We start from the raw sequence: 63,504 nt of genomic DNA on the forward strand, positions 1-63,504 counted from the left end.
GAGTCTCATAGGGCCACAACTGGGGGAGAGTAGAGCTGGGTGAGTAAGACTGAAGATTTGGGGAATCACCATTTCAATATGAGCGTCTCCTGGGTTAGATGTTTTATGTGAAGCTTCCTCTGAAACTAGTTGTTTAAGAGGGAGTGTCTCACATTAAAAAAAAAAAAAAAAAAAAAGTGTGAGGGCCACTCTAAATATAGAGCCGCCCAAACCAGTACTAATTAAGTCTCAAACAATGTGCAAAAACATCAAGAAAGTACAATAGTGGTATAGTTTGTTCAGCAAACTCTCCACGTAATAAGTCATGTTAAATGTTAAAGTTCCTCGACTGTCCTCAAAACAATGCCTCCCAGGAGCCTTCAGCTACACAACTTTTCCTCGAAGGCTGCAGTTTCTGGAAAGCTGGTGTGTTGGCCATAGGCAAGCTCCCGGCACAGAAGTGTCCAGCCTCCTCCTCCTGGCCGCTGCCGGTCCACACAACCTCACTTAACACATTCCAGGACATGCTGGCTGAGAGCCAGAAAGAGCTACTCAAACTCCAAAGCACTTGGGTCCACCAAGTAAAGAGACCCAAAGAGGGAGAGAGTTAGGTAGAGCAGAGAGCACAGAGACACAAATAAAATTTGAGTTTGACCCTACTTGACCTTGAGAGTTTTGCCATCTAGATGAGGTAGACATAAACCTTGGCTGGTGAGTGTGTGTGTGTGTGTGTGTGTTTAATCGTCCTGTCTGCATAGGTCAAAGAATGAACTTGAATATCACATTAATCTCAATCTTGGATTTTAACCACTTCAACTGCCTTGTTATGGCCTACTTCTGGTTTCTCCTTTTTTCTTCTTTCATCTCATTTCCTTGCCTCCTTTCCTGTGCTGGAATGGAGGCACAGGAAGTGCTGGTCAATAGCACTGTCTTTCCCATCATCATCCACTCCAGAGCCAGGACACACAGGTGTGAATGCACACTCACGCAGTGTGCCTCCACAGCGTGTCTCAGCTCACACCAATGTCAGCAGGGTGGGAGGGAGGTAACAGAATGACTTGTTCTTCCACTCCTTGGTGCCTTGGTCCCCTCGAACAGTAAAGCTTCTGAGAAGGTTGGAACTTTAAACAACATCGATCTCTGGGGCGTCTGGGGGACTCAGTGGGTTAAGCGGCCAGCTCTTGGCTTCAGCTCAGGTCATGATCTCAGGGCCCTGGGATCGAGCCCTGTGGGAATCTCTCTCTCTTTCCCTCTGCCGTTACCCCCCCCCCATTCTCACGGGCGCTCACTCTCTCTCAGATAAACAAACAACATGGATGGACCTCCCAGCAAAAATCTAAAAAGGCCTTCATTTCGATATCACATGAACAACACGGGTGGGCACCAAGGCCATGTACCCCAGGGTCATGCTGCATGGGGGTGGGGGGGAGGTCTGATTTCCAGTCATTGCAATTAATTAGCATCAAACCACATGTCCTTTTACAGGTGAACACATAAGGCCTGGGGCAATTAAATTACTGTCCTCAGATGTGGCAGAAAGAGGGACAGAATCTCAAAAGCAAGTCTTCTGCTTCCCAGTATGTAGGAGCCTCCCGGGAGCCTTGCATCCCAGGGAGCCACACTGCCATAAGTGAGTTTATTCAGAGAGCGTTTAAGGAGAACTTTCCTTACATGTTCTGGGGATGAAAATGCAAGCTGGGCTCCTCACCTGGAGCCCAGTCCCCAGGGGAGAAGAGCTACCTGACTGCACAGCTGGCCTATGGCCCGTGAGCTCGGTGACCACAGCTCCCTCACAGCAGGTTGACGGGTCTGAACTTGGTTGGGAAAGTCAGGCACGGTTTTAAACAAATGTGGAGTGTGAGTACTTTGGGGTCTTAGAAAAACAACGTGGCCCACCATCAGCTGGCGAGAGCCACTGGAAAGCCTATGGCAGGGGCCATAGCCGCAGACTAACCAGCCACTGGGATGCAGAGGAAACGTCTTTGTCCGACATGCAGGAGATAGAATTGCCGGGCCACGTGACTGGTCCCTTAGGCTTAGGGAGGAGGAGAAGTCAAGGATTAGTCTGAGTTTGTAGCACACTTAAGGTGAACCAAGGACCACAGGGACAGCGGCATGAGGAAGCCAGCTCAGAACAGGGAAGCTGATACATTCCTCTGGAGGTCTGTGGAACCTTCCATCTGAACCAATCTCCAAGGTCAGCCAAGGGCTGCTGCGTGTACAGGTAGGAGACTCAGAGCTAGCAGTGATTCTAGAGTTAGGATCCTTTAGCTTCTCTATTGCAGGAGGTTCCGTGTGAGTGGATGAAATTTCTGAGAAGGTGAAGTGGAGACACAAGGAAAAGAAATTCAACGAGTTCTGGGGACTTTCCAGTATCTGGAAGTAGTGAGAGGAAGGAGGAGGAGGTGCCTGTGAGCCTGTGACCCCAGCATGGGAAATGCGAGGAGAACAGGGGAGGCCCTGAGGGTGGCTGCTTCCGAGTGGGAGGCCTTAACCCCCAGGGAAGAGTGAGTTAAGGGAGTTCCTGCCCTGTGACAGGAAGGGCAGCCTGGTGAAGAAGTGTTTTTTTCAAGTTGGGAAGAAGTGACAGATGAAGGAGATAAGGTTAAACTGTTTTGTTTTGTTTAATCAGGGTAAAAGCAAGAACACAAGGTCACCAGTAAGCGGCTGGCAGAGGGACCAGGAGGATATGCCGCCCGGATTTGCCAAGGTAGGTCAGGGTGGCTCTAGGCCCCACTCTCAAGGCCACAAAATCCAGTGCAGTGTCACTACCACCCAACCCCGCCCGTGGGCCACGTGCCCGAGGAAAGATGCACAGGCCCCTGGGGTTCTGATCCTGGGCCTTGGAGGCCACAACTCCAGCGCCAGGCCAGAGTGGGGGTGGGGAGGGGCCCTCATATGACACCCCCACCCCCATGACACTGCGGGGCATGCAGGAAGACCCCTGGTACCTGCACCTGCAAGGGTCTCCTCTTTCCCTCCCTCCTGCTGCCACCCTCCTCCCTCCTCTCCCTGTCTGCAGGTGCCCTGCCTGGGCTCTCCCTCCCTTCCTTTTCCCCAGCTTACCTGGAGCTTTGGGGGAATGTTTCAGCTCCCACACCTGGAAGGTCTTGTTGGAAACACGTGTGCCTTTTTATTCGGGCACGTGGAAGTGTGGCCAGCTCAAATCTCCTTACTTGACCTACTACCTCTCTGTCCCTTCTGTTTCAAGGAAATCAGAGGCCCTCCTTCTTCCCCAGGACCTAGTGGTTCCATTGCCGTCTCTCCTCTAGCTTTACTCCCTTGTACCCTATGGGAGTCATGTTATTCACATCTCGTACATATGCCCAGTCTCCCCCATGTTAAGAACCAAGTAACCACACTTCTTCTCTCCTTCATCTGACCCATGCCAACCTGCTTGCCACACTGAAGCCCTAATAATCATTCCAAATCTGATCATGTTGCAGCTGAGTTGAAAATCCTTCATAACATCCTCTTATCCTAAAGGTCAAGTCCAAACTGTCAAAGAGTGTGAGCCTTTTAAAGTCTTAGCTATTCCTTTCGAGCTGTGGTAAACTGTTCATAGTCCCTCCATATCCTGCATGTGTATTCCTCTACATGTACCCCTGGGGCGCCTGGCACCCTGGCTTCTCTATCAAAATGCAGCTCAAACAGTGCCTCCACCAGGAAGCTTTCCCAGATATCTCCAAGTTGTCACCCTCTTCTGTTTCCAAAAAATCCCGTGGCCATTTTGAACCCCAGACCAATTAAGTGAGAATTGCTTGAGCAGGAACCCAGGCAGTGGGATGGATTCCAGAGTGGGGCAATGGTTGAGTACCATGGACCACTGCGGGAGAGTTATCTGATTCTCAGTCCTTCTGCATGTGATTATGGAGGATGTCAGGTCCAAAATCTGCAGGGCAGGTGGGCAGGCTGGAGACCAGGAGCTGATGCTGCAGCCATCTGGAGGCAGAATTCCCTCTTTCTTAGGGCACCTCAGTTACCTTCTCTTAAGGGAAACTGATTAGACGAGGCCCACCAATACGGCAGGTAATCAAAGTCTGCTGATTTAAATGTTAATCTCATATTTAAAAATACCTTCACAGCATATTTAGACTGGTGTTTGACCAAATATCTTGGTACTGTGGCCCAGTCATAGGTGACACGTAAACTTAACCATCAGACTGTTTCCCCTTTGTCTCACGAATTGTGGGAAATCACCAAAAGATCTGGAGTGACGAGAAGCACAGCCATTTCTGTGTTTCAGAAAGACACCTCTGGCTACCTTATCACGAGTATATTGTGGGAGGCTTCTACCACAAGCAGTGAGACATGAGGTTAGGCAAACCCAGCCAAGGTGAGAGATGAGGAAGAGCGTCATGCGGTGGAGACAGGGGAATACAGAGGTCACACTCACCAGTGAGGTGCTGTTGACTGAAGAGAAGTTTCCAGACCATGATTCAGAGTCTCAGACACTATTCTCAGTCTCACCTTCTGCCTTCTTAACCCCAACCTCATTTCTCACACCTCTTCAACTGGTACCTGCAGCCTCCGTGGTTCCCAAGTCCCCACTCCTTGGCGTGGTTTTTCTGACTGCCTTGGCTCCGGACTTCAGAGACCCCAGGAAGGACACATGCCCAGCTCCCTCTCAGGCTGGGCACCTTTCATAATTCCCCAGCCTCACTTCCCACTCTTGCCATGATATGCTCTGAAGGTTTTCGTGGTTTCAAGAAGGTGTTGGGGAAAGACTGCACGGTCCTCTGTTGATTCATCCCAGGAGAGCCGAGCTAACATCATGACCCATCAGAGCTAGAAAACCCCTAGAACACGGACTGCTCCTCGTGTTTTCCTGGGGAAGAGAGGGAATGAGGCAACGGTTTTTGGTTCACTGTGGGTCCCACGGACAGTTGGTGGAAGAAACCACGCTGTGGTCCATAGACCTCCTTCTCTTGGCTCTTTCTGCCATACTCTGTAGTGGTGGTATTGTCACAGGACAGTAGTAAAGAGGGTCCCACACATCCCATGAGGAAGGAGATGAATGATGGTGAATGTGTGTCGCAGAGTGTTAGGGTGTGGTTGTGTGAATACTTACAGAATGGGGTTTTCACTTCCTGAGAGCAGCCAGACCACGTAGCTCCACGCAGCCTTCTTGTTCGTAATTTGTGATGCTGCTTCGCTGGAATAAAACTGACATTTCAACTAGAAAATGATCCTCCACGCTTTTTTTGCCACTTCTGCTGAGTTCCGTGCGCCCCTCCACACTAACGCGTGCGTTCTCTTCTCTCCAGTTTTCTCACCACTTCCCTCCGTTCACACTGATATAAAACCTTCTTGGGTGTTATTTGGCGAGTTGACAGAGTTAAATAATGATTTACAGAAGACCTGCTTCTGTCCTATTTCACTCCCCTGCCACCATGCAGCTGGTATGGCGTCGTATCAACACGATCCTAAATTCAAAGTACTCAGTTATCACCTGGTCATGCAGATAATGCAAAACATGCTCATATTAAAATGTGTCAATTACTACCCAAGTGAAAGCATGCCAGTAAAAATAAAGGTCGTGGAGCACATCTCATGCTCCAGGAATGTGTGAATAACCCAGCGGACCTCAATTTCAAAAACATCACATGACTTTTGCCAAGTTTCAGATTTCAAGGAACTTGTGAGAGAAACAGAAGTGTTTCTGACATGATACCACGTGGTAACCATCAGCAGTGGCTTGTTACTGACCCGTTCTTCTTTCTCTTAATTTTAAGGGTGTTCTTTAGAACATGTTATAGTCAGCCCCTGAACAACATGGGGTTCAGGGCACACATCCTCCTGCACAACCAAAAATCTGTGTATAATTTATGACTCCCCCAAAATTTAACTACTGATAGCCTACTGTTGACCAGAAGCCTCCCTGATAACGTAGTCAATTAACACATCTTTTGACTATTACATGTATCATATACTATATTCTCATAATAAACCAAGCTAAAGAAAATGGTTTTAAGAAAATCATAAGGAAAATACATGGAGAGCACTGCACTGTAGTTATTGGAAAAAATTGCATGAAAATAGACCCGTGCAGTTCAAACCTGTGTTGTTCAGTTGCATGACAATTAATCAGAGCAGTCTGTTTGTCTTCTAAATATGTCCATTCTCTCTGAGGGGCTTTGACTGGACATATTGCAGGTGGGACCTTAAATAGAAACATAACCCTCATATAGTATGGTGTTGTATAGTATATGGAACATAGTGTAGTATAATTAACACACTCTGATTTGTCAGGGATAGTCCTAATAATAGCTGCTCTCCTGGTATCCCACTTAGTTCGGCAGTTGTCACAACTTTTTCATTTTTAATGAAGTATCTTTGCTAATAGCTACATGAAACCAGGAGGAGTTTGATAGACCTTCAATTAATACATCAAGATTCTGCCTTGGTCTTCCCAACACTATGTGACACTCATAGTTACATCAGTCAAGGCCCACTTAAGAGACAAAACCACCTTAGTTCTTTGAGTGGGGGAGGCAGTCTACAGAATTGTTCAATAAGCAAAGGAGTGAAATGGGACTCCCAGGGGAGTAGAAGCAGCAGATGCAAAGGGCCAGCTGCTACCTCAGGGCTGAGGAGAGGGGACAATGAAAGACAATGAAAGGACCAAGGACCTGGGGGAACTGCTGAGATTCAGACCTCCTTGAAGGGGCGTGACTGCCACGGACACATGAAGCCAGCCTGGGTCAGAGCTGGCCCAGAGAAGCCAGCTGCTCTTGCTGGTGGGTAGAGCTGGTCTGTAGAAGCAAAACGCCAGGTAAGGGTACAGTTGGACATATTAGACATATTTAGCCCCTCGAATGTCTCTCTAGAGCCCCCTGCTGACGAATCCCAACATTGCACCAGCTGGGGTTTTAGGGTGTCAGTGAAGGTTGGAGTTAGAGCCCAGAGACAGTAAATTGATAACTGACATAGCCATGCATAGAGCTCTCACCGCTCACTGTAAAATGGGGTGAAATCTGAAAGGCAACTGGTGAGTCTGTTCCTGTTTTCCCGACCCTTTCCAGGTCCTCCCTTTCCACGTACATCACTCAGGAAGACCTCATTTTATGGTGTTTTGTTTTAGCACACTTTGCTTTACTGAGCTTTGCAGATTCTGTGGTTTTTGGTCTTTGAGTTTTTTTTGTTTTTGTTTTTGTTTTTCTTACAGAATGAAGTTCTGTGGAAGCCCTGCCTCAAGTCTCCAACAGAATTTGCTCACTTCGTGTCTCTGTGTCACATTTTGGTAATTCTCATAATATTTCAAATTTTGTCATATGTGTGACGATGATCTGGGCCTAGTGATCCTTGATGTTGTCTGGGGCCACCACAAACCATGCCCGTGTGAGATGAGAACTTAATAATTGTGTGTGTCCAGCTTCACTCCATCTCTCTCCCTCTTCTCACACTTTCCTATTCCCTAAGACACAACAGTAGTCAAGATAGGCCGAGGAATCACCATTCAAGTGAAAAAAAGAGTTACACATCTCTCACTTTAAACTGAAAGCTAGACATGATTAAGCTTAACTGAGGAGGACATGCGGAAAGCCAAGACGGGCCTCTTGTGGCAAACAGCTGAGTTGTGAAAGCAAAGGAGAAATTCTTGAAGGAAATTAAAAGTGCTACTCCAGTGAATGCATGAATGATAAGAATGTGAAAGAGCCCGATTGCTGGTGTGGACAAAGTCTGAGTGGCCTGGACAGAAGATGAAACCAGCCACAACATCCCCTTAAGCCAAAGCCTGTGCCAGACCAAGGCCCTCGCTCTCTTCAATTCTGGGAAGGCTGAGGGAGGTGAGGAAGCTGCAGAAGGAAGGTCGGAAGCCAGCGGAGGTTGGTTCGTGAGCTTTCGGGCAAGAAGCCATCTCATCACTCAGAGAGCAAGGTGAAGCAGCCAGTGCTGACGGAGAAGCGGCAGCAAACCATCCAGAAGATCTGGCTAGGGTCGCTGACGAAGGTGGCGGCACTAAATGGCTTATTTTCAATGTAGGGGAACCAGCCAGCCTCCTACTGGAAGAAGAAGCCATCTAGGACTTTCACAGCCAGAGAAGAGAAGTCGATGCCAGCCTTCAAGGCTTCAAAGGATAGGCTGACTCTCTTGTTAGGGGCTAAGGCAGCTGGTGGCTTGAACTTGAAGCCAGTGCTCATTTGCCATTCCAATAGTCCCAGGGCCTTTTAAGAATTATGCTGGGTCTGCTCTGCCTATGCTCTGTAAATGGAACCACAAAGCCAGGATGACAGCATATCTGTTGACAACATGGTTTACTGAATATTTAAAGCTCACTCTTGAGACTTAGTGCTCCAAAATAAATGACTCCTTTCAAAGTATTCCTGCTTATCGACAATGCACCTGGCCACCCAAGAGCTCTGATGGAGAGGTACAAATTGATGAATGTTGTTTTCACACCTGCTAACATAACATCCGTTCTGAAGCCTGTAGATTAAGGAGTCATTTCAACTTTCAAGTCAAGAAAGAAATAGATTTTGTAAGCCTAGAGCTGCCAGAGACAGTATTCCTCTGATGTATCTGGACAAAGTCTACTGAAAACCTTCTGGAATGGATTCACCATTCTACACACCCTTCAGAACATTCCTGATTCAAGGGAAGAGATCAAAATATGAACATGAACAGGAGTTTGAAAGAAACCGATCCCCCCCCCGCCATGGATGACATTAAGGATCTCAGGACTCTGGTGGAGGAAGGAACTGCGGATGTGGGGAAACAGCAAGAGAAGTAGAATCAGAAGTGGGGCCTGAAGATGCAGCTGCACTGTGGCCACCTCGGGATCAAACTTAAATGAAGAGCAAAGACCATGGTTTCCTGAGATGAAGATGCCAGTGAAGACTGATGAGATGACAACAGAGGGCTTAGAATATGACATTACTTAGTTGATAAGGCAGTGACAGGGTTTGAGAGGATGAACTCCAATTTTGAAAGAAGTTCTCCTTGAGTAGAATGCTATCGAACAGCGCTGGGTGCTATAGAGAACTTGCTCATGAAAGGAAGTCAACCAATGCAACCAATTTCATTGTTATCTTAAGGTATTACAGCTGTAGCCATCCCGGTCTCCAGCACCCACCACCCTGACCCGTCAACTGCCATCAAGAAGAAGGCAAGACCCTCCGCCAGCAAAAAGATTGTTCACGCAAAGCTCTGATGATGGTTAGCAGCCTTAGCAATAAAGAATGTTTAAATTAAGGTATGTGTATTTCTTAAAATACAATGCCGTTACCGCACACTTCATAGACTACAGTACAGTGTATGCATAACTTTTATATGCACAGGGAAATAAAAAATTCATTTGATTTGCTTTATTGCAATGTTTGCATTATTATGGTGGTCTGGAACCAAAACCTCAGTATCTGCAAGATGTGCCTGTATGAGGAACTAACTTACTGATAGAGTCACAGTATATCTGTTGGCAAGGTGGTGTGCACAGTCACAGCAGCTAGGGATGGGTAAGTTTTTCTGGTCCCTAGTGTGGGTGGGAGAAGTATTTCATACTTCAACTGCCACTCAGTTGTGCCATGGTTCCTGCAAGGTGTATGAGAAGCCACCATCTGGCAAGGGCAATTGGAAATATGGAAAATTATAGTTCAGACATATGTACAATATGTCCAGGAAAATAGAGACTGACCAGTCCAGTTATGCTGTATTATTAAAAAATCCAACTATAGAGATCATAGGGGGAAAAAGTTCTAAACTCTCGGGCAACAGTGATTTTAACATTCATTATGGAATGAAAATCTACAGACATTTGCTTATTGTGTGGTTACACTTCTTTATTTTGCAGTAAATTGTTTCAGCAAGCAGTGGGATTGAAAATTAAGTACTGAGTTTTCCTATCTCAAGAAATAGTGTGTGTAATGTGCACAAAATCGTGTTTACCCTCCACTATAATGGGTATTATAGTGTGATATCTAATCACGTGAAGACCCGAAGATGTTATCTGTAAGGAAAATACCAGCATTTCCTTCGAAGGGTAGAAGTTAATTTTTTTTTAAGATTTATTTATTTATTTATTTGAGAGAGAGAGAGAGATAGAAAGTGAGAAGGGGGAGGGGGGAGGGAGAGAGAGAATCTCAAGTAGACTCCCTGCTGAGCACAGAGCCTGATGCAGGGTTCAATCTCACAACCCTGAGACCATGACCTGAGCCGAAATCAAGAGTCAGACACTTAACCAATTGAGCTACCCAGGCGCCCCTAGAAGCTAGTAGTTATTTTAGGAAGATTCCACCCACAGATCTACTGAGATCTAATGAGTCCTGCTGCAGGGGGTACATACATATGTGACTTCATCAACTGACTTTTCATTTGATCAACTGATTGTTATTCTAAATGAGCTTCTGTCATTTCCAAAAAACGAAGCCATATTTGAATGTGTTGGCTCCATTAGCAGAAGAAAAATTACATATTGCCAAAGCCAGTTTCATCAAGGCTTCAAATAAAAAAGCTATTTAAGGTTTTCCTTTAATGGGGCACCTGGGTGGCTCAGTGAGTTAGGCCTCTGCCTTCGGCTCAGGTCATGATCTCAGGGTCCTGGGATCGAGTCCCACATCGGGCTCTCTGCTCAATGGGGAGCCTGCTTCCCCCTGTCTCTCTGCCTGCCTCTCTGCCTACTTGTGATCTCTCTCTCTCTCTGTCAAATAAATAAAAATAAAATCTTAAAAAAAAAACAAACCTAAAAAACTCTTAACCTCTTTAAAAAGAAAAAAAAAAAGGTTTTCCTTTAATTCCTGACTAGAATCAAGTTTCAGCTTGTGGGAGTTGTGTCTCTCAGAGGTGAAATGAACAGTACTCTGTGAACAGATGCTCTTACAAACTTAACTCAAATGTGACTCCGTGAAGATTTCTGTAATGACAATATGAGTCAGGTTTGGATGGAACACACCGCTGTGTAAAAACGACATTCTTACTAAATTAAAAACCTTTGCAGAAGAAATGACCTGGAGTTGGTTATGAGATGCACACAATTGAGACCGCATTAACAAGTTGCAACATTCTTGCAAGCAAGATATAATACGTAGTTGTGCAATTTTACAAATACTTTTTATATAATCACAACAACAAACTATTTGTGACGAAGCCACTGTTGAATACAAAACCAGATGTCTACTGGGCAGCGCACGCTTTTCCTCTCTGTACCAATCAGCACATGGAATACAATTATATATGCTCTTTTGAAGAATGATTTTAAATTAACCTAAATGTCCAGTGATGGTGTCATTGAACTTTGAACAGAGTCCTCTAAATGCCAGGGCACTTCGTTCAAAAGCAATTAGAAATGTTTGGTCAAAATATTCATAGAGTGGAGTATTTAAATTTAAATTTTGATGGTCAACCCCATAATTTGCAAACAGGGAGATATCTCAAAGTTGTACCTACAAAAACATGGGAGCATATAATATGAGCTCGATAGCACGCAGGACTTCATTCTGAAATTCTACGATTAAGTTTTGGAATATCTTGGCTGGTGGGAAGAATCTTTAGATACAGTTCCTATTTTTAACTGGATAAATTTATACTCTATATTAGAATCTGATGAAACAGAGGTCAAAAAATTTGCAGCATATAAATTTGGAGAAAACCTCAAAAAAATAAAAAGAGTTACGTAGATAAATCATTTGGTAAGTTTTGTCCTATACAAATAATTGGAAAAGAAACACATACTGTGTGGAGGCAAAAAGACTGTAGCTATGGAAATATTCTCACTGAAATATTTATACATTTTGTCGATGCAAAAATGAGCAAATCTTTTTAAATTTCTTAAACAAGAGAAAGAAGAGTTTTATTCGCGCTCAAGTGAGGACAGCTGCCCAGGATACTCAGTCTTCACAAAGAAGAAAGTGCTCCTCTGAAGGACTGTGTAATCCAGAATTATACACGGGTTTTTTGTTGTTGTTATATCAAGAGTTACAAATCCTCAGGACAGAAGACATTCCAGAAAATAACAAACTTTATCTTACACTTTTAGTATGGGCAAGGTTGCATGCTTTGAGGTGTGGGAACTTTGGGAGATTTTCACTCTTATCTTTGTGAAATGTTTCTTCTAGGTTATTTGCTGACAAAGCAGATGGACATTGTGTGCTATGAGCAGAAATGGAGCCCATGCTCTGAAGTGTGCTAAGTCATTCTGATCCTGGTCAAAGTTAACGTATAGCGTCCCTGGGAGCCCAGAGCGGGGCCCACAAACACGAAAGGTTGAAAACTTCTTTTATCAATTTTAATATGAAAAAAATAAAACGGAGAAGATCTTTATTTTTCAGAATTTGCTCTGAGCTTACCTAGGTCCCTCAGCATCTTAAAAAATGAGAGTTTGCTCAATTAAAAAAACAAATGCCATAGTCCACAGCAGCTCTGGCTACATAATTTGAAGGATCCGGTGCAAAATGAAAATGAAGGACATTTTGGTCAACACTTTGAGGTTCAAGGCAATAATAGAGCATTAAACCAACTGTGAGCCCTTCTGAGAGGGACTCTGGATGGCTGCAGAGGCCACGGGCCTAAGAAGCCACGAGTGCTGGTCAACAGTCAGGAGCCAAGTGGTGATGACTATAATTTCAAATTTGTGAATAATACAACGAATGAAAAATCATTAAACATTTTAATAAGATCATATTGGAAAATAAATTTTAGAGATAAATACCAGTGATATTTTAGCAGATTCAGCTGAGAAGCAAATTAAAATATATTAATAGGTAGCAAGAATAATTATTCTGTTTATTTTTTTAAATTTTTTTAAAGATTTATTTATTTATTTATTTGACAGACAGAGGTCACAAGTAGGCAGAGAGGCAGGCAGAGAGAGAGAGGAGGAAGAGGCTCCTCACTGAGCAGAGACCCGACCAGACAGGACCCTGGGATCATGACCCAAGCCGAAGACAGAGGCTTCAATGCACTGAGCCACTCAGGTGCCCCGTCTGTTTTTGTTTAAAACATTTAAATAATCAGGGATGCCTGACTGGCATGGTTGGTGGAGTGTGTGACTCTCGATCTTGGGGTTGTGGGTTTGAGCCCAATGTTGGGTATAGAGATTACTTAAAAATGAAGTCTTTTAAAAAAAATAAGTAAAAAAAAATAAACATTTAGATAATATATTTTTTAAATTTTGCCTTAATTTATATGTTAAATTTAATCTTTTGAAAAAATATATTTTTAGAGACCATTTTGACAAGAATTATTTTTATGTCCACTTTAATAAAAGCCAAGTTGGCAGTCAGTAAATGAATTTCTAAAAATAAAATAATCAATTCTTTTCATGACCTCTTTCCTTTTCAGGTGTCCCAGTTTGGATACACCACATACCTAGCAAGTATATAAAGCATACACTTTAATATTTCATGTTATAGAGATGTGTATCAGTGTTACAAATGCTTTATGTACTGAAAAAATAATTCTATATTTCCAGAAAAATGTGTTAATTGTTCTCTAATCTGATTCCAGCTGCATGTTGATCTGATTCCTGTAAGAATGGGGGAGGAAAAGGAAATGGTACTTCTAAAAAAGATTTTTTAAAGAAATATTTATTTATTTAGAGAAAGAGAGAGAGAGTGCTTGAGAAAGCAGGGGGAGGGGCAGAGGAAGAGGGAGGGAGAGAATCTTCAAGCCTACTATCCCCTGAGTGTAGAGCTCAACTCAGGGCTGGATTCCAGGACCCAGAGATCATCACCTGAGCTGAAACCAACATCTGTACACTTAACTGAGTGAGCCACCAGGTGCCTCTAAAAAAGAATATTCACGTGTTCTCGGGGCTGGAACTGTCCCAGCCCCACTTTTGCAGATGAGAAAATAGAAGCAGAGAAATGAGACTTCCTGTTAGAGGCTGGGACAGTTCCTGCCCTCCTGGGCTGCTTTGCTGATCGCTGTCCTGTTGGGAACCCTGGTTTCCACGCAGCACCACAGAAGGCGAGGTTTGGACATATTAATACTGACCTCAGACCTGGGTTCTTTCCTTGGCTGGTTGAAAGAACTTGTTCAAGTTATTTAACCTTTTGGGCCTCAGATCCCTCCTGGTTTATTCACTGCTGAGGATCAAGTAAAACCACCTGTGTAAAACACGGCAGTGCAAAGCAGGTGTTCAGTAAACATTTGCGAGTGGGTGAGACCAACACTTTCCTAGAATTAAACCCTGGGGTATTTTATGTTGTAGATCCTTACAAGAAGCACCGCATGACAGAAGAGAAATGTCTTCTGGTACAATCTCATAAGAGACAGGGAAGCATTATTCAGGTGACTGTGCCTTTTACTAAAATTTTATGTTGAGTGACCCTTCAAAGGCAACTTGACAGCTAAGTGAAGGCATTCTGGGAGAGCTCTGAGGGCAGCAAGTGTGTTTCTTCTACATGCCCTGTGACTTCTGACACGGTTAAGTTCTGCGTGATAGGTCTCCTACAGATAAGAGCACTGGTGTTCTTTGTTATGATTTACTATTGATGTGATCTGACAGTTCTCCAGAGAAAGGGCAGACAGACACCTTGAAACCTGGACGCTTGGTGACTATTACACTACATGACATGCAGCAGAGTGGACAATGCTGGTGACAGGAAAGGGGATGCCAGCCACCTAACCATCAGCCCCCCAATCAGCAACCCCTTCTAGCCCTCTTTCCTCTTCTCAAGCCACTCATCATATCACTTCTTCAGTCCCAGCCTCTCCCCACGGCCAAGCTGCTGGCTTGGGCACGATGGGGAAAGTGGACCAGCAACGGAAAGGAAATACGAATCCCATCAGTTAGGTTCTGGTTGCATCCACACAGCTCATGGATGAAGTCCTCGCAGCTGTCCTCAAAACACAGCACAGGTCTCCCCACTGAACCTCACACATCAGTAGACTCGAGTGTTGCTGAGCACAGTGATCACGTTTCTAGTGAGTAACACAAGTGGCCACAGAAACCTTAGCCACCTTTTCTCTAATACTTGCAGTAGAACAAAAAAACATCAGTATTTACAGCTCAGGAAGTTGTCTTAGATGACACCACCATGAAGAGAACCTCTCTAATCATCTCTGGTCCCTGGTCACCACTTAAGGAGTTCAGAGAAACTGGATGTTGTCCATCTAAATGCGTGTGTGACCATAGATCCCTATGACTGTGGGCTGTGCTAGAAAAAGTCACAGGGCTGGGCAATGGGACCTGTTTCTCACTGGTCTGAGCTAACACTCTCCCAGCTCTGTGCTGGCTTCTGGAGTGCTTGCCACATGCGTGGGGCTAGAGCTCTCTGCAGGGGTCTCCAAGACCTGCTCCCCCGGCACCCCATAAGCTGTGTCACCCTGTCCTCTCACTAATGTGCCACCGAGCAGAGAAGAGAGAGGCACCATGAGTCCTCCTGTTCCTGCAGGAGAGCCACATTCTGCCCAAAGTGAGGACCTGGGGGCCTGGCAGGTGTGAGGGTGGAGGGGACCACACCGCTCTAAGCAGCGGGACTGGCTAAGTGGCTGGCGCTGGCCCTGCCAATGAGAGCACAGGGCTGCCTGAATGGCCGTTTCCAATCCTCAGAAACTTTTGAGACGTGAACACAGACACATACAGGAGTCCAGGACACAGGGTCCCAAAATCGGGCCTTTTATTTTTGGATTGTCACCCAAGGTCACTTTGCATTGTAGGCACATTGTGAAGAGTCAGGAAAAGCAGGCCAGCAGGAGAAAGGAAGAGAACTCCATTTGGGACTGACTATGTCCTTACGGGGAGGAGAAGCGACCACAGAACAGGATGCTGTTGGTCTTGCTGTGCTGGATGAAGAAGAGGAAGGGGTGGTCGGCGCAGAACCGGGGCACGATTCTTGCACATCGCAACATCATGATGGCCGCGGTGGCCGCTGCGGCCTCCGTGCCTTCCTCGTTCACCTCCACGAAGGCCTTGTGCACCACCCTGGACAGATACAGGTCTTTCCCGGACGACATCCCAGAGAAGTCTGCCTTGGCCAGCTCAAAGGCATCAGTCATGCCCAGAGAGCAAAGGACATTCTTCATGTCGTAATCCTCCTCCAGTTTAAATCTAGGGAGGAAAACTTCCACCTCTTCTTTGTCCAGCATGTCTGGCCTCGTCCATTCCGTGAATTTCTCATAAGTGAGTTCCTTCTCCACCTAGAAGAGAGTTGAAGATGTTCAGGTCTAGAACCCTGCTGCCCCAGAGAACCATGTGCTGGGCTGTGAGCGCTCTGGGCAGTGCGCAACGAGGTGAGGGGAACGGGACGTCATCCGACCTTCAGAGGCAGCCCCCACAGCCCCTGCCGGCAAGTGCCAGGACTGCCCAGTGCTCCTTACCGTCCTCAGATCCGTGTTTTCATCTGGAAGCATGATGATCATGTTCAGCTCTTTGCCCACATAGGGGAGCACCAGAATTTTGGTGAATATTTCTCCTATGTAGGTCATTTGAAAGGTAGATTTTTTAAACATCATCTGCACCGGTTTCTCCTCATTCTATAAAGGAAACAGATAAACATTAAGTTGAAACCAGACCCAGTGGACACATGGGTCAAATGGACAGAATCAGCCAGTGGGGGTTCTACAAACACTTCCGCGGCTGGCTTCCGGAACACTACCCCGGCCCCCTCTTCTGCCGGTCCATCTCCATTGCCTCAGCCTCCAAACACTGGGGTATTTAGGACTCAGTCCTTAACACTGCTTGTCTCTCGGTGATCTCAACCTTGTGACTTTAAACAGAAATACCAAACGTGTACTTGTAGCCAGGACTCCTCCCCTGCACTCTAGACAGTCACGTTCCCGTATGCCGTGCTTACTTGGCGCCTGCATTTGGACAGTGAAGGAACTTCCAATGTCATATGTCACACTGGGCTCCTCAGAGTCCCTTCCAGGTCTGTTCCACCCACCATGTTCCCCATCTCAGGTGACAGCAATGTCACTCACCCCACGGTCAAACACTCTGGAGTATTCCTAACTCCTGTCTTTCACCCCACAATGGACTCATTAGCAAGTCGTATCAGCTCTGCTTTTAAAATATTATCATAAATGAGATCAAATCACTCTTGGGTTGAACACCTTTCTGTGGTTCCCCTCTACTCCAAGGGAGTAAAAAAGCTGAAGCCCTTAAAGCAATCTGTGACATGACAAGAGCTCGTCCCCCACACTCTCTGCTCCCATCTCCCCTTGCCTGTCTGCTACAGTCACAGGGGCCCCTGGATGGTTCCACGGGTAAACCCAGACCTGCTGACCCCAGAACCTGGATGGCATGCACCCTTGCGTCATTCTGGTCTTTGATCAGTGAGGGCTGCACCCTGAAACCGTACCCCCAGCCTGGATCCTTCCCCTGTGTCTGTCTCTGGATCACTACCGCGTCCCATACAGTCCTATTTTCCCAGGCATGCCCACTCTCTCGCCCCCAGGAAAACGGCAGCTTCAAGAGAGAAAGCATCACCAGTTTTGCGCGCACTGTTATGGGACCAGGCACCGCGCCTGGCCCCCAACCAGCATGGGTTGAACAAATGGATAGACAACTACAGGACGAGGCAAAATGAATACGTCTTACCAGGAGAACAGTGCACTCGTCACTAGTGCGCCCTGAGCCAGGTAGTAAGAAAGACCCGGGGCAGTGACCGCATCCTAGCCAGCAGCCCCCCTCAACTTCCGACTTGCGTGTAAGTATGAGATCCACAGTGGCTGTGAACTGGCCAAGCCCCACGCTGCAGTCCCCGGGTCTCTGGGCTAGCACATGACTCTGTGTCACAAGTAAGAAACTTTGGTTTCGGGTTTCCTCCTGTGCCTTGCCAACGCACGCCTGAACTGGCCTGAGCCATGCCTGCGCCCTCATTCCTCAGCGTCCCATTCACCTCCAGGACCAGCCATCAGCACCCTTTTTCTCTAACAGGCCAGACAATATATATTTTCAACTTTATGGACCATACAGTTTCTGTCCCAACTACTCAACTCTATAGTTGCAGCATGAAATACATAAGTAAGTATGGCTATGTTGCATTAAAATGTATTTAAAAAAAAAAAAAGTGGTGGGCTGGCTTTGGCCTTGGGCTGCAGTTTGCTGACCCCTGTCTGAGGCAGTTTCTTCTTCTACCCATCCAGGACCCAAAGCCCCCAGTCTTATAATATGAAAGGATCCAATCTCAGTAACTGAATGATAAGTGAAGTATACAATTATGGAGAGAAGCTTCATCTTACTTAGAAACAAAGGAATTTTAAAAATCCATAGGAACTCAAAATCTGTTTACTTGCAGGCACAACCCCCAGCCTGATAAGCTGGTGTGCTCAACACCTGCTGTGTTCCTTCTGCCTTTCTCTACTGGAGAGATGAGGAAGCAAGCTAGATGTCCTCACCTCCCTGCAGCCAGCAGAGGTCATACATAATTGGGCCTATGAGACATAGAAGAGAGGATTCTCATTCTGAATAAGATGTCAGAGCGCCAAAGGAGAGGACTTTTGCTCTCACCCTTCATCCTCTCCCTCCCTTCCCCCTGGATGGTGGCTGCCATGACTGTGACCGTAGATGAGGGCAGCACGCTAGGCATGGCAGAGCAGGAAGACGGGGAGATGGTTCCCAGCGGCCCCACTCTCGGCCCGCCCACAGGCCTCTCCTAGGGGAGATGAACTTTCCACGAATCAAGTCCAAACATACATCTTGTTAAAGATGAATTTCAAGGAGAGAAATCATTTCCCCAGGTGAAAACAGGGCAGTTCATTTCAGAATAAAGCTCCAAAGAAAATATGTTTCTTGAGAAACTGAAAGTTGAGGCTCCTGTCTGCTTAGAAGATCCAACTCATGGTCATTGATCAGGAATAGGCTGTAACTAATCTATTCGGTCTACTTAGATGTATGTGCAAAAATCTCTACAATTAAAGATAAGTAAAAAAGAAAGAATATACTAGATTCAGTGACAGAAAAGATAAAAGGCCACCAGCAAATAACATCTTTGAAGCGGGAGACAGCTCAACTTGCTGTCTATTCTATATATGTGTCCTTTTGTTTTGCTTGTTTTTTAAACAAAAATTAGTGTTTGTTCTCCTTATTATCAAAAGAAGGCTGCAGATCAGTCATTTGTTCAGAGTTCACTGAGCACCAACTACATGCCTGGGACCAGTGAGACAGCCTTGGCCCTCCAACCACCGAAATGCCGCCCTGGGGACCAGCAGGGGGCGCTGCGGCTGCTGAGACTGCTGAGAGGAGGGATACGGAAATCCCCACTGGGAGGATGGTCAGGAAAGGCTTCCAGATGCTGCTGGAAGGGAATGGGTATACAGATACTGATGGAAACGAAGACAGAGAAATGGGGATAAATGGGTAGGATCTGGGTCCACAAAGAGCCTCATATACCATATTTTGAAGTTCAAACTTTATCTCAAAAGTTCTAGAAAGCCAAGGAAGAATTTAAGACTGACAACTGACATGGGATTTGTGATTATAGACAGAACACCTGGCAACCATAGCCTATGAGTATGCAACTACCTTTGAGGACACAGAAAAGGAGAAGGACAAGGCACGCTGGGGAGCCCAGCCACCCGACTGCCTGAGGACAGACAGGGCACAAGTTAGCTTGTGAGGTGAGCTTTCTTGCATGTTTTTAAAACCAGTGTGAACACAGGGACTGTCTCCAAGAATCTCCTTTGCTATTCCAAAATATTCACCTTGCTGACTTTAAATGGTCTTTCTATGGTCTGTGTTTTGTTAAACTGATTATCCCAGTTTCCTTTGAAATAGATGGCATTCACGAGAATCAGATTCGTCATTGAATCCACTGAACCTGGAGACAGCAACTCTGTAATCTGACCTGAAAAGAAGAATTAAAGAATCAGTGAACTAAAAGAATTGCAAGATGGTTAGAGAAAGACAAATACCACGTGATCCCATGCATGTGTGGAATTTAAGAGACAAAACAAAGGAGTAAGGGGGAAAAAAAGAAAGGGAGAGACAAACCAAGAAACAGACTCTCAACAATAAAGAACAAACTGACCATTAGCAGAGGGGACCTGGGCAGGTGATGGGTTGAAATAGGTGATGGGGATTAACAGGGCACTTACCTTGATGAGCACTGAAGAATGTACAGAAGGGCTGATTCACTACATTATACTCCTGAAACTAACCTTACACTATACGTTAACTAGCCGGAATTTAAATTTAAAAAAAAAAAAAGTTTCCCGATGCATGCGCCTGGGACAATATTTAAATTGGGCAATCTCCTTGTGAAATACACAATAAAAAAAGTTTACTGTCCCCCAAATATAACCATGTAAGGGAATTCTGCTCCATAAAACAACAGCAGCAACAAAAACTTAAAAAGCCCTGGTAAGAAAAATACCATCACTTGAGCAAAACATAAAATGGACAAAGGAGTCCGTGTGGGATGAATTCCCCGCAAGTGAGACCGAAAAGAATGCCTGGCACCTATGATCAAAGACAGGCACGTAAGGGATAGTCAGAAAGGTGAGCGGCGGTGTGGGTGTCCAGGGCAGTGTCAGTGAAGAGCCGCAGGGTCCTACCAGGATGCGTGGCAGTCCACATGGCATGGGCAACATGGGGCAGGCAGATGGCACGAAGCCTGCCTCTGTCTTTTTCTTTATAATATTTATGAAAAGAAGGTCTATATTAACAACAGTGACAACCATATGGATTTTTCTAGAAGAGGAGTACTGAAGATTGAGGGATATTACAGACGCACCAATGAGACCAGGGAAGAGCTAGAGAAAATAAGCAAACACTGACAATATTTCAGAAGCACATTTTAAAAATTTACAGTTATTCAGAGAAAAATGTCATTCCTGTTTACATGTGCATGGTCCTATGAAGGAATGGACAGTGAGATCAATTAAAATACTATTAAGACAGAGTAACACTGTATTTTCACCTTCCGTCTTTTTGGCCACCCAGGTGTTGATGTGTGCCCTGGACTCTTCCGCAGCGGTATGAAAGTCGAGCTCTTCCATCTCCGCTTGGTAGAACTTGAGGCAGGAGTCTTTGAAAGACTAGGAGAGACAGGGCAACGTAATCACATGGCTGCAGAAACAGTCAACACTTAGAGCTTAACTTCTTCGTGGCGCCCAATCAGAATGTCCACAGTGCTGTGATTTACATGCGGAATATACAAATATACAATACAATACGCCCTCGCCTATTGATAACCTGTCACACTCCTGGGTGATTTCGACAACTTCTAAACACATTTGAAAATAAATGTTTGCTATTTAAATTACTGTTTCATAAGCAATGACTAATCAAACTGAAGTATGAGGAGCTAACGAAAATCCATTCTTCAGCTACATTTTATCTTAGCGTATAAACCAAGTGAAATAGTGTCTGAGTATCAAATACACATTGTGAGCTGCTAGATTCCTCGAGGAACTAGCTCTGCAACAGTGAGGCAAGTCCAGAGACACTGAGACTCTGAGGTTACTAGAGCGTCATTCCTGGACAGCCAACACGTTTGCTATGTGAGTCCCGCCCACAGCAAGAGCCACAGCTGCCTCCAGAACATTCCAGAACAATGGACTGGAAACAAGGGTCTGCTGTTCCATACAACAGGGGAAGTGCGTGATCGCACTCCACCCGTTCCACTACAACTCTCTGTGATGATGTTAGCAATGTTGTAAGTCTGTGCTGTCCCAAACGGTGCCTTGCGCAGCTCCTGAACACTTGAAATAGGGCCCATGCTTCTGAGGAGCTGAATAGTGAACTGTAATTGTAATTATTCACACAGAAATTCAAATAGCTACATGTGTCTAGTGCCTACCACTTTGGATGGCTCCATCTTAGAGCATGAGCAACTCTCAAAAAAGTTTAAACTATATTTTGTTAATATAGTCTGTTAAATGATGATGTCATTCATGAACATGTACATCGTGCCCCATAAAAGCAGAAAATCTGATTGAAAGTGAACGGACTGAAATAACCCATTTGTGGCCACTACGCCCTACGCACTACAGAATGGTTTCCCAATCTTTCTTTTGAACAGCTTACAGCTAAATATTTAGTCCCCCTTTCCAGGACTGGTTTTCTAGTGCAGAATTTCACGCTCCCCTTTGAGACAACATGACAGATGGAATGGGGCACAGTAGCTACCAACGCTGTCCCGCAACTTATTAGCTGTGTGACCTTAAAAATCACTTTTCTCTCTCAGCTTCCTTGTCTTTCCCTGTGAATGAAGATACGGCGTTGGTCTGAGGGCCAGATGAATTCTTACTATCAGGGCTGTTTCGTACAACATCACTGAATTCTCAGCACGCTGCAGAGGTGGGCGGAGATATCATTTCATTTCATCCACCTAGCGTTTGTGCTCTGCCTATGTTGCCGCTCCACGGCGGCTCCGTGCCCCTGAAAACAGTGTGAGTCTCTCAGAGTAAGAAACTATTCTGGAAGAAACCTGGGCCCTCGTGTATTGATAACCTGTCACAGTCTTGGGTGATTTCAACAACTTCTAAACACATTTGAAAATAAATGTTTGCGGGGCGCCTGGGTGGCTCAGTGGGTTAAAGCCCCTGCCTTCGGCTCAGGTCGTGATCCTGGAGTCCTGGGATCGATCCCCGCATCGAGCTCTGCATTGGGCTCTCTGCTTAGCTGGGAGCCTGCTTCCTCCTCTCTCTCTCTCTGCCTGCCTCTCTGCCTACTTGTGATCTCTGTCTGTCAAATAAATAAATAAATAAATAAGAAAATAAATGTTTGCTATTTAAATTACTGTTTTATAAGAAATGACTAATCAAACTGAAGGAGTATCTCATGGTATGTTGCGAGTGGTACTGGATTCTTGGAACACTAAATAAGAAATAATTGAGAAACAACTGCCTTATATTTCAATATCAAAATAAGATTCAAAACATCAATGCTGGGGCACCTGGGTGGTTCAGTTGGTTAAGCATCTGCCCTTGGCTCAGATCATGGTCCTGGGGTCCTGGGATCCCGCATCGGGCTCTCCGCTCAGGGGGAAGTTTGCTTCTCCCTCCCACTCTACTTCTGTGTGCACATGCTCTCTCGCTCTCTCTCTCAGTTAAAAAAAAAAAAAAAATCTTTAAAAAAAAATTTTTTCACTAAAAAAAAAAAAAAATCAATGCTTTTCTTAAAGTATCCAATAGAAAAGAAAGAAAATTAAAGAAAATCCACCAGTTCTTGTGTTTATTCGAAGTTTTGTTCTTCTTTATGCCAAAGGCTTATAAAAAGATGACAAATGCCTAAGACTAATAAAATAAGATAGGCTGCAAAAAACCACACCGTGGGGAACAATTCTTGCCAATATTTGACCTCATGCTTGACTACATTTACTTTAATCCAATTATTTTAAGACAATTTCAGTCTGAAACAAGTTTAAAAAAGTAATGAAAAAAATCATAGAATGGAATAAGATCAATACCCCAAACATAGAACAGTAAAAGATATATAGCCCAATAAAAAGCGTGCAAAGAAAATTCTCAGAAAGATACAAATGTTCAATAAACACAAGTAGGTCAATCTCATTAATTATCAAAATTTAAGAGGTCAACCAAATGCAGTGTTGATGCGAGTAGACATGAGCACTCTGCTAATATTTTTAGAGAGAATGTAGATGACCACAGCACTTTGGCCAATCTGACAATATTCGCTACAACTTGAAAGCGTCACTCCCTTCCTCCCTTCTACGAATCCATCTTGGGATAACACGTGCACAGAGGCACTGGATTGTGTACCCTAACATTCACTGTCTAAATGCTGGTCAGTGGGGGAGGGGTGCACTAGGTACAGTTCAGTACTTGCATACTGAGGAACAGCAGATAACAGTGAAACAGAGGTCAATGCCCAAGATACAAAGAATTTCAGACAGAGCTGGGTAAAAAAAAACAAGTTATGAAATAATATTATGGTATAATGACATTAGGTAGAGAAAACCCCACCAAACAGATTTATTTCTCCATGTGTGGGGGATACACCTCATATCTATAAAAGCTCATATACTGGGAGGGGAGTGATGAGGTATGGAAGGGGATGTAAGACCTCTTGCTTTGCCTGCTTTGCTTGCATTTTTATATAATAAGAATATACTCATTATATAACAAGAAGGTGATAACATATTACTTGAGTAGTTTCTGAAAAATGAAAAAAAAAAAAGCCTGAAAGCACTATAAATGAAGAGAACCAGTATAATTAGACAAATAACTTTATAAAAATTCTGCACTGGGAAAAATGATAAAAATATTTACAAGTGTAAAAAGTTGACCAAGTATCACATTCACAAAAAAATGATCAAATGTGGAAAACAATGATTAGAAATATTCCTTTTGATCCCTTCTTTGTTTCAGCCAGTTTACTGCTTATTTTTTTTTTAAAGGTTTTATTTCTAAGTAATCTCTGCACCCAACATGGGGCTCAAACTCACAACCCTAAGATCAAGAGTCACATGTTCTTCTGATGAGCCAGCCAGGTGCCCCTTGGCCAATTCACCTTGAACTGTGTTTGCTCCATGTTAATTCTTTTATAATTATCTCATTGAAGCTTCACAAAAATCTAGACGGTATTTATGAGAAGGCTCACTTTGCAGAAGATAGCACTGAAGCAGGGTTCAAGAGAATGCATGAAGTTAGTGAACGGAGAGCCAAGTTCCTGCCCACCGGTGTGAATTTATAACCCTCAGGCTACCTGCTGTCACCTCATGACCCCTCCTCCCTACCCCCTTGGCATCTTTACTTTCTTGGTCAAAAACAGTGTGTATGACTTACCGAGAGGAATTCATAAGACTTGTCTCCAAAGAGCCTGTTGGCGGTTCTAAGCAAGTACTGTGCATCGGTCCTGTTGACTTCCGTGAGAAGCGACTGGAACCCCTGATGCACATCCCCTCCTCCGCAGCTTTTACTTAAAGACAGTGTCTGAAATCCAAAACAGAATACAAATGCACAACGTCAGTGTGCCCAGACTTCCCAAAATGGATACAACACAACTCAGCCTAATACAGATCCAGCTTAAGAGAAGACTGGTCCAATGGAATATAAAAGGCACTTCCTACAGGGGGCGGGGCAGAGCCCTGCGAGCACCCTTAGACCGCAGTGCCTTCTGCAAGCCCTACTCTGTGGGCTCACTACTCAGAGTCTGCCCGCAAATAAGGCTGCCCACCAGGCCCCCCTTCTCTGCAAACACAGGCACTCCTCGAACAGAAAGGGCTGGATAAGGCTTTGTGCATTTAAGCTGGTCCTCCTGGAAGCTGGGTACCATCTTGTAAGGAAGCCCAGGCTACCGGGCCAAGGAGACACGCCGAGGAGGCCACATGGAGGAGGCCCAAGACCCCACACCAGGGACCCTGCTGGGGCCAAGTGGAGAAGCATCCCCAACACAGCCAGAGTCAGGCCCCAGGAAATTGTCATCTTAAGCTGCTAAGTTTTAGGGTACTGGTTAGTCAACAGCAAACAACTGAGACATCTGTGACTGGCCAGTGCCATTCTAAGAAGGTTTTACACTTCAGTGAGAAAATTAACATATCAATTTCTAACAACTGAAAAGCAAATGACAACATCCAAACACTATCACAGAACTCAGCATGGGCCGTGTGAGGCACTCCCTACTCACAAACTCAAACTCATGGAAAAAGCATAGTCCGGGCTAGTGACGTCACTCATCCTTCTTCATAGAGCACACCACTTCCTCCCTCACAGACCTGAGGCCACCACTCCAGGTGCTCGCTCCCTCAGAACTAGCATGTCACTCGCTGCTCTGTCCCCATTCCCTAGCACCAGCAGAGGGACCTGTCAGAAGCAAATCCTGGAGGTGAACATGAAGACCAGCTCAACTGACAAATTAATAGCATTTCCTGTCACCCAGAAATGGCTTCAGGTACATACCTGGAACATCTGGGCTGCCGTGTTTCCCTTTGCGCCCATGAAGACCATGGACAGGGCAGAAGAGATGCTCATGGGTGAGAAAAACACATTTTTCGAGTTGTCTTCACCCAGCTTTTTCAGAAGACTTAAGGCAAAGGTGCCATTTGCCTCTGAAAGAGTATCCATGACGGTGAGCCTGAAAGAATGGTTCTAAAATCAGTATCACATTCCAAATTAAATAAACAAACAAAGAAATAACACAATAAAATCAGTATCACATCACTACAGGATTACACATTGACTATATTCACTCTGTTATTAGTGGTTACCACTTTGGTTCAGTGGGCAAATACGTATATTCACAAAACTCTATTTCTTTTTGGGGCCTTCAAAATTATTTTGTGCACATCTAATATTAAGTGAAAAATAAAACTGAACAACGTATTAATAATATAATCCTGTTGTGTAGGGGGGAAAGGGAAGTGAGGACGGCTATGCCCTCACCTACCTGGGAGCACAGAGGAAGTGTGGAAAGTTATACATTTGACAGCTTACCCAAGTTACTTCCGGCAGAGGGGGGGGCGGTCAGGAAAGGAGTTATTGGCTTTTGCTTCCATTTCTTATTGTTTGGTGTGTTGTGTGGGTTTGTATGTATTATTTAATCCTCCAAAAATCATTCAAAATGATGAGTCCAACCACAGGGTTATGCAAAAAAAAAGATGGTTGAATGTTTTTAAGATGTGGGAGGACTCCATTTTAAGATAACCTGGAGCCCAAAGATAAAAGATAAATCAAACCACATGCAAAGCTACATGAAAACCTTAAAAACAAGGACTTTTGACCTTCAGTTCTCCTTCTATGAAACCTCTGTTTGTGCTGAGGCCCAAATCTACGGCCATGTTCCCCAGACCCCCTGCTGCCACAGGCCTTCTTGCCCCTTGTTCTGGACAATGGTATGTGACAGCAGGTACATGCCCCTGGCCACCTCCAGATACAGACCTCAGGGGTAAGGGGTCAGACTGCACAGGTTGGCATGGAGGGCATGTGACCATGACCCCGGTGGTCTAGGCAGGATCCAGAACAGGAATACTTCTGGGAGGTCTAGGATGGGGTGGGTATGAGAACCTTCAAACAGTTCTTTAGAAAGACCTATCACCGACTCCCCATTTTATGACGGGGGAGCTCAAGGTGAAGTGATAAAGCCAAGCTAAGGAACTAAATAGCTAAGGCTGAACTCAGGGCCAATACCCTGTCTGCACTGCGGCTCTAGATGTCCCTACTTGAGGAAGAGCCTGAAGGTAGGACAGAAGGGTCAGCGGGAAGGCAAGAGGCCGCCAAGGGCCCCATCAGCCAGCTTAGCTGCACACGCAGCAGCGGGCCCGGGAGCAGTAGACTCTGGGAGAAGCAGCCCCTGCCTGCTCTGCTGTCTTGACAAATATTTACCAGACTCACATTTCCCCCACCAGAGACTGGGGAAATGACTCATCTGAGCTGTGCGTGGGAGTCTATGGAACAAGGAAAGGGCGACACTAGATATTTTCGGGGAGTAGAAGGGAGAAGGGAGGACAAATCTGACTGAAAGGCCCAGACCAGAGAAGGAGGAGTAAACCCACTCTCCACAGAGCGTGCTTTTCTGTTCATAACTGTGGGCCGCTGAATATGGGCAGCAGAGAGGCCCCCAGCCCAACTCCTGCCTGGAACATGAGAACGTTCCCTTATACAGCAGAGACCTTGCAGATGTGATTAAAGGAAGGATCTGGACATGGGGAGGTCACTGGGGATTATCCAAGTGACCCCTAAACGTCATCACGTGTATCCTAATGAGAGGCGGGCGGGCAGAGGAGGATGTGACCAAGGAGGAAAGCAATGTGGGGACAGAAGCAAAGCGCTACCCTGTGGCTTGAAAACTGGAGGAAGGGGAGACAAGCAAGGGTTGGGGAACCGCAGCTCTGGAAGCTAGAAAGGGCACGGGACAGATGCTCCTCTCGAGCTTCTGGAGGGAGCAAGGCCCTGCAGCCCCTCAGTGTGGCTCAGTGAAACCTGCCAGCCTTCTGGCCTCCAGAAGCCTGAGAGTAAATGCGCTGAGGTTGTGGTGATTTGTTACAATAGCCGCAGAAAACGAATACTTAATGAATACACCCGATAAATTTTATTTACGGTCCTTGTTTAAACTCTGTTTTCAAACTCTCCTTTATTCATTATAGAGAGAAAGTGGGGCGCTGGGCACTCCTGGTTTGCTCAGACTTTCCGTCCGTATCTTAAATTGCTAATTTCTGATGAAAGTACAATAGATGTACCCACTACTAAAATTCTCCTAGATACAACTGATCGTACGACACAGAAATAGCTTCAGGAATTCACAGGGCCTTGGGAACATCAACATAAACAAAAGTAGCCATTACATGAAACGGATGCAAAGTTACACAACTTATTTGGATTTTGTATTAGCAAATGCTCCCTGCTTATTAATTTTAAAGGAAACAACTGTTAAAAACAGGTTTAAGAATTAAGAATTAGGTAAGAAGATCCCACAGGATAAGAAGCACAGTCCCAAGCATTCCTGATACAGGTGTCTGTGGGTTTCCGGACACACTAATTAATCTTCTTGCCTGGGGACAGGGGGACCTCTGGCTTTGCCCCCAAGATAGCACAACCCCTCAGTGAATCAAGAAAGCTGAAAGATTTAAAAGTATATTTTTGTTAAAAAAAAGGAAGAAAGCTGAAAGACCAGTAACTAGTTCCTCAACATAAAGCAGTTCCAGTCTTATTTTAAATACTGAGCCTGGGAAGAACAAGCCAGGACATTCAGAGGAAAAGGCACCAGTCAGGAAGGAGACGAGGTTTATAATCCCAGCTCATGGGCTCTAAATATATTCTTGAGGGGCGCGTGGGTGGTCCAGTGGGTTAAGCCTCTGCCTTCAGCTCAGGTCATGATCTCAGGGTCCTGGGATCGAGCCTCACATCAGGCTCTCTGCTCAGCGGGAAGCCTGCTTCCCCCTGCTCTCTCTGCCTGATGCTCTGCCTACTTGTGATCTCTCTGTCAAATAAATAAATAAAATCTTAAAAAAAAAAAAAAAAATATATATATATATATATATATATATATATATTCTTGATTTCTGCTCCCTGTCTGAGGAAGAGAATGGGCCAGATAATGTGTTTCCTTCCATCCTGGATAGGAGGGAACAATGTCACCTGTGACTCACTCTTCAAAGCCCAAAGGGAAGTCTAATAGCTTCCATTTCTCAGCTGCAAATGACTGATAGCCAGCAAACGTAAAATTCCATCCACATCCTATAAAAAATGCTAAATAAAAAAGAAACATGAAATCAATGATGCCTCATAGGTTTATCCCAGATATGCAGGATAGTCTTGCAGCAAAAAATATGTTAATCATGAAATAACTAAATTGCCCACTCACAATAAATGTCCTTGAAACAAATGGAAATTGATACTTCCTATACTTCCTTAATGTGATGATCATTGATGATAAAATATTAGAAAACAGTTCCCTTGTTCCCCAAATAGGAACAATAACTAATAACTAGATTAAAAAGTTTTAACTTCAGAAAAAATAAATATCGCTTTTGGAGTATATACTACACACTGGGACCTATGTTAGCACTTTTCTTAAAACACTTTCACAAGTCTATAAGACTGGTTGACAATACCAGCATTTGACATTGCTCTTTTGTCTTGCCCTATGGTCACAAGACTATACAAGCAGCGGGGTGGTGGCGGGAAACCAGGTCTGGGTGGCTCTGGAGTTCACTCTCTTAATCACTGTAACATACCGAATTCCAAAAAAAAAAAAAAAAAAAGGAGCGGTGGAGAGCAAATTAAAGATACCTGTCCCAAACACAATTTTTGAAAGTTCAAAAACTATTACTTTTCAACAATGACGAAGATAGGTATTCCTTCCTAATCTGTGTAAACGATGTTATAAATCTGCATGCCAATATTCCCAGATCGTAATTTAGAATTATATAAAAAATAAAGGAAAACAAAAATGTCATGAAAACATTCATACTCCCCGAGCCAAAAATTCCACATCTATGGATTTAATTAAAGGTAAAACTCAGAGTTACTGACACAAATACCAGGCACGGACCAACGTGGCAACATAGGTTGGTCCTGTCTTCACTCGCCCTCACGAGAACTAACATCTATTCAAGAACAAGACGGCATATCCTGCATATCTGAGAAAATCCTAGAACGTGGGGTGAGGCTGAAGACAGAATGAATTAGACAAGTAAGAGGAGCGGCTACACGCTGGCCATACTGCCCTCCAGCCCCCCGGACAGTGCCGCACCGTAAGGGGAGGTCTCCCCTGAGTCTCCAGTTTCTCCATTGGGAAAAGAGAGAGGAGGGAGACAATCAGCCTCCCCCAGCACTGGGTTTTTTGCAGGAGCCCCTACCCTGATGTCTCTCTACTGAGAATGCAGGGAAATCTGCAGGGCTCAACCACGGGGCATCTGTGATGGACAAGAGGGGAGGGGCTTGCAACAACCAGCACGTGGATCTTGGCAGACCGAGTTTAAACCTGCAATGTCCAGGCAGTAATCCCGCCCAGAGGCTTTGCTCATCTGTAGGACTAAGTCAGGGGTGACCTCTGAATAGTGAACACGCTGGGGTGGAGATCTACCTGATTAGATCCTCAGACCAGGAGAGTGCCAGCCCTAGTGCCGGTTTGAAGGTGCCCAAGCTAACGTGCTGAGTCATAGCCCCACCCGCCACGGCCTTCCAGCCCCATCTGACCAGAGGCCTGGTGGCAACTGGTGGAAGCTGGGTTGCCCAGTGGTGCTCAAGCTGAGAGGCGGACAGGCAGAGCTGACTGTCCCCACAGCAAAGCCAGTACCAGGTATGGAGGCAGAAGGATACATTCACAGAGGACTGAGGGTAGCTCCAGGACTCTTCCAACCAGAGAGCCCATTTGGGAAACTGAGAGTAGCTTGGAGTAGCCTTCCCTCTCCCACCTAGGCAAGGTAGCTGAACCACAGTAGCTGCTGTGGAAGGGGTCTTCCAAGCCCCATCTGACCAGAAGAGCTGGACACAACCCCTGGGAGCTGTTCAGCCCAAGGGTGTTGAGCCAAGATTAGGACAGACAGAGCTGAGAATTTGCAGAGCAAAGCCAGCAGTCCTGTTTAAAACTGAGATGTGGATCAGTCTGAGTTAAGACAACAAAGAATTTTACCAGCTCTAGAACTGCTTCTCCCACTGCACTGGAACAGGGAATCTAATTCATAGCCCCAGTCACTGCTGAATACAGCCTTCAGCCCATTCAATCAGGAAACCTACCCAGAGCACATGAGAAACTCTGTAGTCCATTCAACATCCCTAGAATCACAGGCTCTTGAAAGAGAGTACAGCCCATGGCTTCCCCCATCTGCAGAGTGAAACCTGTGGCCTCACCTGAGTAGGGAACCCTGTTTCAGCCCCCCAAACAATGAGTTGTATAGGCCCTCGGTTCAGGCCTGCTGCCCTGGGCAGGAAAGCTAATTCAGAGCCCCAACCACTACTGAATATAGTACCCACTCCTGACCATCTAGCAAGCAGGACCAGAAATCCAAGCAATTGCTGAGCCTATCCCACAGCCTCACTTAGGTAGGGAACCAAGCCAGTAGTCCTACCCAGCCAACAATTCTCAGCCAGTGGCACAACCTACCATCTCCATCTTCAGAGCTCGAACAATTGCCTCATCTCAAAATAGACCATAATAACGGGCCCCACCTGCCTAAAAATATTAGCAGCAGATGTATCCAGAAACCCGCTGTGCTGACTGGTGAAGGACGGTCTCTGCCAAAGTCAATTGGAAAAGTCTAGAGGAACCCCATTAGTCAAACGTGTAGATACCAACATAAGGAATCAAGGGTCATGAAAAATCAGGTAAAGAGGAGACCATCAAAGGAAACTAATAAATCTCCAATAACAGACCTAAAAGAAATGGAGATTTATGAACTGTCAGAAAAAGGATTCAGAATAATCTTCCTAAGATAGTTTAGTGAGCTAAAAGAAAGTACAGACTTACAACTAAACAAAATCAGGAAAACGATGCAGGATCGAAATGAGAAGTCTGACAAGGATGTAACAACCATCAAAAAATCCCAAAAAGCTGAAATCCTAGAGTTGAAAGTACAATAAGTGAACCAAAGAATTCAAGAGTTTCAAAGGTAGCCTTGATCATGCAGACAAAAGAATCTGGAGGATAGAACATTGGAAATTATTCAGTTATAGAAACAAAATGAAAAACAAATGAAAAACCAGGAAGAAAGTCCAGGGGAATTATAAGACACAATGAAAAGAAACAATATTTGCACCATGAGAATTCCAGAGGGAGAAGAGAAAGAGAAAGGGACAAAGAGTTTATTTAAAGAAATAATGGCTGGAAACTTCCAAAACCTGGGGAGAAAAATGGATATATTTACACCCACGAGGCACAAAAGACCCTAAATAGGTTGAATGTGAACAGGGCTACACAGAGACACACCAGAATTAAACTGTCAAAGACAAAGAAGGAATTTTAAGAGCATAAGGAATTTCCTTATGGGAACCAGTAAGACTATAAACAGATTTCTCAACAAAAACATTTCAGGCCAGGAGAAAATGGGATGACATTAAAAATACTGGGGGGGGAAACCCCAAAAAACTAAAACCCCCAAACTGTCAACTAGTTATTCTATGCCCGGTGAAGCTCTCCTTAAGAAACAAAGAAGAGATAAAGATTTTCCCGTACAAACAAAAGTGGGGAGATTTCATTACCACCAGACCTGTCTTTACAAGAAATGCTACAGGGAATTCTTTGAGTGGGAGTAAAAGAACACCAACATAAAAACACAAAAAGGTAGCATAAATCTCATTGGTAATGGTAAATAGTCATAGATTCTGCAACATGGTAATAGTGGTACATAACTCACTTACAACCCTGGTTTAAAAGTTAAAAAAAAAAAGATTAATGTAGGGAAAAAATATCCATAAATATAATAATCTGTTATTAGTTACTCAACATAAAAATGTTAGTTGAAACAGCAATTATCTATAATGTGGAAGGGAGAAGAAGTAAAAATTTAAAGTATATTAATTCTATTGCCGTTAAGTTATTATCAGTTTAAAATAGGGTTTATAGGGCTGCCTGGCTGGCTCAGTCAGTTAAGCATCATGATCCCAGGGTCCTGGGATAAGTCCCATTTCGGGCTCCCTGCTGAGTGGAAAGTCTACTTCCACTCCTCTGGCTCATGCATTCTCTCTCTCTCTTTCACTCCCTCTCTCTCTCAAGTAAATAAATAAAATCTTTTTTAAAAAAATTTTAAACCAAACCTTAGTAAACATTTCCATAAACTTCTATAAACCTTATAAATCAAGACTTACACAGTCCAGTAAGCCAGGATCACCTAAGGCTTTCAAACAGGTTTAAGAACACACAAAGCATTACAGTAGTTATAAAAATCATTTCTACACCTGTGCTTAAGCCTAGCACAAAGGTATTAACACCATGGATCTAATGTATTTTATCTTTGTTATATCTTCTTACACATTTCCTAAGGTGACAGTAATGCTCATTTTAATGGTTCCCTGGTGCTCAATCAGTCTTAAGGGACCATCCCCTCCCCGCACAAGGAGCCTGGTTCTTGGTCACTGGCCGTCCCAGCGGCTCCTTGGATCTCGGCACTCACCATTTTGTGGACAAGCACACCCCAGTAGGTGGGGGAGTTTCAATCTTCATTTCTGCATTTTCTGGGATTTTACAAGGCCAAAGCCAGTCACACTAACTTTCAGTTTCTGGTAACCCAGTGTCTTTCCTTAAAATGAAGTATTATTTGAGTTTTCCTCCATCTGGGTTGTATAACGTGGCTATGAGCTTCATTTTTAGGCCTCTGGGTTGGCTTGTGTGACTACTGTGCTTGATAACAGAACGTCTTACAGTAACAACCACAGATGGATCATCACACAGCACTTCCTAAAACATTACTGAAATTCCTTTGTGCCTTCCCAAAGCTCATTTTGTCTGCCTCATTTGAAGTCACTAATGGACTCAGGGATTTTTACAAACAATGCTTTAGCTGATCTCAGTTTTCTTCTTGGTGCCTGAACCGCCATAACTGGGCTAGTGGGGGCTCTCTTTTAATTGATTCCTTTATCTTGATATGTTGATCTCAAAGTTTCTTTCTCTAGGGCAACAACTCTAGTGCTTACCAACCCATTTCCACTTTTTTCCCAGCCCAAAGACCTCAGGGATCAGCCCCCTCCCAGTTTCTTTGAATGGGGAAGCACTGTAAAGTACAAAATCTGAACCTTCGGGGAGTATGTGAGTTTTGGTGCTGCCGTCTGGGTCACACCAGCGACAAAGCTAGGTAGATGTTTCCTTTCAGGCCCAAATGTGCCAAGCTGTAAATGAGACTGCCGCATGAAGTTTTGATACACTTGACTTTTCTAAAGCACAATCGCACTTCGAGGCCTTCTTTGATTACACTCTGCACTGATACCACTGTTTTGTCAGCCACGTTTTGGACATACCACTCTCCTGCATGCCACACTGCCACCTTCTATGAGAGATCTCTTTGCCAATAATATCCTCTGTGTCAGACCCCAGGGTCTTCCTGCTTCATGATTTACTTATTTTGATGAAGCAAACTGTCCAGTAGTTTTCCAAAATAGAATGCATACATTTTGGCTTTTTGCATGTCTGAAAGTCTTTACCATCCCATGTAATTGACAGTGTGGCAGGGTCTGGAATGAGCTACACAGCGTTTTACCTCCAAATGTCTGACACTTTGCTACTTTGCTTTCCAGCCTGTAGCTCTGCTGTTGGGAAGTCTGATGACATTCTGACCCCAGTTCCATCCCTCCTTCCCCATATCTCCAAAACGCTCATAAAATCTTATCCTTATCCCTGATATTCTAAAATGTCACAATGTGTCCTTAAGATGGGCCCAGTTTATTTATTTGCTGTGCACCTGGTGGGATCTTCCAATCTAGCAATTCAAATTTTCCTTCCTCTCCGGGGAAAATTTTAAGGAACTTGTTAGTTCCCTCCAGACTGACTCTGTTCTCTTTTTTGGTATCCCCTATTATTCAGGTCTTAGAAATCTTGGACTGATCTCATTTGATATTGCCTAAGCAGCTTCATGTCATGGCACACACAGAAAAAGATAATTGTGTGGCACTTTGGGATGGGCAAGCTGGCTTACCGCAGAGGCAGAAAGTTTTGCTCTGATCTTCCCTCTCTTGCATTTTCCACCACAATGACATTTTTGTCCCATTTCTTGGAAGAGGTCCATGATTTTGTCTTCTAACTTTTTACTGATTTTTTTTTCTAATTTCATCCATTATATTTTTAATTTCCAAGGACTTCTCCTTGTTCTCTGCTGTTCCTTCTTTACAGCCCTCTATTCCAATTCCTTGGAAAACATCATTACATTTTTATTGCGTTATCTCCTGCTCCCTACACTGTCTCCTTCTCTGGAATCTTTTTTGTTATTGTGGTTAATGTACGCTTTATTTTATCTAGGAGTGTTTCATGCATAGGCTTCTCACAAATTCTGACTGATCCTTGGGTATCAGTCACATTTAAGAGGAAAACACAAAACAGTGTTGGAAATTGTTTACATGGGGAGGAAGTCAGCTGGGGGCTTCCGTGCAGTGTGATCAAGAGATCAGTGGCTGGTTGTGGTTGTCCAGCAAGTGGAGGAACCCACTGGTGTGGCTGCTGGTGTGTTCTGGAAGCAAGCTGGGCAGGGCTGGGATTTCTATGGGATCTATAATTCCCTCGTTTCAACCCAGTACCTGGTGGTCCCTGAGTCTGAGCATCAAATTCAGACCTGATCTCCTGGTGGGTGGCTGGTAGGGATGGGAGGGTGGCTGCCTGGTTGCCAGGGTCAGGGATAGCAGGCGGGTTCTAATGGATCTGTCAACACATGTTCTAACAAGACCCTGCTTTGCATCCCTGCACTTCAGCCCTACCCTTCTGGGTACTGGAGCCTCCACCCTTGAGCACGTGGCCTCTGCAAACATAAAAACTGAGTATTAAAGTTTTATTAATGAACAATTTCATATGAGTGTGTGTGTATAAAACAAGCCTAACAAAACTATCCTCGTACCATTATTTTTCCCTAAAGCACCATCAGTAACTTTGAGCAATTAATGTTCACAATTGATTTGATTCAACCGATCAGGTTTTTAAAGTGTTACTATTTGTGCTTCCTTGTCTTCTTGCATTAAGGATGCCTTAGTTTCCTATAAAATCTAACCATTTAAAGATTGGCTGAATGGAAACCTGGGCTTCTGCTTTGTCCCTACCTACATTGTATGGTGTACTCTGTGTATCCTCTGTGTGTTTTACTTATCTGAACAGCAGTTCTCCAATATGTGAACAGGAGATGATTCCTTCTATGTACAAGTTTACTGTGAAGATTAAATAAACTAGTGTCTGGCATGCACTGGGTATTCAACAAATGGGTAGAATTATACACTATTTCCTTTCTTCTGATGTCTAGGCCTGATCTCAGGTCAGCAAGCTTGGAAATGCAAGGCATGTGGTCTTGCTCCAGATCCTATAACAAATGCCTAGTGTGATACAGAGTGCTCTTAGTACAAACAGAAAAGAATGGTGATTACATCCACTCTAATTCCACTCTACTGTTAACAGGCAGAGCTCACTACACAGAATACGCAGAATTGTAATAAGATACCTTGGACTGGAATTAGCCTCATATAATTTTAAATACTTAGTTCATGTGGCCAAGTATGACTGAAAGTGTACCCTTTCTCTGTGATGACATAAAGGAAATGATACAATCACTCAAAGGTATCATGAAATACTGGGGCACACCTACCTCTATAATACTGATAACAGCTTCATTCATGTTAACCTCAGTGCACGTTTCTTAGCTCAGCAATACAATGCTGCCATAGGACCTGAATCCAAAGGTTACATTTGCCAGCTCACCTCACCACACCAGTCCTAAACCACACCAGGGAGGAAGTAGGCAGCCTCCTGACAGTCATATTCCTGTCCTCAGGTACAGCTGGACAGACCCAAGCAGTAAGAGTGCCAACACTCACCCAGTTCCCCCCTAGCATCTAGGTATTTATTCCTGACAGCATGTGACTATTCATTTCCCATACTTCTCTTTTCTAAAAGTGAGCTTTATGGGGAGAAAGGGGGAAAGAAAATAACTTATGTGCCAATTTCGTCTAGCGCAGAAGCCCGAAGTATGATGAAAATTTCTATCATGTCCTTTTAAGCCCCTCAGACACCACATCTTGGAGTACTTTGCCTGTGGGGAGTTTAATGAAAAAACACAGAAGTAACAATATCTGGAATGATGCTCACGAGTTATCTCAGCAGGCCTGAGGGGCCTGGAAAGTGCTGCGGAATTTGCGAAGTCCCCGGACTACGGGGGTGGTCAGGAAGACCAAGGTGCAGGTGCAGTGAACCAGAATCAGGCTGCCTCTCCCACGACCCCCGCCTTCTCGAGGGCCTCCAACCCCACTCTGGATTCCCAAAGCCCTGCGCCCCGCGGGCCTGGGCCACAGGGCAGGTGGGGTCACCTGTGGCAAGGGACCGCGCGCGAGGTCACCTGTGGCCGCGGGACCCAGCGTGGCAGTTCCCCACGCTCAGCGCTGTCCCCATGCCCGCTCGCGCTTCCTCCACTGCTGGCGCGGGGCTGCGCGTCCCGGTCTAGGCCTCCAAGCACAACTCACCAAATGGCGTCACTGTCCTAGACCGCCGGACTCCTCAGGGGAACACGAACCCAAACGCTCACACCCCACCCCCGCCCAGCTAGAACTGCAAGGGCCACGGCTCCGCCCTCCCCACGCGTGACCGCGGCCCCGAGCGGCGACGCCCCTCCCCATGCGCGGCCACGCCCCGGTCCGCGCAAGCCCCGCCCCCCGACCCCGCCTCACCCCTCCCCCGAGGGACGATGCCCAACCGCTCCCTTCGCGCCGGCCGCTCCAGCCTTCGTCCCCGCTCTGCTGGCCTGGGAGCGGAGCACAGACCCCCGTGTGCCGGGCGGGTCTCACGCCCACCCCAGCCACGTACCTCAGAGGGTCGGCGCCGCGGTCGGTAGGGAAGGGAGTAGCTCCCGGCCTCAAATAGCCGCGCGGCCCGAGGGCGGGGCGAGTCCGGGGAAGCGAGCCAGCGACGCCCACCCCTGGGATCGCGGAGCCGCAGCCGGGGCGCGGAGGAGGGCGGAGGAGGAGACGAGCAGGTGTGCGCCAGGTACTCCCCTGCACTTTGACCGCCGCCCCAGAGCCCGCTGGTCAGCCGGCCGCGGGAGGGGCCGCGCAGCCTTTCTGGGCCTAGTTTCACGGACCGCGCCCACTGGGCCACCCGGGAAAGTGAATCAAAGCAAGGCGTGGCCGTCCAGAGGTTTTGTCAGAGGGCGGCCCTGCGCGGCCATGGCTTTGTGGAGACTGAATTATGTTCTCAGCGACCAGAAAAGTGCCAGTTCCTGGTACATGGGCATAAGTTGTACCGTGCAGGACAGAAATTTATTTTTTATGTATTTATTTTTTAAAGAGAGAGGCGATGGGAGTGGGCAGAGGGAGGAGAGAATCTTAAGCAGGCGCCATCTCAGGACCCCTGAGATCATGACCTGAACGCATATCAGGAGTGGGGTGCTAGTCGACAGAGCCACCCAGATGGCCCAGGACAGAAATTTTTAAATGAACAAACTCTACGTGATCCTCTGGGTATTCAAAGACTCCAGTAGTCTTCCGACCCATGTGAATTACACTTCAGGATACTGACAAATTAACCAAATGCATAGGAAATCCACGTTTGCCATCTTGGAGCAGTCTTGGAGAATGGGATCGGCTCAGGTGACTGGAGGAGGGGAAAATGCTCGCCACGTTTTAAAAACAAGGTCAGTTTTGGAAAATTCAAGACTATTTTGTGCTTCCTCCATCCTTACCCTAGGCCCAGAATTCTCACCCTACACACTGTTAACATCGGAGCTGGATAATTCTTGGTTGCGCTCCCACACTGTAGAATGCTTAACAGCATCCCTGGCCTCTCTAGACACTACATGGCAGTAGCCGTAGCCGACCCCATCCCAGTTGTGACTGTTTTGATTTTATTTTTGTAGTGAAACATAAAGGAATACCCAGAGGTATCACTCCACCTTTATCCTCCCCATTCCTTTTCAACCCAGTTTTACTGGCTTCAGGTTTGTCTTTCCAGCTCGCCTTTTTGCAAACGTGTATGTGTGTGTGCCCTTATCAGAAAGGCAGCATTCTGTTACCTTTTATCTATCCATAGTTCTGCAACTTTTTTTTTTTCACTTGACAAACTTTAGAGATCTCTGTATTTGCTACAGAGAGAGATCCTTATTCCTTTTCATGGCTACATCGAGTATTTCATCGTGTCACTGATGGTCATGTGGGTTGTTTCCAATCTTACGTCATTACAAATAATACCACCAATAACCTAGTGCTGTGCTTCTCAAACTTAAGTGCACGTGTGAACGATCTGGAGTATTGTTAAAATGTGGATTCTGATTCAGCAGGTCCTGAGATACTGCATTTCTAACAAGCTCCCAGGTAGCTGAGGCCTCTGTCCCGTAGACCACATTTCCAGTGGCAGATTAGTGTAAATGTTGTTTTGTATTAGTAGAGAAATATCCATTAACCCAGATTCCTAGATTCCTAGAAATGGGTTGCTAGGTCAAAGGACAAGTACACATATTTTTGTTATTGTCCAATTCTTCTCACTGGGATTGTATCCTTTTTGTCCTCTCACCAGCTATATCTGAACACTAATTCATCTTTGGATACTTGGATATCGTTGGATTTTTACCAATCTGATAGGGGAGAAACAGTATCCCATGTCATTTTAATTACCATTTCCTTTATTATGAGTGAGGTTGAACATCTCTTCGTATGTTTAAAAGCATTGCCTCAGGACACCTGGGTGGTTCAGTTGGTTAAAACATCCCACTCTTAATAATGGCTCAGGTCATGATCTCAGGGTCATGAGATGGAGCTCTGTGTGGAGTTTAAGATTCTCTCCCTCAGGGGTGCCTTGGTGGCTCAGTGGGTTAAAGCCTCTGCCTTCCGCTCAGGTCATGATCCCAGAGTCCTGGGATGGAGCCCCACATCATCGGGCTCTCTGCTCAGCAGGGAGCCTGCTTCCTCCTCTCTCTGACTGCTGCTCTGCCTACTTGTGATCTCTCTCTGTCAAATAAATAAATAAAATCTTAAAAAAAAAATTCTCTCCCTTGCCCCCTACCCCCACTCCTCTTATGTATATGCATGCTCTTGCTCTTTCTCTTTAAAACAAAACAAACAAAAAAGCATTGCCTCTTTTCTGTGTCCCCTTGTGAACTGCTTATGACTTTTGTTCATTTTCTTTTTTAATTGTTTGGTCTTTCTCTTCTTGATTCTTAGGAGCTCTTTATATAGTAGCATTAGACCTCTCTGATATAAAGTTGCAAATATTTTATCCCAGCTTCTTGTCTGTTTCCTAACTTTGTTTCTGGTGGTTTCAGCATACTTGTTTGTTTTTCAGGTAGTCAAATTTAATGATTTTTTTCCTTTACTGCTTCTAGATTTTTGCGTCATAGTTAGAAAGTCTTTCTCTAGATTATACAGTTCACCACTATTTTCTTCCAGTATTTGTATAGTTTCATTCCAGCCCCGAGTAATGGCGGGAGGAAGAGAGAGCAGTGAAGATAGAAGGCAAGAGTATTCCAGTGCATGTGCTGAAGGCCACCCACACAGTTGTTGCTCAGTGGTACTTGATGATTCATTGGTGTCTGATGTTTAGAAAATTCACTTCAAATACAGCAGTGTTGTCAACAAAAAAGATGTGATTCCAGAGAATGTCTTTTCTTTCCAATCCCATTTTAAATGGTGTCTGTTGTTAACCCTGACTGAAAACATGGCTCACTCTTGGCAATAGCGTGGCATTTTATTTCCCGAAACTTCCCAGGATGGGGGATTGGTTCAATTTCAGTTTCAAAAGACTTTGGTATGCCATGTAAAATAAAAGTAAACAGAACCCTTTAGGTGTTTATAAAGCAGTCTGAACTTACAACCAGTAAACTGGAAATAAAGAGTAACCAAGAATCTTGATTATGATACTACACTCACTCATTTTACTTATGAATTTGGGATTTTTATAGGTAAATATTTTGCTGTGTTTTATTTTTGGAAACAATCCCCCTTTTAAATGTTGGAAAACCCATTCAAAAGTCATGTGGCAACCTGTACTCAGCTCATTTAACACAAGTTGGTTTTGACATGAGTGTACAGCACATTTTTGAAAACAATCCCCCTTTTAAATGTTGGAAAACCTATTCAAAAGTCATGTGGCAACCTGTACTCAGCTCATCTAACACGTTAGTTTTGACATGAGTGTACAGCACAGTAACTCACCCGTGAGCAATCAAAGAACAGTAACTGAAACATCACCCTGAATAAATGCATTCTATTCTACTGACATTTCAACCCTAACACAAAAGGAGAAGAAAGGAGGGGTGCCTGGGTGGCTCAGATGGTTAAGCGTCTGCCTTCAGCTCAGGACATGATCCCAGGGTCCTGGGATCAAGCCTTGAGCCCCACATCAAGCCCACATCAAGACCCCTGCTCAGCAGGAGTCTGCTTCTCCCTCTTGCCCTGCTTGTGTGCTTCTCTCTCTAAGAAATAAAATCGTTACAAAAAAAAAAAAAAAAAAAGGAGAAAAAAGGAAACTCCTCTCATACTTGGAACCCGTGACCATGACATTTATGTTATGTAATATTGTTCTCTCTATATATTTTCAGTGCTATGTGGACTAACTGGAACTAAATTCCATAAAACTGGTAGAGCATTTCTACCTTGACCTCAGAGGTAGTGATGGGTTTGTACTGACTTAGCCATGCCTTTTAAAAATCAGATTACAGGGCACCTGGGTGGCTCAGTTGGTTGAGCAACTGCCTTCAGCTCAGGTCATGATCCTGGACTTCCAGAATTGAGTCCCGCATCAGGCTCCCAGCTCCTTGGGGAGTCTGCTTCTCCCTCTGACCCTCTCCTCTCTCATGCTCTCTCTCACTCATTCTCCCTCAAATAAATAAATAAAATCTTTAAAAAAAAAAAATCAGATTACAGTAAAGGAGCCAAGCAAGACTAAGCATCTAAATAGTCACCTGGGGCCTTAAATAAGTTAAAAAAAAAAAATCACCCTAAGAGATTGAACCCTCCCTGATTACGTCAATTGCTTAGCAAACCCAATTTAATTAAATAGATATTTACCACACATCTGCAGTGCAAAACTCGGAGACTGGCCCAGAACTGGAACCTCTGCCTTCCCAGAAAGCACGTAAGTTCCCAGGCAACCATCTAACCTCTATTTGGTTTTCCTTACAGATAGTAAACATTGCAAGGTTTCCTAGGAACATAAAAGTTATTCAAATGACATGGCAATGGCCCGTTAGTAACATCACAATACTTAATAGTTCCTCCTATATAACGTTCTTTCAAAGAAAGTGTAGCAGCCTCTCCCAGAGATTCATTTGAGAGACCTGTTCAGGTCATAGTTCACTTCTGAAAGACAGACCAGGTTGGCAGCAGAGCACAGAGGTCATGAACAAGGAGAGTGTTGCTGGAAGGTCGATCCCTGCTAAGGACAAAATGTAATCTTGTCTTCTGCCAGTGAAAATCATCAAAGAGGCCAATAAAATAACACCCTGAAATCAAAACTATAATGAGATATTACCTCACCCCTGTCAGAGTGGCTAAAATCAACAACACAAGAAACAGCATGTGTTGGAGAGGATGTGGAGAAAAAGGAACTGTCTTACACTGTTGGTGGGAATGCAAACTGGGGCAGCCACTGTGGAAAACAGTGTGGAGGTTCCTCAAAAAGTTAAGAATAAAACTACCCTACAATTCAGCAATCACACCACTAGGTATTTACCCGAAGAATAGAAAAACACTAATTCAAAGGGATCCATGCACCCCTGTGTTTATAGCCCCATTATTTACAATTGCCAAGATATGGAAGCAGCCCAAGTGTTCCCTCTATTGATGAATGGATTAAAACGTCGTATATACACAATGGAATATTACTCAGCCATAAAAAGAATGAAATCTTGCCATTTGCAATGGCATGGATGGAGCTAGAGAGTGTTATACTGAGCAAAATAAGCCAGAGAAAGATAAATACCATATGATTTCACTCCTCTGTGGAATGTAAGAAAAAAAAAAAAAAAACAAAGGAAAAAGAGACACAAGAATCTAGAGAACAAATTGATGGTCACTAGAGGGGAGGTGGGTGGGGGATGGGTAAAACAGGTGATGGGGATTAAAGAATGCACCTGTTGTGACGGGCACCAGGTGTTGTATGGAAGTGTTGTACTATATTGTACACCTGAAACTAATATAGCACTGTATGCTAACTAACTGGAATGAAAATATAAACTTAAAAAACGTAAAATAAGATGTTGCTCAAAGTGGCAAAATGTGAGCAGCAGAGATCCAATGAGTCAGCTGGCGTGGGCGAACAAAGGCGGCACACTCTCTTCCTCTGGTAGGTGGTGACCCCCTTACCCAGAAGAAAAACATTTGGAAAACTGAGGTAAAGTCTCAATTTTTTCTACTCCAGAGAAACTTCTGGAATAATATCTAAGGAGCTGAGAGGCAGATGCCAGGCTTCTCTGCGTTTTCCCTTTAAGGAAAGTTTGGGGAGTATCCAGGACTGAATCCCCCAGCCCAGCTTGTGAGTGCTAGAGTGCTGATCTAACTTCTTTCTTTGATACGTTAGCAGAGGTTTGAGCTCCAACACTGAGAAGATTCTTCATCCCCCTCACTTTCCTTCCCTAAAATGTGATCATAGTCCTGCAACTGAGGTAAACCCATGGTCCTTCAAAATAGATCTGACATTGACTTTCTTTGTTCTTACTTGAATTCTTGGGAAAACCAGCAGAGATTTGCCTCTTCCACTTCCACAATTAACAGAACTCATTTATAAGGGTAAAGGGCTGAGAGATGCAAACAGGCAGTTCTCTCCTGTGCTACTCGACAGTTTTCCATCACACCATGTTACAACTGAGGAAAAAGTGACTTTTTCTTTTTAACCACGTACTACTTTTCACATTCAGATGCCTGAATTTTGTAAATCCTCCCCCAGCAGATTCATACCCTCAAAGTCCCACTAGATAGAAGAGCTAGAAAACCCCAAACTTCATGTATTAAACATTCCTTATACTGAGCATCCTATTGGGCACTGAAGCTGCGGGAGGTGACTGATTACAGGAGGTTACAGTCCTCCTGGAACCGACCTCCAGGAGTTATCGAAATGAGGAAGAGCTGGAGACCAGTTCAGCAGAGGCAGGCAAGCAAGCAACATTTCTAAACAATCAGATATAACCGAAATAAAATGTGTTTGGGGGCTTTGGGTGGCTCAGTGGGTTAAAGCCTCTGCCTTCGGCTTGGGTCATGATCCCAGGGTCCTGGGATCAAGCCCCACGTCAGGCTCTCTGCTCAGTGGGGAGCCTGCTTCCCTTCCTCTCTCTCTCCTGCCCCTCTGCCTACTTGTGATCTCTGTCAAATAAAAATAAAATCTTTAAAAAAAAAAAAGCCTCTGCCTTCAGCTCAGGTTATGGTCTCAGGGTCCTGGGATCAGGTCCCGCATAGGGCTCTCTGCGTAGCAGGGAGCCTGCTTCCCCCTCTTTCTCTGCCCGCCTCTCTGACTACTTGTGATCTCTCTCTCTCTCTCTGCCAAATAAATAAATAAAATATTTTTAAAAATGTGTTTAGAGGAACTAAGGGTCTTTCTCAGGTCTATGTGTAAATCAGGAACTATCTTATATTTTACAACCATAACAATTGTGCCTTGTGGTGCCCAAGTATTTGGATCCCTGAGTGCAAGCAGGTGCCCCTTTCCCCTCCCAGCTAACAAGCTTCGGAGTGGTTCTTCCATTCTTCCAAGCAGTTTGAAAGACAGCCTCCTGGACTGGAGTCCCCAGGAAGACAATGAAGAAAGCATTTGCTAACCTGCTTTGAGGTTGGTTTCCTTTCAGCAGACAGTATCAGATCTCAAAGAAGTTGAGAGATAAAACTGAACAAAATATGGTCCTTCCCTTTCTCAGCAGTTCAGACGGATGCAAAAGGGAGATTGTGTTTGCAATATTCGGTAGTGGGGGGGATCTGTTCCAAGACTCTCCGTGGATGCCTGAAACCACCTAGTACCAAACCCTATGTATACTGTATCTTTTCCTATACTTAAACATACCTATGATAAGGTGTAATTTATAAATAAGTCACAGTAAGATATTAACAACTAAGAATAAAATAGAGGCAATATATGTAATAAAAATTATGTGAATGTGATGTCTCTCTCACAGTGAGGATAAGTAGAGTTAAATGGGCAAGGTAGGTTTGGCCTGGAAAGGGTCCTTATGCCATTCTAAGGAGTGTGGGATTTATTGGTCAGGCAACAGGGAACCATTATAGGATTTTGACTAGAGGAATAACATGATTCATTCATTCTTTCATTCCTTTCCCTACCCTCCCTCCCTCTCTCCATCCCTCCCTCCTTCCCTTTCTTTCTGACTCTAGCATCAGCCTTTAGGATGGTTTGGAAGCAGCAAACAGTGGCGGCAGGAGTCCACTGGGAGATGACTCTACGGATCCCGAGCACAGGCCATGTGGGCCTAAGCCTACATAGTTGGCAACAGTGATGCTGGTGAGGCAGGGAGCTAGTCGGGAAGCAGAAATCATAGGACAGAATGCCCAAGTGGATTTGGGGAGGAGGGACAAGGAAAAGAATGGAGTTCCAGATGATTTTCAGTATTCTAATTCAGGTAATTGGATACAAGACAATATAATTAACTGAAAGAGAATACGAGGGGAGGAGGATAGGTTCAGAGGTCAAAGAATTAGTTTGAATCAAAAGGGCTTTATAGTTCTTGTGACACATTTAGGTGATGATATCCAAGACACAGGGAGAAATAAGGACAAAGCTATGGGATCCAGTGACTAGAAGCCAGAAGAGGGATGCATTGGCCCCGCCAAGCTTGTTGATCAGGAAGGCATCTGTCTGGTGACAGAAGCCGAGGCAATAACAACCATTTTAAAAGATTGCTGGGGGGAGGGAGGAGAGAGCACCCAGCAAAGAAGATTGAGCAGAGCAGAATAGGCTGGACACTGGAGAGCGAGGTCAATGGCATCAGTAGCTCATGCTGGAGAAAGTGGAGAGCTAAGAAGAAAGAGGGCACTTGTCATTCCCAGGTAAATAGTTCCCTTAGTGACAGGCAGGACAACCACTAAGGTGATGGCAATTCAAGATAAAAAGAGACAGATGGAAACAGCTTTCTTAGAATACTCTTTGAGGAAACATCGAGGTGATAACTAAGAGGGCTGGGTAGAGCTGGGGTCAGCTGGAAGGGGGGCTGTTTTAAGAACTGAACAGAGGTGAACATGCCATTTGCCTTCTCAGTAGTCATGGTCAGGAAGAGCCGGGAAAATACTAGGCAATTGTCTGATTTAAAGGAAAACCTATAATGAAAAAATGATTGTTCAGTCAAGAATACCATGGGGAGGGGCGCCTGGGTAGCTCAGTGGGTTATGCCTCTGCCTTCGGCTCAGGTCATGATCTCAGGATCCTGGGATCGAGCATTGAGCATCGGGCTCTCTGCTCAGCAGGGAGCCTGCTTCCCCCTCCCCCTCTGCCTGCCTCTCTGCCTACTTGTGATCTCTGTCTGTCAAATAAATAAAATCTTAAAAAAAAAAAAGAAGAAGAAGAAGAATACCATGGTGAAACAAAGCAATGCTGATTTCTGTCCGGACAATTATTCTTTGTTATTTCAGGCCATTTTTAATCCAAGGGCTCAGAAGAAATTGGCACTTTCCAGCCCAACATGTTAACCTAGTACAGGCGTCCTTAACCTAACCTAACCTAAGACAGGTGTCCCTAGGAAGAGGGCCCATAGGAAGGGGCTTGGAGCGGGTTCATCTACGGTGTGAATGGTTCCATCTGAAGTCCAGAAGGAGTTTTTCAGAATCTACATTTCAGTTATCTTACTTCATTCATTTTATTATTCTCTTATTTCTTTTGAAATCATGCTCTCTTATTTAAAATTTGAGTTAAAATTTGAGTTAAAATTTGAGTTAAAATTTGAGTTATAATTCGAGAGAATCTTATTACTCTGGAGATTTTGTTAATATTCATGATCATATGGTTTTAAGAAATAGCTAAATAACTGAATAAAGGTTCCTCTCTCTCCCTCTCTGTCTTACTTTTTCCCCCTCTTTCTTTGTTCCTCAGGAGAGAAGCTAGTCTTCTTATACCATCTGGAATTGCTTGGGTGATCCATTTCAGAATGCAAATGAAAAGAAAGGTGAGTAGGAACACTTTGTCCTGGAATAAGGTGCCCCTGGGTCTGGGCCACCTTGCCCCGAAGGTCCAGGTCATTGCTGAAGGGAGCCTGATGGATTGGCACGAGAAGCCTAAGGAAACCTGTTTCCTCAAATACCAGGCTAGAGAGACTTAGTGTGGTTAGCCAGAGAAGTCCCTGTCAGGGCCTGTGCTAATGAAGCTCCTATTTTTTTTTTTTTTAAAGTAAGCAAACAAAGACAGAGGAGAGCAGAGCTCTAGAGCTCTAGAGTGTAATTCTAGCCAGTCTGTGGCTTGTGCCAAAAGGTGTGAAAATCCCCTCTAGACCTGTCATCTGTCACAGGGCATGCCTGGGGAGACAGGCCCAAACCAGATCTTACATTACTGAGCAGTGACCTTGGAAACTCAGAAGAGTGTCTTCTTAGCCACGCTTAGTGCTCAAGGGGTGAGAGACTCATGAGAATGGACCAGATTTTGGGGCGCCTGGGTGGCTCAGTGGGTTAAGGCCTCTGCCTTCGGCTCGGGTCGTGATCCCAGGGTCCTGGGATCGAGCCCCGCGTTGGGCTCTCTGCTCCCCAGGGAGCCTGCTTCCTCCCCTCTCTCTCTCTGCCTGCCTCTCTGCCTGCTTGTGGTCTCTCTCTCTCTGTCAAAAAAAAAAAAAAAAAAAAAAAAAAAAGAATGGACCAGATTTTGCACAAATGGCAGTGATGAAGTTCTAGAATCTAGGTGAGGTTGGGTGGGGTGAGGTCCAGAGCCGATGACCAAGAAAGAATTCTTGAGACATCTTTGGTGCAAAATGGTGGCTTATTAAAACAGGGAGACAGGACCCGTGGGCAGAAAGAGCTGCTGCCCCAGGGATGTGAGGAGTGGTCTATTATACACTTGTAAGTTGGGAGGGGGTTAGGGATGGCCTAAGTCTCCAAGGAATTTTGGAAGCAAGGTTTCTAGGACCTTTAGGGGCTAGCTATTGTTTGGGAGAAAGATTATTTATTACCAGTAATAAAAACCTTCTCTTGAGACCCTTTAGATATATATCAGTGGGTTATATGCTTGGGGAATGATTGTCGACACTATCTTGGAGGTTTAGAGATAAAGTTTCCTAAAGGAATTGTTAAAGTAGACTTACAGGATCCTGGTTGGGGGTTAGGGGGTTGGTCAGGCTAGGATTGCTCTTTGCCCTTAGCAAAGCCTTAAGGTGGAGGTCACTCTGCCTGTTTTAAGGGCTTGTCAGTAGGTAAGGAAATTTAATGATTTTCTTCTGCCTCTATTTCCCATATCAGCAGGAGATTTCATTTCCAAAATGCAAGTTTGGGTATCATAGAACGAAAGCAAAGAGGGACACAAGATATGCGTTTTCATTACTCCTACTTGGCGAAAGGTGGTCAGAACATTTTCATTCTTTTTAAACAAAGACAAGCAGTCCCATCACTTTCTAGGTGCCCATCAGCCTCAAGCTGGAGAACCTCAGTCCCTCACGAGGAAGATGACTATCTGCTGAGCCCCAGGGACAAAACATCAAGGGCTGAGGGAGGAGCTCTGTTACCTCAGCACTACTGTGTGACGTACATACTTTCTCCCAAGGCCATTGCAAATTCCAAAGGCAGTATAAGATCCTGACTGTGAAGAGTTCTTATCCTATGACTTATCTAAGCAACATGATGAGCAAAGACTTTTAAACCACTTGCAATGGTATTCTCTGATGACTTAATGTTTGCTCATCAGCCTTAATAACTTTATCATATGAACTATTTGGCCTTCACAAAATGGTAAGTGATGTCCTAACTGGTGCAATGACTATTTCATTCACTCCAAAAACTTTTACTGAGCACCTACTATAGACCAGGAGCTACACTAAGGTAATATGATGATATGATGGCAATATGATGATAGATGCAAGGTCCCTGACCTCAAGATATCAAACAGATACTGCGAGAAAATAGAAAACATATATAATGGTCTGCCCCCTGCTCCTGACAGGGAACCTCCTGAAACCTTTGTAATTTCCCAAGTGATAAGAACACAAGGAACATCTTTTGTTCTCATTGTTGGTCATTGACTCCAGTTATTAACATATGGCTTCTGAAACTCTTGTAATTTTCTGGGTAATAGTGGTGTCTTTTTCTAACAAGGCAACTCTAGGTGGGGTCCTGGATGGCTCCTGGATGAGAGCTGGTCACCGGAAGGACCATGATTAGAAACTTGGAATTTTTAGCTCCACCCCCCCATCCTCTTGAGAAGGGAGAAGGGCTGAAAGTGGAGTTAATGACAGATCATGCCTACAAAATGAAGCCCCCACAAACATCCCAGCAAGATGGGGTTTGGGGAGCTACTACATTGGTGAACATACCCACATTGGGAGGGTGGTGCTCCCCACCCCCACTCCAGAAGGACAGAAGCTCCTGCACTCAGGACCCTCCCAGACCTTGCCCTATGTATCTTTTATTTTAAGATTTTATTTATTTGAGAGAGAGAGAGAAGGATCATGAGTAGAGGGGGAAGGGGAGAGGGAGAAACAGACTCTCTGCTGAGCAGGGATCCTGATCTGGGGCTTATGCTGGGACTCATTCCCAGGACCCTGAGATCATAACCTGAGCTGAAGGCAGACACTTAACCAACTGAACCACCCAAAGCGCCCCCATATCTGTGCATCTGTATCCTTTATCTTTCTTTTAATAAACTGGTAAATGTGTTTCCTTGAGTTCTGTGAGTCATTCTAACAAACTAATCAAACCAGGGCAGGCTTGGTGGGGGGGCATCATGGGAACCTCCCATCCTAAGCCAAACTGGACAGGAACTGTGGGTAACCTGGGAATCTATTACCTGCAACTGGCATCTGAAGTTGAGGGGGGTGAGAGGCAGTCTTGTGGGACAGAGCCCCTAACCTGTGGGGCCTGACATGATCTCCAGGTAGAATGTGCTAGAACTGAGTTAAATTATAAGACTTCAGCTGGTGTGGGGCACCTGCGTGGCTCAGTTGTTAAGCGTCTGCCTTCGGCTCAGGTCATGATCCCAGGGTCCTAGGATCGAGCCCCACATCAGGCTCCCTACTCGGCAGGAAGCCCGTTTTTTCCCTCTCCCACTCCCCCTGCTTGTGTTCCCTCTCTCACTATGTCTCTCTCTGTCCAATAAATAAATAAAATCTTAAAAAAAAAAAAAAAGACTTCAGCTGGTGCTGTGGAGAACTGCTGGTGTAGGAAATCCCCCCCGATACATTTGGTGACCAGAAGGATCAGAAGTGAAGAGTTTTTTATGAGTAGTAAAGGAGACGCACAGGAGAAACACAGGATGGGGGAAGGACTGGGGTTTTTCAAGAGGAAGACTGGACTGAGGTTTTTCCTAATACAGATATGCAAACAAGTGAAGCAGGATGTGGTATGTGCTATAACGGCCTTAAATATAAGGGGCAAGAAAAAGCAGGAGCAGCAACAAGGAGTCTGGCTGGAGGAATCAAGAAAGGGGTCATGCACTCCATAACACTTGAGCAGAGATCTGCAGAATCGGGCTGAGTTAAGTAGGGGACAGTATTCCGAACTGGGAGACAGGGAAACTTGCAAAAATATGCATGTTGGTGGAAGCAGTTAACTACTCCAGTATCACCAAATATGAGGCAGTTTTGAGTAGACAGGGCTTTATATGTCACGCCAATAAATTTTGATTTTATTTCATAGGCTGTGGAGAGTCTCCAAAGAATTCTGAACTGTGGGACACATAAGCAGAGTTATGTCCTGGGAAGATTGTTCTGCAGGAACGTGGAGAAGTGGGATGGGAACAAGACTGATGTGTCAGAGCTGCAGTCCTTGAAATGAAAGACCCCAATCAGTGGGGGTGGGTGGGATGGAAGTATTAAAAAAGAATATTCAACCAAGTAAACTTGAAGATCTAATTGGCTTTAGTAAATGATTTCTCACTCAGGCAGTCTCCCATCTAGCAAGTAGAGGTTCTAAGGAGTTGGACAAAATGGAAAGTTTTTATAGGAAGGAGGGTGGGGCAAGAAAGAAGCAAAAGGAAAAGATTGTTCCAGGCAAGTTCTCGTTTCCTGAGTGGGGACAGGAGGGGGTTACATCAGATTATGTCATCTTCCTTCAGGGGAATGGAGAGGGCCAAGTGATAGACTCACTGACCCCCATCAGAAAATTCCCGACTGACCAATTAAGACTATGTTGTTGGAGGAGGTTGGAATTGCGATTAGATTCGGTATTATGCTCTGCTTTGGTGACTCAGCCTGGACTAACTGACACCATTTGGGGCCTGTGGTTTTCTTTTTAACAGAAAGAAAAGCAGTTCAGGAAGAAGGTAGGATGGGACCCGGGGGTTGTCAGATAGATAGCTAAGGAAGGAGGACTCTAGCTGACTTTCAGATCACTGACTTGGGCCAGTGGGTGAATGACAATGACCATGCATGAGATTGGAAGATTGGAAACAGAAAGACAAATGGCTTTGGAGAAGGGAATGAATTTTGGTTTTGTGAGGGCAAGGATGAGGTTCAATGGAAGGCTCAGGTGAGATGTCTAGGCACCAGCCGTCAATGTGGGGGTCATCAGCAAATGGATAAGGTGAAGTTACCGGCTGGAGAGGTGGGCCAGGGAGAGCATCATCCAACCCTCAGGAATGCCAAATACATAAGGATGAACTGAGGAAACGAAGAGCTGGGAAAAGACAAGGAGAAGCCAGGGAGGCATGAAGAATCTGGAAAGAGAATTGTTAACAAACAGAAGAGAGTTTTAAAGAAGGAAGCTAGCCCTGTGCGGTTGAGTGGCAGTGTCATCGTCAAAATCGAGTACGTGTAGGATCTGATGGAGACCCTAATGGCTGCAGAGGTATGGACAGATTGGACTGATGATTCCAGCGGGATAGGTGGGGAGGAAGCTGAGCTGGGTGCTGATATCCTCAGTTGCGGGGAAATGGGGCCAGAAAGGAGGGTAGAGGCTGGTGATACCCAGCGGCTTGGGAGGGGCCACTCCCGTTCTACCCTAGCCTGAGCGGGAGGAATCAGAGCCTTCGGCGTCGCAAGACATGCTGCAAGGAAGGCGAGGCTGGAGAGGTTTGGGGACGCGTCAGTTCCGGGTAACCAAGAAAGCAAGCGGGTGAGTCAGAAGGCAGAGCTCAGGGATGAGTCACCTTGAGCCGCGCTCAAGTCTCCATGCTCCCGGAACAGAGGAGAGGCAGGCCGGGGAGGGCTCGCGTCCCTCCTGGGAGCCAGCAGGACGGGGCGATTACGGAAAGCTGCAGGCACCGCCCGGGGCCCATGGAGCCAGCCCGGGGTAAGGAGTGACGGGACTCCAGGCGCTCCGAGAACCGGGCGAGGGGGTGTGCCGCCGGGGACCAGCAAGAGGCAGGCCTGCCGCCCACTCCTGAGACCTACCTACCTCCCCGCCAAGCCTCTGGCACCCGCTGCGCCCTTGACGCCCTGCCCGCCGACCCCGGCCCGCTTCCTGGAGGCCGCACCCCGCGATCTCCGCCGCGCTGAGATCTGCCAGCCAAGACCCCCACCCCCCAGTTCTCCGTGTCTGGGAGGAGCGGGCGACACCGTGGCGGGACCGGGGGGCGTGTCCCGGCGCCGGGGCAGCAGGGCGTGAAAGGGGATCGCTTGGGGTGACTCACCTGGGGCCCAGGCTTGGTAGAGGAGTGTCAAGTGACACTTGATACACCCTGCGGAGGCCCGTTAGTTCTACCACAGCGCCCTCTACTTCCTTCACAGCGCTAGCCACTGTCTGTAAGGAGTTGTACTGTCTCATTCTTAGTTTCCATCGGAAGGTGATTTCCAGGAAAGGCGGCCAGATCTCCTGAGTTCCCCCACTGGCTACAACAGCGCCAGACTCCGGCGGCGCATTGTCCAGGGGAGGAGGGGAGGCTGGAAGACCCGGGGTTAGAGGAAGAGACTGGCGTTCAGAGTGAGCAGAGGTGGGCGCAGCACCTGCTTGGACCGGGGTCAGCGTTGGGTGCTGTCATTGACTGTGCCCCCGGTCCAGCTAAGGGGGAGGCTCATCACATTACACTGGACCTCAGGTCCACCTTGATGCCTCTCGGACCTCTGCCAGAATCCCCTGGCTTTGCCAATGTCACGTCCTGTGTAATTGTATAAAATGTCTGGACAGGAGCGTCTCCATCTTGAAGCTCGATTTCCTTTCTGACTAATCATCTGGGACTGTGCCAGAAGCGGGCATTGTTTTACAAGCAGTTGTTCATAAAATCCAACAGGATCACTGGCATTCGGACCATAAAACTGTTAATAGGAACTTTATGAAGACATAAAAGTTAACTAACTCATACCAGGTAAAGCTCCTTTGATAGCACCAATAAAAGAGTCGATTACATGTTTATCAAAATTAGCACCGAATTAAGATTTTTTTTGTCTTCTTTTCCTCTAAATCATATAATGGTGCCTTCTTTCTTTCTCATAAAAACCCCTTGCCTTCCCACAGGAACGGGACACTTTTCTGGTTACTCCAGAATGCTCCCCAAATTGCATAAGACCCCAAATAAGGGTCTTTGTTCTGTTTTAGTTTAACTCCTTTTCTCAGTAGACAGCCCATAGGCCATCAGAGCCTCACCAAGTCCCACAGCCACTGGGACAGAGTTTGCTCATAGAAGTCCTGAGGCCCAGCTTTCTGTTGTCGCTCTAATTTTTAGTTTGATATTTGAGATCTTATCAACACTTAGATCATTTTTGCAGCACTTTCCAAAACAATCACAAGGTATAAGTAATTTAACTTCAATCCCAAAGTAGAATTTATTTATGGAAAAAGAAACCAGTAAGTTTGGTTTTCTTGAAATGACACGTTTGTATCATGGTGCATAAATCTACAGATCCAAGCAGCTCAAAGAACTCCAAGTTGGATGCAAAGAGATCTACGCTGAAATATATTATTATCAAACTGGTTATAAGACAAAGAGAAAATCTTAAAGGCGGCAAAAGAGATCCAACTCTTCACGTAAAAAGGAGACTTGGTAAGATTAATAATGAGTTTCTTCTTAGAGATGATGGAGGCCCAATGACAGTGGGATGACATATTTAAAGTGCTGGAAGAAAAACTGTCAATCAAGAATTCTATACTCAGCACAACAGTTCTTCAAAACTGAGGGAGAAATTAAGACACTCCCAGATAAACAGAATCTGAGGGGTATTTGTTACCACTAGACCTGCCATACTAGCAATGTTAAAGGGAGTCCAATTTGAAACAAAATGACATCAGGCAGTAACTCAAAGCTGTATGAACAGAAATCTCCAATAATAGTGAATACATGGGAAATATAGAAGCCAGCATTGTTGTATTGTTGTTTTGTGATTATGCTTTTTTATTTCTAAATACTCAAAAAACAAATGTATAAAACAGAAATCTATGTTATTAGGCAAAAAACATAGAGAGATGCGATTTGTGATGATAATATAAGGAAAAGAACAGAATTGTATAGAACTGTGTAGAGAATAGTTTAACTACTGAAATTAAGTTAGTATCAATTCAAATTAGGCTGTTATAAATTAGGATATTAAATGTAATCCCCATGTTAACAACAAAGTATCTAAAGAATATACACAAAAGGAAATGAGATGGGAATCAAAATGATTCATTTAAAAAAACAACTAAATGCAGAAGAAGAGAATACTGGAAGAAATGAGAGACAAAAGCCTACAGAAAGCAAACAGCCAAATGGCAGAAGTAAGTCTTTCCACATCAGTAATTACTTTGAATGTTAATAGATTAAAGTCTCTAATTAAAGGCAGAGATTGGCAGATTATATTAATAAAATGTGATCCAATTGTATTCTATCTACAAGAAATTCAATCTAATACAAATATGCAAATAGACTGAAAGTGAAAGGATGGAGAAAGATATTCCATGGAAAATGTAATCTACAGAGAATTGTGGTGGCTATACTAACGTGAGACAAATAGACTTTAAATCAAGAATGGTACCAAGACAAAGAAAGCATTATATATTGGTAAAAGTTTCAAGACAACAAGAAGATACAACAATTTAAAACATTTACACACCTAAGAAAAGACCCTCAAAGTGTTAGAGGCCAAAAATGACATAATTTAAAGGAGAAATAGATTATTGTATATTAATAGTTAAAATACTTTAATACTCCACTTTAAAAAAACAAATGGAACACCTACACAGAAGATGAATAAAGGAATAGGGAACATGAAAAAAAAAAACAAACAAACTATAAACCAACTAGACCTAAGAGACGTGCTACACTGAACAACAGCAAAATACATATTCTCCAGGATAGGCTGTATTTTAGGGCACAAAACAAGTCTTAACAAATTTTAAAAGATTGAAGCCATATACAATATATTCTCTGACTGCAAAAGAATGAAGCTAGAACCAATTTTTTTTTTAAAGGAAATCGAACCACATGTTTTTAAATAGCCAATAAATCAAAGAAGAAATCACAAGGGAAATTGGAAAATACTTAGAGATGAATGAAATAAAACAACATACCAAAACTTACAGGATGCAGTAGAGATAGCACTCAGACAGAAATTTCTTGGCATAAATGCCTACATTAAACAAGAAAAGAAATTTCAAATCAAGACCTTAACTTTACATCTTGAAGAATTAGAAAAAGAAAATGAAACTAAACACAAAGTTAGCAGAGGGAAGGAGATAATAAAGACTAGAGATATAAATATATAAAATATATAAATATAAATACATACAAATAAATATATATAGATAAAAATACATAAAATAAAAAATAGAAAAACAATAGAATCAATGAAACTAGGAGTTGATTTTTTGAAAAGAACAACAAAACTGGCATAACTTTACCTAGACTGACAAAAAAAGAGAGCAGATGTAAAAAAGTAAAAGCAGAAATGAAAATGGTAACATTACTACAGATCTTATAGAAATAAAAATGATGACAAGAGAATACTATGAATAATTGTATGTCAACAAATGTAATAACCTAAATAGAATAAATTTCTAGAAGTTCACAAATTACATAAACTGAAGAAAAAATAGTAAATCTCAACAGATATATAACAAGTAAAGAGATCGGATCAATGATCAAAAACCTCTCAATGGGATACCCACTCTCACCACTTTTATGCAACATAATATTGGAAATCCTAGCTAGAGCAATTAGGCAAGAAAAAGAAATAAAATACACCCAAACTGGGAAGGAAAAAGTAAAACTATCACTATTTGCAGATAGCATGATATTATATGTAGAAAATCCTAAAGACTCCACCAAAAAATTGTTGGAATAAATAAATTTAGTAAAGTTTCAGGGCACAAAGTCAATATACAAAAACCTGTTGCATTTCTGTACACTAATAATGATAAGAAAGAGGAATTAAGAAAACAATCCTATTTATACTTGCAACAAAAAGAATAAAATTCCTAGGAGTAAATATGACCAAGGAGGCAAAAGACCTTATACTGAAAACTACAAAGACATTGATGAAAGAAATTGAAAAAGACAAATAAATGTAAAGATAATCTGTCCTCATGGGTAGGAAGGATATTGTTAAAATGTCCATACTACCCAAAGAAATCTACAGATTCAATGTAATCCCTGTTAAAATTCTAATGGCATTTTTCACAGAAATAGAATAAACAAATCCTAAAATATATATGGACCTAAAAAAAGCCCTGAGTAGCCAAGGTAATCTCAAGAAAGAAGAACAAAGTGGAGGCATCATGTTCCCTGATTTCAAATTATATTACAAAGCTGTAGTAATCAAAAAGCATGGTATTGGCATAAAAACAGACACACAGACCAATAGAATAGATAGCCCAGAAATAAATCCATGCATGTGTGATTAATTAATTTACAAGGAGCCAAGGATATACAACGGGAAAAGAACAGTCTCTTTAACGAATGGTGTTGAGAAAACTGGACAGCCACAGGCAAAGGAATGAAACTGAACCACTACCTTACACTATACATAAAAAGTAATACAAAAATGGATTGAAGACTTGAATGTAATACTGAAGCCATAAAACTCTCAGAAGAAAACCATAAAACTCCTGGTAAGCTCCTTGACATAAGTCTTTGCAATTAGTTTTTGAATCAGACACTAAAAGCAAAAGTGATGAAAGCAAAAACAAACAAGTGGGACTACATCAAACTAAAAAGCTTCTGCACAGCAAAGGAAACCATCAACAAAATGAAAAGACAACCTACTGAATGGGAGAAAATATTTGCAAATCATATATCTGCTAAGAGGTTAATGTATAAAACATATAAAGAATCCACACAACTCAACAGCAAAACAAACAATTCAGTTTTTAATGAATTCTGTACAGAAGATCCGAATAGACATTTTTCCCAAAAAGACATACAGATGGTCAACAGGTACGTGGAAATATGCTCAACATCACTCATCATCAGGAAAATGCAAGTCAAAACCACAGTGAGATATCACCTCACACCTGTTAGAATGGCTGGTATCAAAAAGACAAGGAATAACAAATGTGGACAAGGATGTGAAGAAAAGGAGACCATTGTGCACTGTTGGTGGGAATCGAAGTACAACCACTATGGAAAATAATATGGAAGTTCTTCAAAAAGTAAAAATAGAACTACCATACAATCTGACAATTCCACTTCTGGGTATTTAGTCAAAAACCAAAAACACTGATTTGAAAAGTTGGCCATACCCTCATGTTCACTGCAGCACTGTTTGCAATAGCCAAGACACAGAAATAACCCAAGTGTCCATCAGTAGATGAATGGGTAAAGACGGTGTGTCTCATATATAAAATGGAATATTATTCAGCCAAAATCTTGCCATTGGTGACAATGTGGATGGAATTTTAGGCCAATATGCAATGAGTCGGTCAGAGAAAGACAAATACCATATGATCTCAGTTACATGTGGAATCTAAGAGAAAAAAAAAAAAAAAGCTCAGATACAGAGAACAGATTGTTGGTTGCCAGAGGCAGAGGGTAGGGATCAGAAAAATGGGTGTAGGAGGTCAAAAAGTACAAACTTCCAGTTATAAAATAAGGAAATCATGGGGATGTAATAAATATAACATGGCCACTACAGTTAATAATATCAAATTGTATATTTGGAAGTTGCTAAGAGACTAAATGTCAAAAGTTCTCATTATAAGAAAAACTAGAATTGAGAAGTGGTAAGAACCAGATTAAAATATACATGTTCCTTAGCCCCTCCTTTGCCCCTACCTACTTCCCACAAACCAAATATTCCAACTTAATGTTAACTTAAAGCAAGAAAGCAAGCAAGAAAGAAAATCTCTCAGCAAAGAGAAGTCCAGAACCATGTGCCCTCACTTGTGAATTCTATCAAAACATTAAAAGAATTAACACCAACCCTTTTCAAACTCTTCTAAAAAATTAAAGAGGAAAGAACATGTCCACACTCATACCTTGATACTAAAGCAAGATAAGACACTGCTAGTAAATAACACTGTAGACTAATATCCTTATAAATATTGATGCAAAGTCCACAAGAAAGTACTAGCAAGCTGCATCCAACAGCATATTAAAATGATTATACATCACTACCAAGTGAGAATTAGTCCAGGAATGCAACATCAGAATATCTACCAATGTAATGCATCACCTTAATACAAAAAAAAAAAAAACACATGAAGGTCTCAATTGACACAGAAAGGCATTTGACAAAATCCAACACTCTTCCATAATAATAATTTTAAATTACTAAGAAAACTAGGAATACAGGGAACTTCCTCAACACGATAAAGGGCATTTATGAAAAACCCATTACTTCTAGCTAGAGCAATTAGATGAAGGAAAGAAAAGTCATTGAAATTAGAGAGGAAGAAGTAAAACTATTGCTACTCACATATTATATGATCCTATATATAGAAATATATCAAATGTATAGAATATCTAGAAAATCCCAAATATCTAGAAAATTCCAAATACATAAAATACATAGAAAATCCATAAGAAAGCTACTAAATCTATGGAGAAATGTCTGTTCATGTCTTCTGCCATTTCTTGACTGGATTATTTATTTTTGGGGTGTTGAGTTGGTAAGTTTTTTGTAGATCTTGGATACTAGCCCTTTATCTGGGAAGACATTTGCAAATATCTTCTCCCATTCTGTTAGGGTGATGGGATGGGGTAACTGAGCGATGGGCATTAATCCTCAATGGGCACATTAGGTAATGAGCACTGGGTGTTATATGCAGCTGATGATCACTGAACTCTACTGTTGAAAGTAACAATATATTATATGTTAGTTAACTGAATTAAAAGATAAGAAAAGAAAGCTACTAAGTCTAATACACAAATTTAGCAAAGTTGCAGGATACAAGATCAACATACAAAAATCATTTGTCTATATATGTGTAATGAACAATATGAAAAATATATTAAGAAAGCAATTCCATTTGCAATAGCATCTAAAATCATAAAATAATCAATAAAATAATATAATGCCTAGAGTTAATTTAAACTAGAGTAAATTTAAATTTAAACTATGAAACATTTCTGAAAGATCTTTAAAAAGAGCTAAATAAATGGAAAGACATCTTGTGTTAGTGGATAAGAAGGCTTAACTATCAAGATATCAATACTACTCAAAGCAACCTCCAGATTCAGTGCAATTCCTATCAAAATTTCAACTGCATTTTTTAATTTTTTGCAGAAATGCAAAAGCCAATTTTCAAATTCAAACGGAATTACAAGAAGCTCTGAATAGCCAAAGCAATCTAGGAAAAGGGGGACAAAGTTGGAAGACTCCCACTTTCTAATTTCAAACATACTACAAAGCTACCGATACCAAAACCTTGTGGTTTGGTATTAGCACAAATACAGACATATATGCTAATGGGATGGTACTGACAGTCCAGAAGTAAACCCACACCTCTGTGGTCAATTGATTTCAATAAGGGTGCCAAGTCCCTTCATTAGGGAAAAGAATGGTTTCTTCCACAGATGATTTGTGAAAGTGGATTTCCACATGCAAAGAAGATGCTGTACCATTACTTCATACCATATACAAAATGATTAAAATCAACAACAATCTAAATATAAGAGCCAAAACTATAAAACTGTTAGAAGAAAATACAAGAGTAAATGTTCATGAACTTGGATTTTCCAATAGGTTCTTAAATATGACACCAAAAGCCCAAGGAGGGGATTGTAAGTGAAGTAAGTCAAGCAGAGAAAGACAATTATCCTATGGTTTCACTCATATGTGGAACACAAGGAATAGTGCAGAGGACCACAGGGGAAGGGAGGGAAATCTGAAGGGGGAGAAATCAGAGAGGGAGAAGAACCATGAGAGACTCTGGACTCTGGGAAACAAACTGAGGGTTGCAGAAGGGAGGGAGGCCGGGGGAATGGGGTAGCCAGGTGATGGGTATTAAGGAGGGCACCTGTGGTGATGAGCACTAGGTGTTATACACAACTAATCAAAAACTAATGATGTATTGTATGCTGGGTAATTGAATATAATTTAAAAAAACACAAACTTCATAAATTGGATTTCATCAAAATTAAATTATTTTTACGTACCAAAGGACATTATCAAGAAAGGGAAAGACACTGGAAATGAAGCTTGAAGGCAGAGCCAATCAAGAGGCACACAGACATAGGTGTGCTGTACACTCACCACTGTGTGATTACTTTGAGTCAGGTTAATGGGCTTTAAAGGCCTCTGGGGCTACTCGAGAGGTTGGTGAATTCTTTTCTGGTCACTCTTGTTGTTTGATGTTGCCCTACAAAGATGAAAAGTTAGAGGATATAAGGAATTGCCCTTCTCAAGAAACCTTTAATTCTCAACTCCTTTGGAAATAGACTCCATTTTTATAGGATTGGTGGTTCTGATTTTTCTTTGTTTTAATCTTATGAAAAGTTAATAAGTTCCTACTTCCCCACAGCCCCCTCTTATCCCATTGGGGATATTTTCATTCATTATCATTGTTAAAAGATGGGCTCTGGAGCCAGGCTGTTTTGCATCTTTCCTGAACTCTTCGGACCTTAGTTTTCTCATCCGGAAAATGGAAATAACAATAGAAACTGCATTCTGGTGCTGCTGTGAGGATTAAATCAAGATAGTAAAGAACCTAGCATACCGCTAGTACATAGCAAGCCCTCTATAAATGCTAATGATTCTTATCCCACACTATCCTAATTACCCAGAAGGTTAAGTTGCCTTTTTAGCTTAACCTTGAATGGCAGGGAGCACTTATTCAATTCACATTCCCTCATCCAAGTTTCATTACTCTGTATCATGAAGAAAGTGGGGGTAAAGGTTATAGAACAGAATTCTGGCTTAATTATATTTGTAATTCCCATGGTGCAATCTTTAAAGTACCATTTATCTACAATTGTTAATCAGAATTATACACAGCAATGTGTGTAGTGAAAGCCTAATACCTCTATCCATACATATGCCAGAATGTTCTGACTGATTTGGGGTTGGTGATACAAAGTTTAAAGTTTGGTTGGGTCCAAATCTCGTGGCAATGATTTCTTTTTTTTTTTTTTAAGATTTTATTTATTTATTTGGTGCAGAGAGAGAGACAGAGATCACAAGTAGTCAGAGAGACAGGCAGAGAGAGAGGGGGAAGCAGGCTCCCCACCGAGCAGAGAGCCCGATGTGGGGCTCGATCCCAGGACCCCGAGATCATGACCTGAGCTGAAGGCAGAGGCTTAACCCACTGAGCCACTCAGGCGCCCCTTGTCACAGTGATTTCTAAAGGCATGTTGAATTTGCCAGCGTTTTGGCTGTCAACTAAATCCTTAGTTAGAATAAGTTAAGATATGAGAGGCTCGTGTTCTCATATTTGAGTTATCAGTTACTTGAATGGTCACTTAACAACAAAAACCTATTTAATAACACTCTCACTCTCTCATGCTCGCTCTCTCTCTCTCTTTCACTCTCAAATAAATAAATAAAATCTTTAAAAAAAAAAAGGTGGGGTAGGGGGAGGCAGGTACCAGGGTGGCTCAGTTGATTACGTGTCTATCTTCAGCTCAGGTTGTGATCTCAGGGTCCTGGGACAGAGAGCCCCAGAATGGGCTCCCTGCTCAAGCAGGGAGTCTACTCTCTCTCCCTCTGCCTGTCCCTCTGCTCATGCTCTCTCTGGCTCTCTCTCAAGTAAACAAATAAAATCCTTAAAAAAAAAATTTAAAAAATAAAAAATAGACTAATAACAAAACACAAATCTAGTCTCTATTGTTTTGTTTAGATGCTATCCACTTAATACTGATTAATGCAAAAATTTAATTCATACCATGTTGCCTTTAGAACTCTACCCACAACTTTTGAGGTATCAAGACCGATTATTCTTGACAACAGCAGACCTTTCCAAAGTACCACAGAGAGAGAAACTTCTCAGAAACCAGGGGTTCTGTAAGGAGACGGACATAAGAGCTCATTTCCCAATGAAACTAGCAGGGGGTCAATGTCTTCCAGTGAAGTTTGAGGAAAAAGCCATTAGATTTCTTCATGACATTTCAGAGTTTGGATGACCTTCAATTAGAAACAAGGAACACCCTGAAAATAGATAACATCTGCTCACCCTGAAATATAAAAAAAAAAACAACCTAAAAATATTTAGAACTACCAGTATGTTCATTGAATGAAGATTGTACCTCCAACCCACCTCCAAGATCTATTTACTGAGAACTCAGCAGCAAGATAGAAATAACAATAAAAGGGAATTAAGAAAAAGAATAATGGTTAATTGCTCACAGAGGAATAGGACCCCCCCCCAAAGTGAAAGACAATATAAAGAATGGGAGAAAATGTTCGCAAATTATTTACCTGATAATATACAGAATATATCAAGAACTCTTACAACTCAATGAAAAATAGACAACATAATTAAATGATGAGCAAAGGACATGCATAGACATTTCCCCAAAGAAGATCTACAAATGGCCAATAAACACATGAAAATATGTTCACTTCCATTAGCCATTAAGGAAATACAAATCAAAACAGGAAATACCACTTCACACCTATTAGGATGTGTGAAAATTAATAAAGGGAAATCCCACTAAAGTAGAGTCCTGAGGCTAGGAAGGCGAGCCATACAGAGGCAGTACAGGGAAAATGAGAGAGATTTAATTCCTGCAAATATGCTTCATATCCTCCATATGCTTAGAGATAAATACCTCCTTCTCAGAAAGAGAACGAAGGAGAGAGAACAATTCTTCAGGGAGTAAGGGGTGTTTGAGCAAAAACAGAAGAAACAGTTCACCCAGAAATAACCATTTTAAGCCTGCCTGCACAACTATTTCTGTTTTTCGGGTGCCCTAAAATATGTTAGCCACTAAAGAGTGACGACCACAAAGTAATGACATTTTTCTGGTCAGCTTCCTTGTATATAAGCTGTCTCTAATAAACGCCACCTGTTTTCTTTCTCTCGAGTTCAATGTTCATTTCTGTGACATTGAGACTCAAGAACCTGGTTTCAGGGGTCCCATAACAATACCACTCCATGCCAATTATGGCAGAATTGTCAATTATGGACCCCAAAAGAATTGTCAGTTATAGACCCCATCAATTATAG

General features: G+C 43.6%; 1 protein-coding gene across 5 annotated transcripts; it reads right to left on the reverse strand.

Annotated features, from left to right (window-relative positions):
- Positions 1-15,512: 15,512 nt before the first annotated feature.
- Positions 15,513-52,711, reverse strand: SERPINB6 (serpin family B member 6). Of its 5 annotated transcripts, none has more exons than XM_032861463.1 (7): positions 52,622-52,711; positions 25,726-25,900; positions 24,613-24,759; positions 20,781-20,898; positions 19,564-19,706; positions 16,237-16,392; positions 15,513-16,056 (listed from the first exon to the last, which is right to left on the reverse strand). In XM_032861463.1, exons 2-7 carry the CDS (start codon positions 25,888-25,890, stop codon positions 15,652-15,654), a joined length of 1,134 nt encoding a protein of 377 aa, XP_032717354.1. In that variant the 5' UTR covers positions 25,891-25,900; positions 52,622-52,711; the 3' UTR covers positions 15,513-15,651. The 5 variants fall into 5 exon arrangements, with proteins under 5 accessions (XP_032717354.1, XP_032717359.1, XP_032717357.1 ...); XM_032861468.1 differs by lacking the exon at positions 52,622-52,711 and adding an exon at positions 37,745-37,909; XM_032861466.1 differs by lacking the exon at positions 52,622-52,711 and adding an exon at positions 37,405-37,487.
- Between the last annotated feature and the right edge of the window lie 10,793 nt (positions 52,712-63,504).

Source organism: Lontra canadensis, unplaced genomic scaffold, assembly GCF_010015895.1.
Source record: "Lontra canadensis isolate GAN:19392208 unplaced genomic scaffold, GSC_riverotter_1.0 scaffold21, whole genome shotgun sequence".
Taxonomy (NCBI): domain Eukaryota; kingdom Metazoa; phylum Chordata; class Mammalia; order Carnivora; family Mustelidae; genus Lontra; species Lontra canadensis.

Excerpts from the sequence above, each read along its gene's own strand:
- SERPINB6 (XM_032861464.1), bottom strand. The coding sequence starts at position 37,333 with ATGGGGACAGCGCTGAGCGTGGGGAACTGCCACGCTGGGTCCCGCGGC. Across the intron at positions 19,707-20,780 it reads GGTGGCCAAAAAGACGGAAG|GTCAGATTACAGAGTTGCTG; the intron begins GTGAAAATACAG and ends TCTTCTTTTCAG. Across the intron at positions 16,393-19,563 it reads GACCATTTAAAGTCAGCAAG|AATGAGGAGAAACCGGTGCA; the intron begins GTGAATATTTTG and ends TTTCCTTTATAG.